The 66,012-nt window shown below is 51.0% G+C and overlaps 8 protein-coding genes and 2 non-coding genes across 20 annotated transcripts; 5 read left to right on the plus strand and 5 right to left on the minus strand.

The window, feature by feature from the left end:
- Positions 1 to 9,901: 9,901 nt before the first annotated feature.
- On the plus strand, positions 9,902 to 11,096 carry MCCD1 (mitochondrial coiled-coil domain 1). Its single transcript, XM_004467887.3, has 2 exons — positions 9,902 to 10,165; positions 10,609 to 11,096. Exons 1-2 carry the CDS (start codon positions 9,995 to 9,997, stop codon positions 10,792 to 10,794), a joined length of 357 nt encoding a protein of 118 aa, XP_004467944.1. The 5' UTR covers positions 9,902 to 9,994; the 3' UTR covers positions 10,795 to 11,096.
- Positions 11,097 to 11,109: 13 nt separating this feature from the next.
- Positions 11,110 to 24,522, minus strand: DDX39B (DExD-box helicase 39B). Of its 2 annotated transcripts, none has more exons than XM_012528763.4 (11): positions 24,030 to 24,522; positions 22,442 to 22,739; positions 21,549 to 21,676; positions 21,146 to 21,238; positions 17,695 to 17,878; positions 16,532 to 16,650; positions 14,481 to 14,612; positions 12,177 to 12,286; positions 11,936 to 12,080; positions 11,652 to 11,799; positions 11,110 to 11,347 (listed from the first exon to the last, which is right to left on the minus strand). In XM_012528763.4, exons 2-11 carry the CDS (start codon positions 22,650 to 22,652, stop codon positions 11,331 to 11,333), a joined length of 1,287 nt encoding a protein of 428 aa, XP_012384217.1. In that variant the 5' UTR covers positions 22,653 to 22,739; positions 24,030 to 24,522; the 3' UTR covers positions 11,110 to 11,330. The 2 variants fall into 2 exon arrangements, with proteins under 2 accessions (XP_012384217.1, XP_004467949.2); XM_004467892.5 differs by having other exon boundaries at positions 22,442 to 22,775; positions 24,030 to 24,486.
- On the minus strand, positions 17,567 to 17,643 carry LOC111766397 (small nucleolar RNA SNORD83). The gene has a single exon (XR_002798459.1). It is a non-coding gene; the product is annotated as a small nucleolar RNA SNORD83 (small nucleolar RNA).
- On the minus strand, positions 23,215 to 23,292 carry LOC111766396 (small nucleolar RNA SNORD83). The gene has a single exon (XR_002798458.1). It is a non-coding gene; the product is annotated as a small nucleolar RNA SNORD83 (small nucleolar RNA).
- Positions 24,523 to 25,899: 1,377 nt separating the features above from the next.
- ATP6V1G2 (ATPase H+ transporting V1 subunit G2) lies at positions 25,900 to 29,467 on the minus strand. Of its 4 annotated transcripts, none has more exons than XM_004467879.5 (4): positions 29,312 to 29,467; positions 27,649 to 27,731; positions 27,431 to 27,531; positions 25,900 to 26,966 (listed from the first exon to the last, which is right to left on the minus strand). In XM_004467879.5, the coding sequence occupies exons 2-4, from the start codon at positions 27,659 to 27,661 to the stop codon at positions 26,793 to 26,795; spliced, it is 288 nt and encodes a 95-aa protein (XP_004467936.1). In that variant the 5' UTR covers positions 27,662 to 27,731; positions 29,312 to 29,467; the 3' UTR covers positions 25,900 to 26,792. The 4 variants fall into 4 exon arrangements, with proteins under 4 accessions (XP_004467936.1, XP_058162451.1, XP_004467934.1 ...); XM_058306468.1 differs by lacking the exon at positions 29,312 to 29,467 and adding an exon at positions 29,221 to 29,238; XM_004467877.5 differs by lacking the exons at positions 27,649 to 27,731; positions 29,312 to 29,467 and adding an exon at positions 27,757 to 27,865.
- On the plus strand, positions 26,811 to 42,771 carry NFKBIL1 (NFKB inhibitor like 1). Of its 3 annotated transcripts, none has more exons than XM_058306466.2 (4): positions 26,811 to 28,143; positions 29,463 to 29,739; positions 37,853 to 38,074; positions 38,247 to 42,771. In XM_058306466.2, exons 1-4 carry the CDS (start codon positions 27,856 to 27,858, stop codon positions 38,816 to 38,818), a joined length of 1,359 nt encoding a protein of 452 aa, XP_058162449.1. In that variant the 5' UTR covers positions 26,811 to 27,855; the 3' UTR covers positions 38,819 to 42,771. The 3 variants fall into 3 exon arrangements, with proteins under 3 accessions (XP_058162449.1, XP_012384214.3, XP_004467942.2); XM_012528760.3 differs by having other exon boundaries at positions 27,870 to 28,229; XM_004467885.5 differs by lacking the exon at positions 26,811 to 28,143 and adding an exon at positions 28,880 to 29,082.
- A 6,906-nt stretch (positions 42,772 to 49,677) lies between these two features.
- LTA (lymphotoxin alpha) lies at positions 49,678 to 51,194 on the plus strand. Its single transcript, XM_004467891.4, has 3 exons — positions 49,678 to 49,790; positions 49,860 to 49,968; positions 50,145 to 51,194. Exons 1-3 carry the CDS (start codon positions 49,695 to 49,697, stop codon positions 50,555 to 50,557), a joined length of 618 nt encoding a protein of 205 aa, XP_004467948.2. The 5' UTR covers positions 49,678 to 49,694; the 3' UTR covers positions 50,558 to 51,194.
- A 1,422-nt stretch (positions 51,195 to 52,616) lies between these two features.
- Positions 52,617 to 55,213, plus strand: TNF (tumor necrosis factor). 4 transcript variants are annotated; one of them, XM_058306445.2, is made up of 4 exons: positions 52,617 to 52,971; positions 53,486 to 53,531; positions 53,695 to 53,742; positions 53,997 to 54,517. In XM_058306445.2, exons 1-4 carry the CDS (start codon positions 52,789 to 52,791, stop codon positions 54,416 to 54,418), a joined length of 699 nt encoding a protein of 232 aa, XP_058162428.1. In that variant the 5' UTR covers positions 52,617 to 52,788; the 3' UTR covers positions 54,419 to 54,517.
- A 1,998-nt stretch (positions 55,214 to 57,211) lies between these two features.
- On the minus strand, positions 57,212 to 59,180 carry LTB (lymphotoxin beta). The gene is made up of 4 exons (XM_004467876.5): positions 58,871 to 59,180; positions 58,442 to 58,487; positions 58,197 to 58,271; positions 57,212 to 57,793 (listed from the first exon to the last, which is right to left on the minus strand). The coding sequence occupies exons 1-4, from the start codon at positions 59,069 to 59,071 to the stop codon at positions 57,345 to 57,347; spliced, it is 771 nt and encodes a 256-aa protein (XP_004467933.1). The 5' UTR covers positions 59,072 to 59,180; the 3' UTR covers positions 57,212 to 57,344.
- Positions 59,181 to 61,566: 2,386 nt separating this feature from the next.
- Positions 61,567 to 64,174, plus strand: LST1 (leukocyte specific transcript 1). 2 transcript variants are annotated; one of them, XM_012528772.4, is made up of 6 exons: positions 61,567 to 61,692; positions 62,058 to 62,316; positions 62,551 to 62,673; positions 63,033 to 63,131; positions 63,390 to 63,412; positions 63,931 to 64,174. In XM_012528772.4, exons 3-6 carry the CDS (start codon positions 62,652 to 62,654, stop codon positions 64,078 to 64,080), a joined length of 294 nt encoding a protein of 97 aa, XP_012384226.1. In that variant the 5' UTR covers positions 61,567 to 61,692; positions 62,058 to 62,316; positions 62,551 to 62,651; the 3' UTR covers positions 64,081 to 64,174. The 2 variants fall into 2 exon arrangements, with proteins under 2 accessions (XP_012384226.1, XP_004467931.2); XM_004467874.5 differs by lacking the exon at positions 62,058 to 62,316 and having other exon boundaries at positions 61,586 to 61,692.
- Positions 64,175 to 66,012: the final 1,838 nt, after the last annotated feature.

Genomic DNA, 66,012 nt, shown 5'->3' on the forward strand with positions numbered 1-66,012 from the left:
GCTTCACATGTACAACGTCCTGGTTCACTCTCCAGTACCTCCTGAGAAAAGGACACTAGAGGCATATAACAACTGACTGGAAGTGATGGAGGACAGGGCTAGTGAACTGGAGGAAAGGGCATCTGAACTTGAAAAGACAGGAGAACAGAAAGAGAAAATAATGGGAAAAAAGAAACAAAGTCTCAGGGAATTGGACGACAACGTGAAACACATAAATATATGCGTTACTGGTGTTCCAGAAAGAGAACAGAAAAGGGGCATAAAGCATATTTGAGGAAATAATGATCAAAACCTCCCAAACCTTATGAAAGATACTATCATCAACATTCGATAAGGATAACACACCCCAAACAAAAAATAATCAAATAGCCCTACTCCAAGACACTACTATTCAGAATGACAAACACCAGAGATAAAGAGAGGATCCTGAAAACAGTAAGAGAAAAGCAATGCATCACATATAAGGAAAACTCAATAAGATCAAGTGCCAACCTCTCATCTGAAATCATGGGGGCAAGAAGAAAGTGGTATAATGTATTTAAGGCACTGAAAGAGAAAATTTGCCACCCAAGAATTATTTATCCAGCAAAACCATCCTTCAAAACTGAGGGTGAGGGGAGTAGGGGTAGCTCCGTGGTTGAGCACTTCACACGTACGAGATCCCCGGGTTCGATCCCCAGTACCTCCTAAAAAATAATCAGAGGGGATTTAGAGGAAGAGGGCCAGCGAGAAAGACACGGGACTCTCCCCGCTTCCAGAAAAATAGCTAGAGGAGAGGCAGAAATGGCATGGGGAAAAATGGTCTAGGGTTTAGGACACCGGGGGAAGACTGGACAACGCCCAGAAGAGACAGGCACAAAGGAGAAGAATTTCAATGGCAAAACCCCGAGCTAAAGCGGCAGCCGCCGGCACCCTCCCTCGCCCTACACGACTCTGAATTCTCAGGCCTCGGGCTGGTGGCCCGGCAGAGGCGGCCGCAGGGATCACCGCCCAGGAAACGAGAGGGAAGCGGCTAAGCCCACTCACCTCTCGACCACGAACGTGGTCTGCTGGGCCCTGTCCCACCCTTCCAGGCCGGGGGCCCGCACAGGACTGGAGAGCTCCGACCCCCTGGATCACCCTCCTCCTGAGCAGGACTGGTGGCTGAGGATGGAGAGGGGAGTGGGCTTAGGTCCCACCTGGGAAGAGGCAGGCGGCTGCCGGCGAAGGTTGAAGAGCCATCTCTGAGGAAGCTGGAATGGTGCGCTTCTTAGCCTCCAGGCAGGCACACTGATCCCGGCCACGATGCAGCAAACCTACTCCATCCAGGCTCTGAACTGAGAGGGCTGCCAAGGAGCGCCATGCGCTGGCAGACCAAGGAGGCGCATGTGAGGAAACGAAAGTAAACCCGAGAGGCTTTTCCCAGCCTTTCCAGCTTCCTTCCCCAAGGCCCTTGGAAGCAGGACTGCAACCCCTTACTGGGTCCAGGGCCCAGATTTGAGCACCTAACAGGGACAATCCTAAAGACCCAGAACAGGTTGAACCAAGGATCAAAGAACAGCAGGAACACACAGCCTCCCACCACTAAATCCCTACGAAAGGGAGAGAAATTGAGCATCTGTGTAAACCCACTATCCCAATCAGATGGCTAGACATCAAAAAATTACAAGCCACACTAAGAAAATGGAAGAAATGGCCCAAGGAAATGAAGATATCAAAGCCCCAAAATTTGAGACAACTAATCAACAAGATTCTTATGAATTTCCAAATCCAATTAATGAGTTGAAAGACAATATGGCTAAAGAGATAAAGGACATCAAGAAGACACAGAGTGAGTGATGAAATTGTTCTAAAATCTTTTGTGGTGAGGAATGCACAACATTGTGATTATACTGAAAGCCACTGATTCTATGCTTTGGATAAATTTATGGTATATAAATATATCTATATAAAACTCTTAATAAATAAACAAATAATTGCACAATAGCCAGAAATAGCAACTATGCACAACACAGGAAGCATAGAGAGATCAAGGGGTGAGGAATTCTCTGGTTAGTTTGTTCTTTGGTTATTAATATTATTGTTATTGGAATAATGAAAATGTTCTAATGACGACTGAGGTGAGGAATGCACACCTATGTGATTATACCAAATACCACTGATTGTACACCTTGAATGAATTCTATGCTTTATTAACATGTATCAATAAAATTGATTTGTTAAAAAGAAAGAAAGAGAGAGATAGCGAGCACAAAGAAGAATTTGAAAACCTAATTAGAAAAGTAACAGAGTTCATGGAAATGAAAGACATGATAGGTGTATTAGTCAGCTAAAGGGGGCAAAATACCAGGAATCAGTTGGTTTTTATAAAGGGTATTTATTTGGGGTAGGAGCTTACAGGTACCAGGCCATAAAGCATCAGTTACTTCCCTCACCAAAGTCTATGTCCACGTGTTGGAGCAAGATGGCTGCCGACATCTGTGAGGGTTCAGGCTTCCTGGGTTCCTCTCTTCCCAGGGCTTGCTTCTTTCTGGACTCAGCGTTCCTCTCTTCCCAGGATTTGCTTCTTCTGGGCTCAGAGTTCCTCTCTTCCTGGGGCTGGCTTCTTTTTCCTCTGTGTGCTTACTTCCTGGGGCTCCAGCTTAAGAATTCAGCATCAAACTCCAACATGAAAACTTGAACATCAGGGAAGCAGATGTGACTCAACAGATAGAGCATCCACCTACCATAGAGGAGGCCCAAGGGTTTGATACCCAGGGCCTCCTGGTTCATGTGGTGAGCTGGCCCACACGCAGTGCTGCTGCACATAAGGAGTGTTGGCCCATGCAGGGATGCCCCCGTGTAAGGGTGCCCTTTGTGCAAGGAGTGGCCCCTGTGCAAGGAGAGCTGCCCCGTGCAAAACTGCAGCCCACCCAGGAGTGGTGCCACACACATGGAGAGTGGACACAGATCCCCAGTGCTGCCTGATGGTCACAGAAGAACACACAGCAAATAGACACAGAGAGCAGGGGTGGGGGTGGAAATAAATAAATAAATCTTTAAAAAAAAAAACAACTCCAACATCAAAAACCCTCAGCTCTGTCCTTTGCCATGCCTTTTATCTGTGAGTTCCCACCCACTAAGAGGTGGGGACTCAACACCCTAATGACATGGCCCAATCAAAGTCCTAATCATAACATAATCATGCCCAGGTACAGACCAGATTACAAACATAATCCAATATCTATTTTTGGAATTCATAACCATATCAAACTGCTATAACAACCAAGGGGGATTTATTCCTGGTATGCAAGGCTGGTTCAACATAAGAAAATCAATTGTAATACACCACATTAACAAATTGAAGGGAAAAAAACACATGATCATCTCAATCAGTGCAGAAAAGGCACTTGACAAAATCTGGCATCCTTTTTTGATAAAAGCCCTTCAAAAGATAGGAATAGAAGGAAAATTCCTCAATCTGATAAAAGGCATATATGAAAAACCCACAGCCAACATTGTACTCAGTGGTTGAAAACTTTACCTGTAAGATCAGGAACAAGACAAGGATGCCCACTGTCACCACTGTTATTCAATTTTGTACTAGAAGTTCTAGCTAGGGTAATTAGACAAAAAGAAAAAATTGAAGGCATCCAAATAGTAAAGAAGAAGTAAGACTCTCACTGGTTCCAATGACATGATCCTATATTTAGAAAATTCTGAAGTATCCATGCAAAGCTACTTCAGCTAATAAATGAGTTCAGCAAATTGGCAGCATACAAGATCAACACACAAAAATCAGTAATGTTTTTATACCTTAGTACTGAACAATTAGGAGGAAATCAGGGGGGAAATTCCATTTACAATAGCAACAAAAAGACACAAATATCTAGGAATCAATTTAACCAAAGAAGTATAGGACAAATATGCAGAAAACAACAAAACAGTGCTAAAGGAAATTTTTTTAAAATAAAAAAATGAAAAGACCTAAACTAATGGAAATACATTCTGTGTTCATGGATTGGAAGAATAAATATTGTGAAGATGTCAATCTTACCCAAAATGATTTATTGATTCAATGCAATATCAATCAAAATTCCAGGAGCTTACTTTACAGAATTAGAAAAGGCAATTACCAAATTCATTTGGAAGAGAAAGTGCACTCAAATAGCCAAAAGCATTCTAAAGAAGAAGAGTGATGTGGAAGGAATATCACTGCCTGACCTTGAAACATATTACAAAGCTACAGTGGTCAAAACAGCATGGTACTTGTATAAAGATAGACACACTGATCAGTGGAATAGGTTTGAGAATCCAGAAATAAACCCTCACCTATACAGGCACCTGGTTTTTTACAAACCTACCAAGTTAATATTAACAGGACAGAACAGTCTCTTCAACAAATGGAGTTGGGAGAACTGGATATCTATAAGCAAAAGAATGAAAGAGGACCCTTATCTCAATCCCTATACAAGAATCAACTCAAGGGAAGTGGATGTGGCTCAACCAACGGGGCTCCCGTCGACCATATAGGAGGTCCAGGGTTTGACCCCCAGGGCCTCCTGGTGAGGGCAGGCTGGCCCACGTGGAGTGCTGGCCCACTCAGGAATGCGGCCCTGCACAGGAGTGCCACCCTGTGTGGGACTCTTGCCCCACAGGAGAAAGCCGCCAAGTGCAGGAGTACTGATGCAGCAAGATGATGCAACAAGAGACACAGAGGAGAGGAAATAAAAGGCGTAGCAGAACAGGGGGGCTGAGGTGGCACAAGATAGTAATCACCTCTCTCCCACTCCGGAAATTCCCAGGATCGGTTTCCAGAGGCGCCTAACGAGAATACAAGGAGACATAGAAGAACACACAGCAAATGGACACAGAGAACAGACAATGGGGGGAGCAGGGTAGGGGAGAAATAAAAAATAAATCCTTAAAAAAAAAAAGTCAACTCAAAATGGATCAAAGACCTAAATATAAAAGCCAGGACCATAAAAACTACTAGAAGAAAATGTAGGGAAACATCTTCAAGACCTTATAATAGATGGTGTTTTCTTGGACCTTATACCCAAGCACATGCAACAAAAGAAAAAATAGATAAATGGGACCTCCTCAAAATTAAACACTTTTGAACCTCACAGGACTTTGTCAAAAGGGTGAAAAGGCAGCCAACTCAATGGAAGAAAATATTTGGAAATCACATATTCGATAAGGATTTCTATCCAGGATATATAAAGAGATGTTACCACTCAACAATAAAAAGACAAATGACCCAATTTTTAAAAATGGGCAAGACTTGAATAGACATTTGTCCAAAGAAATACAAATGGCAAAAAAAAAAATGAAGAAATGCTCAACATCACTAATGATCAGGGAAATGCAAATCAAAACTACAAAGAGATACCATTTCACTCCTATCAGAATGGCCACTATTAAAAAGACAAAGGACTCTAAGTGTTGGAGAGGATGTGGGGAGACAGGGGCACTTATTCACGGTTGGTGGGAATGTAGAATGGTACAGCCACTGTGGAGGACTGCTGGACGGTTCCTAAAGAAATGGAATATAGACTTGCCACGTGACCCTGCAATACCGCTACTGAGTATAGACCCAGAAGAACTGAGAGCAGTGACACAGACAGACATCTGCACAACCATGTTCACAGGGCATTATTCACAATTGCCAAAGTTGGAAACAACCCAGCTGTCCATCAATGGATGAATGGAAAAACAAGCTGTGGTGTATTCACACGATGTAATATTGTGCCACTCGAAGAAGAAATGAAGGCATAAAACACACAACATGGATGAGCCTGGCCGACATTACGTTTAGCAAAGCAAGCCAGACACAAAAGGACAAACACTGTGTGAGTGCAGTACTATGAACCAAATATATTGTGTAGCATGTATGATTCTAAAAAGAATTTATATGTATACAATACATTTAATTGAAAAATGGATGTTTTTATTCAATTGTGTTTTCTTTTTAGTTTTTAATTGCTTGTATTTTCAATTATTAAATGTACAAAATAATGTTAAAATGTTAAAAAAAGAAATGAAGTCGGAAAGCATAAGACAACATGGATGAACCTGGAGAACATTATCTTGGGTGAAGCAAGCCAGACACAAAAGGACAAATAATATGTGATTGTGCTACTATGAACTAAATATATTGTATAATCTCATGGAGTTAGGGAAACGGACTTTGGCCCAGTGGTTAGGGCGTCCGTCTACCATATGGGAGGTCCGCGGTTCAAACCCCGGGCCTCCTTGACCCGTGTGGAGCTGGCCATGCGCAGTGCTGATGCGCGCAAGGAGTGCCGTGCCACGCAAGGGTGTCCCCCGCGTGGGGCAAGGAGTGCGCCCGTGAGGAAAAGCCGCCCAGCGTGAAAAGAAAGTGCAGCCTGCCCAGGAATGGCACCACACACACTTCCCGTGCCGCTGACGACAACAGAAGCGGACAAAGAAACAAGACGCAGCAAATAGACACCAAGAACAGACAACCAAGGGAGGGGGGGAAATTAAATAAATAAATAAATCTTAAAAAAAAAAAAATAAATAAATAAATAAATCTTTAAAAAAAAAAAAAGTAGCACTGCTGATTTATCAATGTGGTGGCTGAAAGGGTTAATCTGTAGGCATAAATGTCAATTTTGGAAAGGTAGAGAATAATCTACAGACTGTTTTACATAGTGATTTCAGCAGTGGATGAAGATTGTGATTAATAGTATAAGTACAAGAATGTTCTTTTACAAGGTGTTAAGAATATGGTGATACACAGGAAAAGTACAACTAATGTAACTTGTGGATGATAGTTAACAGTAAGATTGTAATATTTTTGCAGCAATGGCAAAGAATATGTGTCAATTCTAAGGGACAAAAAGAGGGGCGTAATAAGGAGGTAGGGGATCTCTCCTTCTGGAGTAATGAAAATGTTCTAAACTTGACTGAGGTAATAACAGCACAACTTGGATGAAAATGAGAGCCACTGAGTGCACACTTTGGATAGATTGCACAAAGCATGCATGTGGCTGTACATAGTGAGTGCTGCAGTAGGTGGACTGTGGATTAACAGAACAAATATGAGAACATTCTCTCATAAGCTATAAGAAATATATAATACTAATTCAGGGATTTAATAATCGGGTGGGTTTGGGGGTAAAATATACCAACTGTGAGATATTGGCTATAGTTTGTAGTAATATTTTTTGACAATACTTTTTCATAGTTTGTAACAAATATATCACAACAATGCAAGGTGGTGGTGGTGGGATGACGTATGGGAACCCTGAATATGCATGTTTGCTTTGTAAGTTCACAACTTGTACTATACACTTATTGTTTAAGTATGTCCAGTATGAATGATACACTTCAATACATTTTTGAAGTGCCCAGCAGGGTCTCTGACACTTAGCTCTGTAATGGGTGGATGTCGGTCCTAAGCCCCCACCTCCCGTGGAGCTCCACATGAAGGTACCATGGTCCACGTCAGCTGCCCGGCCCTACCAGTCCTCTCTGGGACGCAGTACTGAAGGTGTCATCAGCACACTGGCCTCAGGGGTTCTGCAACCCCTAAAACTCTGAGGATGAGGCTCCCTGTAATTCCCTGGTTGTCCCTGGCTGAAGACAGGTTTCTCCTGCAGAGACCAGGCCAGAACTCTCATTTAATGAAGACTCTATTAGAGACCCAGGAATAACAAGCAAATAAATGTGCATAAGCAATAACGTAAAACTAGGTAACCTGGCTTATGTGTATTTATCTTCATTCCCTCGTAAACTTGACTATGAGATCCACAGGTCATCCAACAGAGCTTGAACAGACCAAAAGCCCAGCCCTTTCTTCAGTTCTCACAGATGAGCAAAGCCAAAATCCACAGACTCTATTTAAAATTCATGATTTAGGACCACCTTCTCTAAATCGCTGGGGGTTACTAGAATACATTTGGGAATTCGTAATCAAATTGACTAACTCAGATAGGTGGAATTTTCTGTTTTCAGGAAGATTACTTTGTTATTAGTGAGGATTATTTTGCAGAAGCCCCATGTTTGTTTTTTCTTCTATAGCTACTAGTCTTGCTTTAAATTTACAAATGTAGTTAGTTTCACTTCTATGTTATTTGGTTGTGGGTTGTTTAACCATATACTGGGTAGTTTCACATATCTGTAACAATAGTAATTTGAACCTCTAACGTTCAAATAATTATTTTTTTTGAGATAATGGGCCAGGGAGTAAATCCAGGACCTTGTATGTGGGAAGCTCGCACTCAACCACTGAGCTACATCAGCTCCCATGATTTGTTTTTTTCATTTGTTTGTTGTTGTTGTTGTTGTTTTAGGAGGTACCAGGGATCAAACCTGGGACCTCGTATGTGGGAAGCAGGCGTTCAACCACTTGCGCTAAATCTGCTTCCAAATAATTCTATTTTTAAGATATGTATCTTGGAAGTGGACTTGGCTCAACAGATAGAGCGTCTGCCTACCACATGGGAGGTCCAAGGTTCAAACCCTCCTGACCCGTGTGGAGCTGTCCCACGTGCAGGGCTGATGCACGCAAGGAGTGCTGTGCCATGCACCAGTGTCCCCTGCGTAGGGGAGCCTCATGCACAAGGAGTGCACCCTGTAAGGAGAGACACCCAGTGCAAAAGAAAGTGCAGCCTGCCCGGGAATGGTGCCGCCCACACGGAGAGCTGACACAGCAAGATGACGCAACAAAAAGAGACACAGATTTCTGGTGCCGCTGACAAGAACAGAAACGGACACAGAAGAACACACAGCAAATGGACACAGAGACCAGACAACTGGGGCGGGGGTGGGGGGAAGAAGAGAGAAATAAATTTTAAAAATAATAATAAAATAAAAAATATTTTTTAAAAAAAGATGTGTTTCTCATAACCCTATCACTAAGAGAAATGAACAAACATTCCTCTCCCCCAAAACTTCTACAGGGGCACCTGGTTCCTTTTCCACTGAGAAGTGGGACCGAGTCAGATAATGGAAAACGTGAGGTCTCTGGCCTCATCTAAAGGTACTCCGGCCCCCCAAGTTTGAAAACCAGTGACCTCCAGGCCCCTCTGGGAAGGCCTCCCTGCCTGGGTCCTGAGCCCTGTGCTACCGCAGAGGCAGCGTCCTTGTGAATGCAGAGTGAGTGTCCCGAAGACAGCAAGCTGCTCCACAGCTGTCCACACTCCAGGAAACCGGGCCTTCGGAGGCGCCTTTTTCCCATCTGAGAAGGACCTGTGCCCACAGGTGTCTGAGCCACCTCCAGCCACTGGGGTGTGGCTAAGCTCTCCAGCTACAGCAGGCCCCGTTTCAGAGCACACGCAGCAAGACCAGCACTTACACACGAGATTCACACACGCACGGTGTGTGCAGAGGTCTCTGCACCTAGTACAGATGGAAGGGAGGAGCTCAGTAGCTCGACAGAGCTTGACGCCAAGAGCCAAGCTTACAAGTGCTGCAGAGATGCCCACATTAATACCAGACGAGGCGAACTCCTAGGACATGCAATATGAAACAGGGACAAGAAGGGCAAATCTTGGGCCAGCGAGAGGAAAGGGAAATAAAGGGGAAATCAAAACTGAGATCTGATCAGCTTTCAAGTCAGGTGGGCCTGGACTTGAATCCTCTTCCTGAAAACGGCAGTGGGGCTTTGAGCAGAGCTGGCCGAGAGCTGGCCTCAACAGACACTTGCTGAGGACGTGGTGCATGAAACCACCGGAGGCAGTTTCCTCCTCTGAAACCAGTGATAGAATTCCTACCTTGTGGAGTTGAGCAGTAAGAAAAGTCATAATGCTAAGAAAAACAGACTCGAGGTGTGGGAGGCTGGGCACCTGCATTCTTAAAGCCAGTCCTGCCTGAGCTGGCGGGAGGCCCTTCCCTCAGCAACAGGAGCTCCTGGACTCTGGGCAGGCTGGGGGGAGGTGGGGGCAGGGCGGGCAGGGGCGGGGGCCGGGCAGGGCTGGGCACTGGAGCCTGCAGCGAGCCCGAGCCCGGAGAGAGCCAGTCCCCGGTGGCCGCTGGGTGCTCGGCGGCTCCCGGCCGCAGCGCCATGGCCCCTCCTCTGCCCTGGCTCTCTCGCTGCTGCTGCCGCGGCCTCCTGCCTTCCTGGCCTCTGGCCCCCCAAGCCTCCAGGGGCTGCTGCTCCCAGGGCACCACTGCGAGCACACGCACAGCCGGGACCACCTCCACAGCCAGTGGGAACATGAAGTCGGCCCCCAGGGTAAGTGGGGCCAATGAGGGGGCGAGGGGGAGGGAAGGAGCCTCACGCATCCTGCAGCACCAGCCGGTGACCCTGATGGCCCTGCTTGTTCCAGTGCTCAGCTCGGCCCTTCCCAGCCCACCACTCAGCCCTGGGGACTCAGCCCCCTTCCCCCTCAGCAGCTCGGTCCACAAGTCCTTGAACAGGAATTTCCCTCATTGAACAGTTAATTATTCATTAGAGGGGAGGGAGAGCCAGTCTCCTTTCCTTCCCATGGCTTGTGAGGTCATGAAGGCCCTCCGGACCTGGCTTTGGCCTCTGCACCGCCAGTGATCCCTAACTGCCCCACAGGCCTCAGCCGGTGACAACAGGAAGCCTCCTTGACTTCAAGGTGGAAAGAAAGGGGAAGGTGGGGTCTAGGGCCCGTCCCAGGCTGATGCTGTCTCCCCAACTCCCCTCCCCAGGGTTCAGGGCCCGGCCGCACGGCTGAGCTGGCCCAAGCTGAGGAGCTGCTGGAGGAGCAGCTAGAGCTCTACCAGGCCCTGCTGGAAGGGCAAGAAGGGGCCTGGGAGGCCCAGGCCCTGGTGCTCAAGATCCAGAAGCTGAAGGAACAGATGAGGAGACACCGAGAGAGCCTTGGAGAGGCCTAAGCGGTCCACAGGTTGCCGATTCACTCTCCCACACTGGAAACACTGTGGACCACCCCACCACCCCTTCACCCAAAACATCCCAGTCTCTCCTAGACCAGAGAAAACGGAAGTGAGCCCTCTGCCAAGGGCCAGCAACTGAAGTTACTGGGGAAGCCGTTCATCGGCTGTCCTAGTCACACCCCCCACTCCACCCTTCCTCTCACCTTGCCCACACCACAGCAGGACAGACAAAATTCACTTTGGATCATGCCCTAAAATAATTTCACCCCAAATCCAATAAAATGACAGAGTGCTTAAAGATACCACAGACGCACATGGGTTTCATTTTTAGTTTTGTTAAAAAAAATTCTGACAAATCAGGGATGGGGGGTCGGTTTAGGGTTGGTGGTGATGCAAAAGAGGGAAGCCATGGCTGGGGTGGGCAGGGGTGGGGCGAGGGTAAGTGGCAGTAGTGTCTCTTCATCCCCATGCCTTGTATCGCCTCCTGAAGACGGACAGACTGTCACATTCCAGAATGGGTGAGTCCTCTGAGTCCTCTACCGTGTCTGTTCAACTGAGAAGAGAATGTGACAGAATAAGGCATGGAAAGCAAAAAGCAAGGTTAGTACAAACACACAAGCCTAGGAGCACGTGATCACCTGGTGTGCCTCGTGTGTGGGTGCAGGACAGACTTGGGAAGGGGAAAGACATTATCTGAGAGAAGAGACTCCACCGAGGTCGGCAAAGCATTCTAAGGTGGCCTGAGACCAGGGGAGCATTAACTTTGTTACTTGTCAAATGTCCATCACAAGCCTTCCAAACGTGGACCGAGGAGACTCTCAAGAGGTGGGGGCGTCCGTTCCCAAGACCATACTCACTGTAGGAGGAGATGTCGATCTCATCGGGCAGCTCGCTGATATTGACCTCGAAGCGGTCCTGAACATCGTTGAGGATCTTGGCATCATTCTCATCTGACACAAACGTGATGGCCAAGCCCTTGGTGCCAAACCGGCCTGCTCTGGCCACCTGGAAGGAAAGAGAGGTTAGGACCAAAAGACTGAGGAGGGAAGATGCCCACCAGGAGATGAAGATGAAAAGAACAAGTACAGAACACGCGGGTATGGGAGAGGAACATGAGGGCCATCCTGGGTGGGGGGCTCACCCGATGCAAGTATGTGTCAGAATCCTCAGGCATGTCGTAGTTAAAGGCGATGTTCACCCGCTCGATGTCCATGCCTCGACCAAACAGGTTGGTAGCCACAAGAATTCTTCGTTGAAAATCTTTAAATTGCTGATATCGAGAAAGCCTTTGTGAGAGGAAATTAGAAAAATATTGAGATTCCTCTCTAAAGATGCTCTTTCTCCTCCCAAGACATAGAACTTCCTCCCTATCACCAACTCACCGTTCCTCCTGGGGCATCCCCCGGTGGATGGCGATGGCTGGGAAGTTCTGCTCCACCAGGAGCTGGGCCAGGGCAATGCAGCGCTGCACAGACTTCACAAAGATCACCACCTGTGTGCGCGAGTGGCCCGTGACGGTGCGGGAGAGAACACGCACAAGAGGGAGTTTTCAGTAACCTCACTCTCAGTCCTTCCAGGCTCTCTTACTCCCCACCAAGTACTTCCTCTTCTGCTCTAAATATAAGTTAGCCTTTCTTTTTCTCTTTTGAGCCTGATTTTTCTAGAGCAGACTGGCCTCAAAAAAGGTTTGGGGAAGTGGATTTGGCTCAAGCAACTGAGCTCCCTGGTTCAGTTCCCAGGGCCTCCTAAAGAAGACAGCGAGCTGGCAGAACAAGATGATGCAACAAGGCACAAAAGTGGAAAAGCAAGAGAGACACAACAAAGCAGAGAATGGAGGTGGCTCAAGCCATTAGGTGCCTCCCGCCCACATCAGAGATCCCAGGCTCAGTTCCTGCTGCCCCCTAAAGAAGCAAGGAAGACAAACAGACACAGTGAATGCAAACAAGAGGGGAAGAAGTATAATCAGAAATATTGAGAGACAAGACTACCTCTGGAAATGGCTAAAAATTAGAATGCAGGTCTGGAGAGACCATGTCTAGATAGTCCTGCTTACTGGGATTTAAACCTAAGGGATTACCTTATTCAGGAAAGCAGTTTTTAGTGCAAATAAACCAGGTAAACTGATGGAATGTTTCTCCTCAGTAAGGAGTACAAAAAGATATAAATAGATTTAAGAATCCTAATAGGCCCAAAATAGTTGCAGATTTTTACCAATTTAAAACCCTTTGAGGGAAGTGAACTTGGCCCAGTGGATAGGGCGTCTGCCTACCACATGGGAGGTCCACAGTTCAAACCCAGGACGTCCTTGACCTGTGTGGAGCTGGCCCATGCGCAGTGCTGATGCACGCAAGGAGTGCCGTGCCACGCAGGGGTGTCCCCCATGTAGGGGAGCCCCATGCGCAAGGAGAGCACCCCATAAGGAGAGCAGGCCAGTGCGAAAGAAAGTCGAGCCTGCCCAGGTGTGGTGCCGCACACACGGAGAGCTGACGCAGCAAGATGATGCAACAAAAAGAAACACAGATTCCCATGCCGCTGACAAGAATAGAGGCAGACGTGAACATACAGCAAATGGACACAGAGAGCAGACAACTGGGGGGAGGGGGAGAGAAATAAATACAATATAAATACATCTTTTAAAAAATAAACCCTTTGAGATGATACTAAAAACCACTGATTATACACTTTGGATAGATGATATATGTGAATATATCTCAATAAAATGGCTTTAAAAAAAAAGAAAAGAAAAGAAAAAACCTTGGAAAATATATACTAACCTCTTAAGAAAAGGGAAGTGGATTTGGCCCAATGGATAAGGCGCCGCCTACCACATGGGCGGTCCAAGGTTCAAACCCAGGGCCTCCTGACCCATGTGGTGAGCTGGCCCATGTGCAGTGCTGATGCACGCAAGGAGTGCTGTGCCACACAGGGGTGTCCCTCACGTAGGGGAGCCCCACACGCAAGGAGTGTGCCCCATAAGGAGAGCCGCCCAGCGCGAAAAAAGTGCAGCCTGCCCAGGAATGGTGCCGCACACATGGAGACCAGACGCAGCAAGATGATGCAACAGAGAGACACAGATTCCAGGTGCAACTGACAAGAATACAAGTGGACACAGAAGAACATATAGCAAATGCACACAGAGAGCAGACAACTTGGGGGGAGGCAGGGAAGGGGAGAGAAATAAATTAATAAATCTTTAAAAATAAAACTTAAGAACAGGGTTGTGTAACAGAAAACTTCTATTCTTCTTACTGTTTACTTATTGAAATTACTTAAATGAGCATATTTCATGTTTAAAATGTATGCCTAATGTAATTTAATAAGGCTCTCTAGTTTTACAACATATATACTAAGGCTATTCATACAGGTGACACAATTCAAAACATTTAAAATGTATTTGAAATACTAAAAAATAAAACTTTTCAGAATTTTATTTTTTAAGGTTTATCTTACTAAGTGAGGTTTTTATTTGAGTACCTGTCCTTGCCAGCCATGGAACAGAAAAGCAGCTCTTACCTTGCTCAGGTTCAGCCCCTTGATGCCCTCAGAAATCCAATTAGATCAAAAGCAGATATTTATCTTTCCACTTAAGAGAAGTTCCCATTTTCTCCCACGTCGCCTTTCCTCAATCGAAAGGTAGTTAATACAGATTTCCACTAGGTGGTCCTTCTACCAGACCTCTAACTGACCTGGTTGAACTCAAGGACATCCAGAAGGTCAAAGAGCTTCCGGTTCTTCTCGTTGTCCTTCAGTTTCACGTAGTACTGCTGCAACCCATGCAGCGTCAGCTTCGTCTCATCATCCACGAAGATCTCCATTGGCTGGGGGGGAGGAAGGGGGTGGGGAACGGGAGGAGGGCAGAGTGGGGGGGTTAAACCTGGGGGGGGTGGAGGAAGTTGATCTCCAATACACCCCATGGGGGGATGGGAAGAGAGAAGATTGAAAACCCCTCCCCCAAAAAAAACACCCATTTTAATGTGGTCTCTTCCACATTAGACCCAATCTCCTTCCTATCAATGGGGTTTTAAGATTGCCCAACTGAAAACTGCCACGGGAAAGGGACTGCAAGGTAAGGAAAGGAGTAAAACTGCCAATGGCAAGGTGCCATTACCTCAGATGGAGGTGAGGGAGAAAAAAAATCAAAACAATGGGAAATGATTCTCAAAGGAAGACCACGATCTCAACACCTGGGAAATGATGGGAAAAGGTGACTCGAGGTCAGACTAACCCATCAAAGCTGTTCATAATATTATGGGGTAGGGGACAAGGATTGCTCCCTTTGAGTGTCTACTAGGAAAATCACACATTAAGAGTGTGGATGTCTTTGAGATCAGAATACTGCAGTGGACATGGCTAGAATCCCATGAAAGGAGAAACAAAAATTGCTCAAGATGAGTTAACAACTTGCCCTCAGACCGCAAGGGAATAGTTTATAGGCTATGTGTAAGGTATCAATATGTGGTTACTGAAAAATAAATTCAGAGCTTTACTAAGGAGGGGAACACCCTTGAAGGGAGGTAGCATAACGACAGAAATTGAAAGAAGACCCAACAACCCCAAGGCTCAACTTTTCTAACATCCTAACTTGGGGGTCACAGTTAACACGGAGACCCAAGAAGCAAGAGGGGAAAGGATGCGTCATGGGGAAAAAAATGTAGGCTTAATTGCAGAAGGCAGGCTTTCCAGGTAAGTCCCATGGCCTCCTTCAAATATAATACAAGCCCCCCCATATATGTAAAGATAAAGGCTATTGGTCCCATGAAAAGGAGCAGTGCAGGGGAGGGAGCACAATGCACTGCTTACAGGATGTGAGTGGCCTAGGCCCAAACCCTAACATCCTCTGGTTTCATCCAAGTGGAGCTCCTTGCTTTACCCTTCCCATACCCCTCTCCTGAATATTAAAAAAAAATAAAGAAAAAAAGCTATCACCCCATTCAGGACACCCCTCCCCCCAACACACATTGGGGGAAAAGAGGGCACGGCACGCATTGTGTTCAGGAAAAAAACCGGGAACGGAAAAAAGAGGCTGGTTTGGTCCTCAGCTTCCTGGTCAGGATTCCCCGCGGCCTCCGCTGCCGCCATCCACCGCTGGGTGCCGTCCGCATTCCCCCGCCGCGCCACGATGCGTCTCTGCTGCCGTCTCACATCAACCGAGGTTCCGGATGGGTGCGAGGAGGTAAGGGCAGGAAGGAGCAGGGGATCGGGGACTGAGGTGCCAAAGGCCCCCACCCCTGGAGGTGGGGAGAAGGTGGTTCCATTTGTGCTGCTTGCTCTTCTTTTGAACATGCCCTGCCATCTTTCTGTCCCTCTCTTGCTCTCCTGTCACCGGGAGGTATGAGTTTGAGGGAGCAAAAGGCTCCAGCTGTATGCTCGATGCCATCTTGAGCATGCATGGTTGTAGGGGGATGTAGGAGACAATGGGTGGTAGGGCAGAAAACTCTGCCCTTCCCCCAAAAGGGGAAGAGGTTCAAAGCATTTTGTGATTGAAAAAAAAAAAGTCGAACACTACCCGCTCTCACGTTAACCCGACCAAGTCTTCCGGAGTTTCCCTGGCGCCCGCGCAGGCCCTAACACTAGCTGTCTCTGCCTCTGTTTGTCTCTTCAAGGAGTCATCACTCCCACGTGGGCATGTGCCCCCTTCTTGGCGCTTGAAGAGTAAGGGAGTCTGGAGGAAGAGGGCGAGGAAGGGGAGGAGGCGGTGGGCGGGGAGTGGAGGGAGAGAAGGTAGAAGGGTATTTACGTCTTGCATGAACTTGCGGCAGACAGGACGGATCTCTTTGCTCAAGGTAGCACTGAACATCATGACCTGCTTCTCATGGGGGGTCATGCGAAAAATTTCCTGGACATCCCGACGCATGTCTACAAGAAAACAGGAAAACAGTTACAAGCGACAAAAAGTATATGATAAACAGAGATCAGAGGTAGGTTTCCCAATGAGGCAAAGACTGTTAGAAATGGGTAAGCAAGAGAGTCATTTTAAGGAAAGATTTGTGTCTACTTTATTTTCTCCAACCACTATACACTCACACCCATAGTAATAACACAATAGAAAGAGCATATATTTGGAATAAAGACTGGAGTCAAGTTCCAGCTGGGTATTTTAACTGAGCAAAGAAAGGATTATGGTTATGTCCATGACTATAAAATAGGGATAAAGGCCACTTCAGACTCACTAGGTTAAGGCATTTAAAAAATGCTTTATAAGGCCCTTCTCCCAACTCATCCCTCCCCAAACCCCAACCTCTAACAGTTAACATCTGCTGAGCACCTATTATGTTCTAGATAACAAGAGTCCATTCCATGCCGCCTCAGGATCCCAGCCTCCTATCTAGTCTGACAAATATGACATCACTACCTTGAGTCCACTTTTTAGTTTATATGTCTTGAATAGCTAAAGATCATTTGGGATGACTTTTCCTCAGGGCTACCTCCACCCCCACTCTCCCATTCTCCATAATTCAGTTTTTACAGATTTTCCATATTCCAGAATACCACTTTCCACATTAATTCTAGACCTAGAGATCTATTTGGCTATCAATATTTAATAACAAAAAAAAAATTGTAATGCTGCTCAGCTATCAGTTTTGACCATATATGCTATGTTGTGCCTACCAAACAAGTAAACGCTCTCCTTTGTTTACTTTTCCAACTTTATTTTCAGTTTACTCTTAAACGTAAACATCTGTCACAGAAAGGAAGTACAAGACTCCCTGCTGATCACCAAGGCTGCTTAAAAGCAAACCTATTCACTTCTGCCAGTGACCAGGGAACCCAGAGCCATCAGTCATGGGTGATAGATTAAGAGTCGTCCCTGCACCGAAGTGCTCCCATATTAAACAAACATCATTTGGCTCCAAAGTAAACTCTCCAAATTACTATCCCAGTCCCAGCACTACCACTCACCGAGCTGTTCAAGCATCTTATCACACTCATCCAAGATAAAGTGTTTAATGTGTTTAAGATTGAGGCTCTTATTTCTAGCAAGGGCTAGGATGCGACCAGGGGTCCCCACGACGATATGCGGGCAGTTCTTCTTTAGCACCTCTTCATCCTTCTTGATAGACAGACCACCAAAAAACACAGCAACCTGCCAACCCAGGAAGAAAAGAAAGTGAATTGCACAAGGAAGGAAACATTCCAATCTTCCATAGTTCCCATTCTTTGTTTGATCTAAACCAATTCTTAAAACACTACAGAGCTAAATGAAACCTTAAATGTCACCTAGTCCAGTATTATTACGCCCCTGAAAGACTGAGACTCAGAAACCAAAGTTACTTGCCCAAAGCTATATGGCTAAGGGGAGGCAGTCAGGGATGGCAGCCAGTTCTTCTGGCTTCATCTAAGATCTCCCTTCACATGACTCTAAGATCAGGCTTCACTTTAAGAATGATGACAGCAAATCGCCCAGAGCGTCAAGTACTACAAAAAGCATATGGAACATCAAGCCTTCCTAACTGAACCCCAATTTTTTTTAAAGTACTGGGGCTGGGGATTAAACCAGGGACCTCTATATGGGAAGCTGGCGCTCAACCACCAAGCCACATCAGCTCCCAAGTTTGTTTTTTTTTTAACAGTTTGTTTGCTTGCTTGTTTTTAGGAGGTACCGGGAACTGAACCTGGGACCTCCCAAGGGAGAAACAGGAGTTCAACCGCTTGAGCCTTGTCCGCTCCTGAGCCCAAATTTTTTTTAAACTCCTTCACACAAACCCTATGAAACTACTAATTCAGGCCAAACATATCAGTGTTAAAAACATTAAGTGGGAAAAAAAAGGTGTTCGAGTGAAAATCAGGACTTTCAAAGAGGAAAAGAGCGATGAAGGGATCATACTGTCATGACCCTAATTTTACATTAAATCTTTTTAAGGAGGTACTGGGGATTGAACCCAGGACCTCTCACATGGGAAACAGGCACTCAACCACTTGAGCTACATCCACTCCCACACTAAATCTTAAAATCACTAATGGTGGGCCAACTAGGAGATATATAATAAAACAAAGTACAAAATATCATCTATAAATACTTGCCAAAGATGTTAAAATTCAATCAGTTAAGCTTTCAGATATAAATTTGTTTACAGAAACTACTGGGAGGAAAGAACAAGCTAAATAACCCCTTAGGGAAGTAACCAGACAAATCCAGAGACATTCTGTAGAACCCACCCAGACACTTTAATAAGCCATTACAGCATAATTTCAGGCAAAGGTAAGAAAAAACGTAATCATATTTGATCTTGACACCAAGAACAAGAGTAATGAACTGGGCCACTGAGGAAGGATAATCCTAGCTTACTATAGGGCTCAACAATGCTTGTTTCCATATTCATAGCAACATCTGTTACCTGTTTTCAACATTTAGACTTAAGTTACACATAAGACTACTTTGTGAAAGGACAGAAACATGTTATTAACTAACAATGTAAAAATAGAGATATACATAATAACACATACATACAGCTGGCATGCAGCTCGGAATAGTGTAAATAAAGAATTTGTCATGAAGGAAAATTAAATAGGTCAATAAGTTGATAAACCAAGAAAATAGTGCCTTATTCAGGCATAAAAAGAAATGAAGTTCTGATACATGCTCGACATGAACTATGAAGACCTCACACTGAATGAGCCAAGCACAAAAGGACCTCTATATTGTGTAATTACATTCATATGAAATATTTAGAAGATGCAAATTTCTAGTCGGAAATTATCAGGGTCAAGAGATGGTGGTGGGGAATGAGACATCAATGTATAATTGGTACAGAGTTTGTTTGCAGTGACAGTAATGGATATAATGGATAAGGGATGATGTTAACAGTTGCACAACATTGTGAATATAATTAACAACACTGAACTGTATCCTTAAAAGTGGTTAAAATGGAAATTTTTATTTTATGTTACCACAAAATTTTTTTTAAACCACAGAACTGTATAATACCCTAACATAAACTATGGACAACAATTAATAAAATTACAGCATTGGTTCATCAATTGTAACAGGTGTACCACACTAACGCAAAATGTTCATAGGGAAAACTGTGTGTGATGGGGGAAAGTATGGGAACCCCACACTTTCTGCATTTTCTTAAATCAACATCAAAACTCCCGAATAAATTTTAAAAACATAAAAAAAAGAAAACAGCACCTATTACTTGGTTACACAGAACCAGCAGAACTGGGGAAAAAGGGCCAGCAAATGTCTATGAAGTAGGACTAGAAATGAGAGAATCTAACTTTTCATTATAAAACCTTTCTGGATTACCACACACATATACTACTACTACAACTTTGACTTTTTAAATGCTATTTTTTATTAAGGATTATGACTCAATTTCATTAAAATACAGTTTATATTTTATATAAATATTTCATTATATTTATACAGTAAAATACAAAATTTTACTAAAATATGAAAAGAAAAATCGTAAGAATCCTTCATCTCATCCTAAAATTGTTTACATTATACATCTCAAACTTCTATCACCTGGAGCTCTCATTTGAAGCTTAATCATACACAGCAGGTCTGGGGTGGGTCGTATTCCAACGACCCCATATGATGCTGTGCTGAAGCTAACATTCTGGGAACCACACTGAGTATCAAGGTTATAAAACTGGAAAACACTCAAGTTAACGCTGTTGTTGCCCCGATATCAATCTTCTGCCATTTTAAACAATCCTGAAAATTCACACACCACAATGGAGCTATTTTAGAGCTCCCATGCCCTTCCTTACCATAAAGCCCAAAAATTTCAAAATGTCCACCAGACAACTTAAAGTCTGTACAAAGAAATAGTAAGAAAAGGGTGGTCCTGTGGCAAGCATTATCCATACCCCAACTATGATGAACTCTCTTGCTACACAAACATATATTTATATTATGTGTTAAAATCAAGGCAAACTGGGAGCGGATGTGGCTAAAGCGGTTGAGTGCCTGCATCCTACTTGGCAGGTCCCGGGCTCGGTTCCCAGTGCCTCCTAAAAACAAACGAACAAACAAGCAACAAGCAAACAAACGAAAAAAACCAACTCAGGGGAGCCGATGTGGTTCAGTGGTTGAGTGCTGGCTTCCCAGATACAAGGTCCTAGGTTCAATCCCCGGCCCTGATACCTTAAAAAAATAAATAAATAAATTCAAGGCAAACTAACACTTCCCCAAAATTAAGATGTAGCAAGCATCTCTAAAATTGTAACACATATCCAAAAGAGCCTTAGATTTCAGTTTGTAGCAACTTACTGTTACATGTACACTTAAGCTCACTTAGTGGAGATACTTAAAACACCTATGGAACAAAAACTGCAGATCTACAAGTCTCTGGTGTCTCCAACTCCCCAATCCTCACTAGGCGTCTTCTCCCTGGCTTACCTTGACATTGGGCATGTATTTAGAGAAGCGCTCATACTCCTTACTGATCTGAAAAGCCAGCTCCCGAGTGTGACACATCACCAGCACAGACACCTGGGGTGGGAAAGGGAGAAGGCACAGACACGCATTATATCCCTTCACTATTGTGATCACCTCTCTGGGGAAATGACTCACAAAAGCACACCTGGTAGATCATAAATGATTTCAATTCTGAGACCTAAATCATTAACCCTGCTCCTCCACCTAAATGTGGCTTACTATGAAATACTTCCCACCGCCATCAAATCAGTCAAGGGTGATAAAGATAACAGAGCTCTTGGAGCTGAAAGCATCACATCCTGAGAACAACAACACCCTCCCCAAACACTAACAAAAATGCCCCCAGTACTCTCCCCAAGTGTACCTGCCCGGTGACTGGCTCCAGCTGTTGCAGTGTGGCCAGCACAAACACTGCTGTCTTGCCCATGCCTGACTTGGCTTGACACAGGACATCCATACCCAGAATGGCCTGAGGGATGCACTCATGCTGGACTGGGGAAAAAAATAAATTGGACGTCAGTCTCCAGATAATTCCACCACCTTTTTAACCACACAAAACCAGTTTTCCACCCTTCAATTCCCAAAGAATTTTCTTTGTTCTTGTCAACTCCAGCTATCATTTATCCCAAAATCACCCTCCTAGTTCTAACTCTAGTGTCCTCTAGCTCCAAAATTACCCAGTTCCACAAACAATCCTCTTGTACCTACAAATAGCTCACCTTTTGTGCTACTGGCTCTCTCATTTCCTCTAAGCTGTAACAATCCAGGACATTTGAGGCCCACCACAGGCCATTTCACCACTTAGGTTGCCAGGCTTTGAGTCACATGACCTTGCAACCTTGGACAAAATTAATGGACTTCGTACCTAACCCAGAAGCTAGCCATCTTTATACCAGCCATGAAGTTTTCCAGAGATTTGTGTTGGCCTGGTCCAAAAGAGGGGGAGTAAAGGTCCAACCAACCCCTCTCTAGAAATTTACAATTAGGAGTCAGAGTGACAAAATTTAAAAAAAGCAGAAAAGCCAGTCACAAGAACAAACAGCAGGTCTCTAAGCTGCTTTTGGGTCACTAACAGTTTTGTGATACCAAGAATGATACACCAGCCTATGTAAATCTCCTCCATTGCTAAAAATCATTTTTACTTACTTCTTTACTTTTTGGTCTGTCCCAAATATAAATCTTATCACCTGAGGAACCGTGACCCACATCTGTTTCTTATAGCTCTAAAGAGTATTCTATGCCCACGGGAAAAATTACCTTCTGATGGATGCTCAAAGCCACAGTCAACAATGGCCCGGAGCAACTCTGGCTTGAGCAAGAAGTCACGAAAGCCAGAGCTGTGGATGGAGACATAGGAGCCCTTGACATCCTTCTTGGCAGGGGCCTCAGCCCCATCTCCCCCAGCTGCTGTCTCCACCTCATCATCTTCATAGTCCAACAGCTCATTGTCCACATCGTTTTCTGCCATAACTGGGCCGGCAGTAGGGGAAAGGGAGGGGGTCTCTAGATGGGTTCAGGCAGAATAGCTGAAATCAAGGAAGAAAGGGTAGGGGGTCTGGGGAAAAGGAGAGGAAAAGAAAGATACTAGTTTCTGAAAGAAGAGGTAGGGGGAAAAAAGACGGAAAGCTTATCAGACATGAGCAGAGACTTCACCACTTTAAGCCTCCATTCCCACTCTTCTCTCTCCTAAACTATGACACCTTTTCGTGGAAAAAAAAGGCAACACATACAAAATATAAAAGTGAAAAGCAATAGAGAAAATGTAAGTAACCGCCCCAGGCACAGGTTCCCAACAAGACTAGGATGGGAATTGAGGAAACCAGGAAGTTGGAAGAGGAAGACCAGTTATAAATTCTAGATACGTTAAGTAACAAGAGTGAGGAAAATCGGATAATGGAAAACAATGTTAACTAATGGGAGAAGGGGGGGTGGAGTGTGGAAAACAGAGATGAAAAATAATTTCTAAAAAGTCTTCAAGGAAAGACCTTGTGCTATCCTTATAATCTCAAGGTGTCAACCTCCACCACAGCAGCCATCAGTCAAGGGTGATAGATTAAGGTCATCAGCGCGCAAAGCGCTCACTTTTCAAAACGAAAACATCACGTGGCTGCCATCCACCTCCCACAGCTCCACAGCCCCTCACTCAACACCCTTTCGCTACTTAAAAAAAAAACAAAAAAAAACGTGAAACTAACGCCGGGAGAATCATCTCTCCATCACACGTTGAGAGAGAAGTTAATACCTATGTAACTAAGGAGGAAGTACCTTCGCTCCGACTTTAAAAGAACCTTTACCAAACGGTCTCGCATCACCGTTTCTATCACTCCGCAAAGGAGACTCCTTCCGGAAAACCACTTACACAATGAAACCACTCGCGAACGTTCGGAAAACCCTCCAAGAACTGCCAAAGTCGAGAGGAGGAGAGTCCACCTGGGTCCGGAAGCTGGCTCCTCCCCGTTCCCGCCGCGGGCCGAGAGAGGCCCCGAGGCGACGGGGAAATTGAGAAGGCCCCGCCCTCTGCAAACGCTCGGAACCAGGGGAGGCCTAGCGCCTCCTCTCTGGTCGCCGGGGCCTCGGGTAAGCGAGACCCACGGAGGAGCCAAAGATAAAAGGAACACAAAAGCACCGGGGCCACCATCTTGGATTGCACCCCCGCCCCCGGTTTCTGCTGCCTCCTCCCGGAGAGATCTTTGCTCTCGAAAGGGATGGAGAAAAGGAAATAACGACCCAATTAGGTCCCAGCGACAACATTGTCGCCTCTGGGGCGGATATCGGAGACCCATGCGACCGGATGGCCACGGAGAAGTAAGGATGGAAGCGGATGGTACCGAAGGCCGAAGCTTACCTGAGCAGGGCGGGCGCGTATGGCGGCAGCAACAGCGACGAAGTAGGGACTCTGCCTTCACTTCCGGTCTCCGCTTCCCTCTAGCCGTCCTCCCGCCTTCTTGGCTGTCAGCGCGCAGGCGCACGGCGCCGGAAAACGGGCCTTCCGCGGTTCTATAGTGCCGCGCGCTCGGAGGCTGCCCTTGGAAAATGCCTGTCTAAAATTTTTTTTTTTTTTTTTTCCAGAAACCTCTTCTAATTCCTCCGTGACTACCAGTGAAAAAAAGACCATGAAGGGAGCTAGCATCCCCTCCCACTATTAACTTTTCTCTCTTGCCCTACTCTTCTCCACGCCCCCGCCACACGTTAGCCTCTTCTCACGCAGGTCCTCTCTCTGGACACCCCTCCGCGGGCGCCTGCGGAGCGAGAGTGGAGGGCACTGTGAGTTCCCACGGGGTCCTCGGCCCGGTCGTCAAGGTGACCTGGTGGTGGCTGGGTCGCGCTGGGAGCGTCAGGCCCCTGCTGGGAGCGGGGGAGGCGGTCTCGGGGAACTGGAGCGAAACCTGATCTGGAATCCTGGCCCTGGTGGAGTTGGGGCACTTGCCCGTCCGCTGTCGCTCATGCCCCAAGGACCCTGAGGCTGGTGCAGCGGCTGCAGGGCAGGGGATGTCCTGAATTACCTGAGTGGGAGGTGGAGTCCGATTCTGCCTCACGTATTAAAGATAAATGGTAGGGTTTGAGGGATATAAAACATCCCGTAATTAACTCAGTCAGAGTGGTCTTAGTCGCCACCCTGCACACACACACACCAGCCCCTTAGTTCACCCGGCTTTTTTTGGGAAACATTTGATAGCCCCTCTGAGATTCTACAGAAGTCATGCGTGATGTCTTACTGCTTAACAAAAATAACAGTCATTTGGCCAGGCCCTGAACTAAAGACGCTCTTGACCTCTTAACACATTATACCCTTTAACACTATGGAGTTGATACATTATTCCCATTTTATAGACAAGCAAACAGGCTTATGAAGTAAAGCAACATGTCCAAAGTAACAGCTAGTAATGTGGACCAGCCAGGACGTGAACACTTTCAAAACCGGATCACTTCATCTCTATTGTACCTTGCCTCCCTACTTAAAGATGGAGAGTTGGGTTAATACCCCATGGGTTACCTCACTGGTGTGAATGAGGTGGTGAAACAGACCTGTCTTCTGTGGCCAAGAAAAATAACAATGACCAATGGTGTCATAGAAGTGCATCCCAACCTTTATTCAACAGTATTTACCCACTGCCCACCCTGTAATGAGTATTGTCCTAGGATCTAGGGACACAGCAATAAACAGTCCTATCCTCTGAGAGCTTACATAAGAGGGACAACAACAGATAAACACATAAATATACTGTCAAGTAGTGATGAGTGTTAAGAAGAACACTAGTCAAGGTAGGGGGGCAAAGAGTGCTTGTTCTTACACCCCAGCTTTTCTCAATAGGTGCCATCTATGGTCCTCAGGTTTTCAAATGAGGGAGCACTTATGCTTCTCACCTTAGAGCAGGAGTTCTTAACCTTTTTTGTTCCACAGACCCCTTTGTCAGTCAGATGAAAATCACAGAACCCTTAGTCCACACTATACTGTGTATTATTTAATAAATATATCACACCCACACCAACATGTTCCCACAAGAATGGGTTTTTTTATTTCAATTCAAACTCACTGACCCCTTGTTAAGAACTCTTGCTTTAGAGAAATTATAAAGTAATATTTACCTTTGTTTCCACATCAAGTTTCAAAGGATGTCCGTTTGGGGTGTTTGGGGAATATGTAAACAAGTAAGGAAGAGAATGACTACAAATGAGAAATGATGAGGCAAAAGAAGGCAGCTTCCACTCACCAATTGGTTTGCCCATAAGTTATTTTATTGACACTTTTTATTGTCACAAATACTGGAATCCAAAAGGAAAATAAGGTGTCAAGGATGTAGACAGGAAGGCCATACATATGAGGGGACAGAGCATCACCTTAGATATCAGGAAGTAGTGAGCATCGATGGGGTTTTTGGGGAAATAGGAAAAATGGGAAATCTAATAAAGAGACAAGTTTAAGAGAGACAAAAAGAGGCCACAAGATGCAGTATCTTCCTGGAACTGTAGTAGAGGGGTATCCTTTACAGGATCATTACATCTCTGGGAAAAGAGAGGCAGAAAGAACCAATTCTCCAGAGAATTACGAGGGCCACAGAATGAATTAATGCAATTAGAGAGCCATCCATCGGCAAGTGAAGAATAAGAGCTATATTTAGGTTTTGGCAGTTGGACAGGGGTTGCCATTTATCAAATCACAGCTACTACATGCCAGGAATCATCCTAGGCTCTTTATAGAATGATACTTAATCACTACAGCAACCCCAGGTTCACACGGGGACACTGAGGCTAGGAGGTTAAGGATCTTATCCCAGGTTATGTAGCCACAGAGTGGCAGGGTTGGAGAGGAACACAAGCCTGCCAAATCTGAGTGTTTCCCCTATCTGTCCTTCTCCATGCTACAAATGTCACGTTGGGATTGGGTAAGGGTGACTTGGGAGTTTGCAAGGATCCATTGGGGGTTAAAGAATAACAGGGAAATTCAGGTCTGAGCAGGGTATTTAAAAGTTTTATAGGAGAATTATTGTATCCTGCCTCCTAATATTTCCAGGGAATGGAAAGGAGGAGACTATGGGGGTGGGGGGGGCGTTGGGGAATATTTTGGATGAAGAAAACTGGGGCAGGAAGTCAGGCCCAGGGGTGGGGCCTAGGCAATGACCCGGTAGTTGGGGTGGACCTGGGGTCTGACGTCACAGACCATGCCAAGAAGCTGGGCCAGGACACGCTCGCGGTTTCTCTGCTGGGAGCTCTGCATGCCCTGCACCTGGCGCCTTGTTGCCTGCTCCACCTCCGCAGACAGGTTCCCCTGGGAGCCCATGGCCTGGGGAGTGGGAGAGGGTGGAAGAGAGAAAAGAAAAAGCAGAAACAGAGAAAGAAGGATCCAGGTGCGTGGAGGAAAAGATCCTGGAGCATGGTCAGGAAGAAAGACGATTCCCTCCAAAACCACCCCCATCCCATGGAAATGTCCAGATCCCAAAAAAATCAACACAATCCCTTTCCTCTAAGACCTGCCATTAACCTACCTCCTAAAACAGATTATAAAATCCCTACCACCTCACACCCACAACCATAACACTCTGCCCCAATCCCAAATACCATACCTCCAACAAGCCATTGGTATCATTTTTTAAAATCCCAGAATTACAGATCACAAAGCTAGACATCTCTGGTCCCTGCCAGAGTCCCCTTCAGCCCTCAACTGCCTTATTTTCTTGTTGAAACACCCCATACACACTTTACCAGATGCACCCCTGGCCTCCCAACCCCAATTCCTCTTCAACTCACCGCCTGCTGCTTGCTCTGGAATTCCTGCTCTCGCTCCCTGCGGTACTGCTCCACCTCCATCTGGGCTTCCTCCTTTGCCTGCTTCAGTCGCCGGGCCTTCCCTGGAAGCAGAAGGAAGGACAGGAGGCAGCAGTGGTGCCCCTCCCAAAAAGGTGATAATAGGGTATCAGTTCCTTCCAGAAAGTTCTGCCTACCAGGGGTTGGATTCTAACACCCACCTTCTCCCCTCATTACCAGGGGCCTTGGGTTTTCCTAAGAACTCATGTCTGCTGCCACCTCACTCCATCTTCTTTCCAGACCCCTAAGGGAGAGAAGAAAAGACTCACTCTTTCGGGCATCTGCCACCTTCTCAGCCGCCCGCTTCTCGGCTTGCAGGAGCTGCTGGATGCCTTGGGACTGACTGGCCATTTCTGCTGTTGTGGCCAATGTTGTTGCAGTTATGGATGCTCCCAAAGTGCCAGATGGCTCCCACCCTCAGTGCCTGCTTCTCCACCTCCTGCTCAATACTGCAGTCCTCCACTACCCCCTGGGTCTTAATGCTCCCCTCTCCAACCAGCTCCTGCACCAAGCGGCTCTCCTGTCTGATCCTCCCTTTGACGACTGGTCCTCCTGGCCCGCCTCTTACCCAGGCAGTACCCAGAAAGACCGCCTGGGAGCAGCAGAGACCAGGCCAATGCTGCCGGCTAACGCGCCCGGGCGCCTCAACCAGTCCAGTAAGGAAGGTCTGGGGATGGCGACAGGGGTGGCGAGGGGAGGAGAGTACGTGTGGGAGGAAGAGAATGTGGTTGGTGGTCTCAAGGTAGGAGGCGCAGAAGGGTTGAGAATGGGATGAGGTGGTAAGAACGTCGCCATTCGCCCTGTACTGGTGAAAGGGTGTGCTGGGCTTCTTAATTCTCCCATTTATCTCCCCGCTCCTTTTCTCTCCCCCGTTCCCATCTCCATCTTTTTCTATGCCTTTCCCAGGTCTAAATACGTCTTTCCCAAGTCCTGACTTGTGCATCCACCTCATTAGGTTGTCTCCTATGGCTCTTCTTGTGCTTTTCTCTTTCTTGATTTGTCCCTGCTCTTGGCCTCTCTGTGTTTTTTATTTTGTTTGTGTTTTTTGTTGGTTTGTGTTGGTTGTTTTGTTTCTTCTTTTCTTCCATTTTTCCTGTGGTTTGTAAACTTTCTCTCTCTCCTGTTTTCCCGCTTTCTCCGCTCATCTTTCCATCCCTCACTGAGCTATCTGCTACCTTCTCCCGGCCGACAGAGGCGGAGATAAACCTTCACACCGCCCTCCCTTCTCTCCCTTCCCCCACTCCTTGCTGCTCCCATTTTTCCTGGCCCTTCGCCCCGTCTTCCGGTTTAGGGCGGACCCTTTACTTTAGGTTCCGTAGTTTCCCCCCGGGAGGCCTGACCGAGTGACACCTTTCGGTGGGGAACGGCATCCGGTAGCACGCCTCCCAGTGCATTTCCGCCCTTCCCCGCGTCTTGGCGTGCGCCGCTTCCGCCCGCCCGCAGTGTTTCCGCCTTCCCGCCTCCCTTCCTCCGCGTCTCTAGCACGGGCCTCGGGCCTGCGGCTCCGGGGGTATTTGGGGGGGCGGGGGACAGGTCTGATGAGTAACCCCTCCCCCCGGGTCCCCGAGGGAGAAGCCTCTACCTCTGTCTGCCGGGTACATTCTATTCAATTTCTAAATCATTACTTGAAATTACCTATGACTTTTTAAAATTCAAAATTTCTGCTGACAAAAATTTCCCTCCTGTCTCTAGTCGTCCTTTTCAAAGTCCTTAGTTGAAAATTGAAAGTTTACCTGGGCACATGAGCCATTATCCTTTCCTCAGCTTTTCCACTAAAAAATTAAATCTGTGTGACCCCAGTCTCCTCATAAAATGTTTTCAAACCTGTCATCTAGTAAGACGGTGTGAGGATTAGCGTAGTCCCACCTCCGCCTGACGATGCGGGAAGAAGCGCGGGGCGCGGGGGGAGAGGCGCTCGAGCTGCCGGGAGGGGCCCGCCAGGGTGGGGGCCTGACCGCGGCCTTTCCCTCCGCAGCTCGGGAGTCCCATGGCCTCCGCGGCCCGCCGCCAGCGCCGAGAGCGCCGCTTCCGCCGGTACCTGTCCGCGGGCCGGCTGGTCCGCGCCCAGGCCCTGCTCCAGCGACACCCGGGCCTCGACGTGGACGCCGGGCAGCCCCCGCCGCTGCACCGGGCGTGTGCCCGCCACGATGCCCCGGCCCTGTGCCTGCTGCTGCGGCTCGGGGCGGACCCTGCCCGCCAGGACCGGCACGGGGACACGGCGCTGCACGCCGCCGCCCGCCAGGGCCCTGACGGTGAGTCTGCCCGGCGACTGCCTGGATCCGAAACGCAGGCAGCAGTGGAGCAATACGCTAGCTGGATGGGTCGTCGGGACCTGGGGAGGTAGCTGACCCAGTTGGTGTGCGCTCTCATTTATGCCTTCACCGTACTGAGCTCCCGTGGTCCGAATAGCTCAACCTTTCCAAAACAGCAACTGGTCTTCAAACTGCACGGTGTTTCCAGATTAGTGGCTGCTGCTTGACAGGTTGTTTGCTTGTGGGGTTTCGAGGTGCAAAAACAAGCGTAATGGACCAACTCTGCCTTTAGATTGCCTGGGTTCAAATCCCAGCTTCAAACTTAATAGTTTTTTTGTTTGTTTTTGTTTTTTTTTAAGGAAATACTGGGGAGTGAACCCAGGGCCTCCTATATAGGAATGAGAGTTGATTTTATCATGTTTGTTTTAGGAGATACTGGGGATCGAACCCAGGACCTTGTATGTGGGAAGCAGGTGCTCAACCACTTGAGCTACATCCACTCCCCAATAGCTCTTGGACAAGTTGCCAAACTTCTCTGACCTTGGTTTGCCCTGTACAAAATTTAAATAACAACTCTTCCTCTGTGTGAGACACTTTTCACAAAGTAATTTTTTAATCTTCATAAAAACCCTATGAGGTAAATACTGATATTATCCTCCATTTCCCAGGCAAGGAAACTGGGCACAGAGAAGTTAATTTGTGAAGGTCACATAGGGTGGGTTACTGAAATTCAGGCAGCCTGGCTAGACTATCCATGCTCTTAACAACGATGTTATCCTGTGTTATACATTATAGAATTGTACAATGATAATGCCCAAGTTCCAAACACCTAGGATAGACGATGAGAATCAACTGGCATAGTACATATTAAGAGCACTTGGTACACAGTAAGCACTTAGAAGATGCTGGTGATTGTTGTTCCAGTTGTGATCAACAACATCCACTCATAGCCACAATTCTGAAACTCAAAAAGATCGATGTTTATCTGAGGGGAAAAAAAAAACCATTTTTACATCAATCTATTATCAAAGTTCATTTGGTGGCAAAACCTACTCTGAACTAAAGCGAGGCTATCTATGATTTGTTTATCCTACATGATGTCACACATGAATGCAGAAATATCCATGTGTTTGTTTTTTGGAGGTACCCTGGTCATTCCTGTGTGAACTTTTTTAGCTCAACTTTATCAAATCCCAATAACAACTTGAGTTCTGAAAAACCTTTGACACTAAGGATTTTAGATGAGGGCCTGTCAATATTTTAGTGGCAGTGGAAGCAGCTCTATGGAGCTACTGCCTTCCTCACTAAAATAAAAGGTGAAACTATCTTTCCCCATCTAGAGATTTTCCTTCTAAGGTAAAAAAAACAACAAAAAAAAAAAACATCAGGGAAAAACCTCTAGGTGGAGATAAGCAGCCCTAACTCAATTTGGTTGGCTGCTATTATCATCCACCAGCTCCCCAAGTATATACAGTATCACCCCCAGTCACACGCAAGAAAACTCCCTCATGTAGTCAAATCCCTTGTTTCTTTAATTCCCTCTAACATAAGTGAGATAGGCTGGCATGCTTTTTTGTTTTTTTTTAACTTAAAAAAGAGGAGGCTTACAAAAGGCAAGCATTTAACTTGACAGCTTATGTTTTTTTTTGTTTGGTGTTTTTAAACGATTTATTTTTATTTATTTCTCTCCCCTCAGCCCCCCCCCCCAGTTGTCTGCTCTCTGTTCCATTCACTGTACGTTCTTCTGTGACCACTTCTATCCTTATCAGTGGCACTGGGAATCTGTTTCTCTTTGTTGCATCATCTTGTTGTGTCAACTTTTTGTATGTACGGTGCCATTCCTGGGCGGCTCTCCTTACGGGGAGCGCTCCTTGCACATGGGGCTTCCCTATGCGGGGGACACCCCTGCGTGGCAGGGCACTCCTTGCACGCATCAGCACTGCACATGGGCCAGCTCCACACGGGTCAAGGAGGCCCAGGGTTTGAACCGCACACCTCCCATATGGTAGGCCCTATCCATTGGGCCAAGTCCACTTCCCTGACAGCTTGTGTTTTAAGAGGCTGGACAGCTGGAAAACGGCAGACCAGAGTGTCACCAGGGGGCAGACATGCATCCAGATCCCAACTCTTCCACTTACAGGCCGTTTGACAGGGACAAGCAACATAACCTTTTTAACCTCATTTGCCTCTCTGAAACGGGGATTGTGGCAAGTAACTGAGCTATTTGGTATAGTTTGGCACTCACTAAATGGTAGGCATTGTTACTTTCATATTTAATAAAGGTTTTTTGAGGAATAAAAATGTTCCTGACAGTGTGGTAGGTACATCTTCATTGTATTAAATTCTAAGAAGCATATTACTCTTCCCTTTACAGATGAAGATATAGGGCCCAGAAGGTTCAGGAACTTGTCTGAACTCGGTTGATGGGCCAATTTAATGGGAAATCTTCCACTGCACTCAGTGATTTCACTCCTAAAATGTTGTCCTCTCAGGCCTGATTTCTTCCTGTTTCCCAGCAACCTTGCCACTAGGTGGCCTTCTGACTCCTTGGTCAGAAGGCCTATGTCCTTCAGCTTCCAGCTGCTTTAGAGATCACCCTGCCTTAATGAAATGCAAATGTTTTCTTTGAACAGATAATATTTTAAATGATCCAGAATCCTATGCCAGGACTTTTTCCCCTCAGTTCCCATGTTAGGTCCAAGGGATTGTCTGGCTTGGCTGGACTGGGTAGTCGCCCTCAGTAAGACTCCAGGGCTGTCCCTACCTTCGGGTCTTTGGGTGGTTCTCACTGGGACCCATCACCAACAGGCAAGTGGCTTCAGCTGCCAGAGACACCTTGTGAACACTCCTTAGCTAGACAGTAACCACTCTACACAGATGAGCAAAGATTAGTTAAGAAGCAGGAAGGTAATCTTCTCAGTCTTTGGAAAAGGAATAAAGTCCAAAGCCAGCCTGATATGTAACATTTACTGCATTTCTGTGTGCCAGCCCAGTACCAGACATTTAACAGCCATTACCCACTGGAACCTGCCCAGCGGAAGTAGGCTGTCGCCCCATTTTACAGATGACTGAGCCATCCGGTGTATGTTCCACTTGCTTTTCCAATCTAACCTCCCACTGCACACCCACAAACCCACAGTTCTAGCTGCGTAGATCAACCTTCAGTGACCCTAATAGGCCTCTCACAAGCCTGCCTCTCTCTTGCCTTCCCTTCCACCTGATTTCCACTTTTAGCCTCACTTCCCGGCCCAATACAAGTCCCACTTCCTCCCGAAAGCCCTCACTCATCACCCTGCCCACTCTTATCTTCTTCTGAGCCTCAATCAGTTTCACTCAGTATAAGCTTCTGATAGTGGCATTTTTTAAAAATATTTTTCTTTTGTACCCATTAGTATGTACATCCCCTTAGTGTAGAAATCATATCATATGGGCAGAGGAATAGTGATGCTTCCCTTGCTAAAACAAAGTTAATTTATCCCACAAAACTTTTCAAAGAACATCAGGAAAAGTTGTTCTGTACTGCACAGTTGATGATAGAGGGGGTGTTTCACAACACTCACATGTGGTTCATCTGGGGAAGAAAGAGAAGTCTACCTTATACCTTTCTCAAAAATAAATTGCAAGCAGAGCAGGGGTAGCTCAGTGGTCAGTGGTTGAGCGCCTGCTTCATGTGTAGGACATCCCAGTACCTCCAAATAAATAAATAAATAGCAGCCAGATTAAACACCTAAATGTGACAAGGATATACACCAAATTCATGGGAGGGGATGTCCCTGGGAAGAGGAGGAGGAATAAAACTTGGAAGGGGGTGTCAAAGAAAACTTTAGTTTTATCTATGATGATTCATTTCTTTAAAATGAAATGATGCTCCAAAAGTGACAATATATGAACACACCCTGTGATAGGAATAGAGTTATTTATTGTATTGTACTTTGTATGGGGAATTTTTGAAATTTCTAAATAGGTATTAGACACATAAAAATAGCAGAAAATATTAGGAAATATTTTTATAATCGTAGAGTCGGGAAAGCCTTCCTAAGAATGAAACAAAATCAAAAGCTAAAAAACAAAAGATTGATACAGATTTAACTACATTTGAAAAGTTTTTTAAGACAGAAAAGGGGGAGGGAGCAGTTGAGCACCTGCTTCCTATGTATGAGATCCCAGGTTCAATCCAGTACCTCCTAAACTAAAATATATATATTTATGTGTGTGTGTGTATCAGACACAAAGGGTTGATGTCTATACACAAAAAGACCCCTCACATCTATGTATATAATTTTTTGTGGAAAAGTAGGCCAAGAATATGAATAAGTCATTCACAAAAGAAAAACAAATAGCCAAAAAAGTATTTAAAAAAAAAGAGGAAAACATCATTAATGAAAATCATTTTTTCAGTCTGTCATTTGGTGTAAAATTAAAAGAATTGATATCCAGGTTTGGTAAGGGAAGACACAGGCAATCATTCACTCATATATTCTTAACCACCCCCCAATGTCTCCCTCACTTCTTTGTTTTTGCTCATTGTTTATGCTCATTGTCTGATGGTTATATTTGCTTGTTGCCTGCATGTTATTTTTCACTCACTGTCTGTTTTTTCTTTAGGAGGCACCGGGAACCGAACCCGGGACCTCCCCTGTGGGAGGCAGGCACTCAACTGCTTGAGCCATATCCATATCCCTGCTCATTTTGTTTTTGCTCATCATCTGCTCATTGTTTTTACTTGATGTCTGCCTGTTTTTTGTCTTCAGGAGGCACCGGAAACCAAACCCGGAACCTTCTGTGTGGGAGGCAGGCACTCAATTGCTTGAGCCACATCCTCTCTGCTCCCATATTTTCTTTCTTTTTTTAAATATTTATTTTTTATTTATTTCTCTCTCCTTCCCTGCCCCCTCCCCCAGTTATCTGCTCTCTGTCCATTCACTCTGTGTTCTTCTGTGTCCGCTTTTGTCAGCGGCACCCAGAATCTTTGTTTAGTTTTATTGCGTCATCTTGCTATGTCAGCTCTCCATGTGTGTGGTGCCATTCCTGGTCAGGCTGCACTTTTTTTGTGCTGGGCGGCTCTCCTGACGGGGCACACTCCTTGCACGTGGGACTCCCCTACACAGGGGACACCCCTGTGTAGCACAGCACTCCTTGCGCGTGCCAGCTTATCACATGGGTCAGGGGGCCCTAGGTTTTTTTTTTTTAATCTGAATCATAGGTTATTCTTTTTTTTTTTTTTTAAGATTTATTTATTTTATTTATTTCTCTCCCCTTCCCCCCCCCCAGTTGTCTGTTCTCTGTGTCCATTTGCTGTGTGTTTTTCTTTGTCCGCTTCTGTTGTTGTCAGCATCACGGGAATCTGTGTTTCTTTTTGTTGTGTCATCTTGTTGTGTCAGCTCTCCATGTGTGCGGCGCCATTCCTGGGCAGGCTGCACTTTCACGCTGGGCGGCTCTCCTTACAGGGTGCACTCCTTGCGCATGGGGCTCCCCTATGCGGGGAACACCCCTGCGTGGCACGGCTCTCCTTGCGCACATCAGCACTGTGCATGGGCCAGCTCCACACGGGTCAAGGAGGCCCGGGGTTTGAACCGCGGACCTCCCATGTGGTAGACGGACGCCCTATCCACTGGGCCAAGGCCGCTTCCCTGGCCCTAGGTTTTTGAACCTTGGACGTCCCTTGTGGTTGGCAGACACCCTTTCCATTGGACCAAATCCACTTCCCCCATATAGTCTTTTTTTTTTCCTCTCCCCCCCCCACCCAGTTGTCTGCTCTTTATCCATTTGTTGTGTATTCTTCTGTGACCACTTCTGTCCTTATCAGCAGCACGGGAATCTGTGTCTCTTTTTGTTGCGTCATCTTGCGTCAGCTCTCCATGTGTGCAGTGCTGTTCCTGGGCAGGCTGCACTTTCTTTCGCGTGGGCGGCTCTCCTTACGGGGCGCACTCCTTGCGTGTGTGGCTCCCCTACATGGGGGACACCCCTGCGTGGCAGGGCACTCCTTGTGCGCATCAGCACTGCGCATGGGCCAGCTCCACACGGGTCAAGGAGGCCCGGGGTTTGAACCGCGGACCTCCCATGTGGTAGGCGGATGCCCCATCCATTTGGCCAAGTCCGCTTCCCCATATATTCTTGATGGGAGTGTACATTGGCTCAAACTCTCTTGAGAGCAGTTTGACAAAAGTGCACATGATCGTTGACACAGAAACTCTTGAGAATTCACCCCCACAGAAACACTGTAATGAGCCCCCCAAAATATGAGGCTAGACGTTTTCAGAAACAATCAAGGCTGGTTGTGGGGATTTATTTGTATCATACATATAATGGAATGCTACACAGTCATTAAAAAGAATGAAATTAGACTGTATGTACTCCTGTGGGAAAGCTATTTATCCAGTGTTAAGTGAAAATGGCACATTGCCCAGCAGTTCACATGGCAGGGTCATGTATCTTTGAACAAAATTGTTATAGATATATGTTCATATACATAAAAGACAGGATTGGAAGGCCGAAAGCAAACTACTAACAGACATTGAATTTATTCTTCCTTCTTTAAAAAGGAACATTTCAAATTAATTATATCCTTTTCATATGAAAATATTAATTAAATAATCCTGGGGGGTGAATATCACCTATAGTCCTGCCACCCAAAGACTATAGCTTTTACATATTTACTTCTAGTCTTTTTTTTTTTTTTTCAACCATAGGATTTGGTCTCTTTCTCTTTTTTTACATAGCTGTGATCAGATCCTGTAAACAGTATGTGTTGTTTTTTTTCTTAGAGGCCTTAGTCCTTAAAACCTATGAATTAAAAAACCTCCCATGCAAGCCTGAGCTCCCACCGTCCCACCTGCGTGGACCCTGGTGGAGAATACATTTGAAAGACGTGGCCAGGTGCTTGCTGGAAGGACAAACCAGGAGGGCTTGTGGCAGGTCACATCAGTACTAAAGAGAAATGCCCCCTCCCCTCACCCTGGTGTGGTTTGAATTGGTTGCCACTCAAGTGTGCCAGGGGATGGGTAAGGGGTGGTGGTCCTTGGCCAGACAAACCTGGGCCCATTATGTTTTCCCGCCTTCTTGGCAGTGGCAGGACAGCCCTTTCCCCTGTTTCATCCTTTTGCCAAGTAACCAGTAATTTCTACTACCACAGAATGAAGATTTAAGGACTGTGGGCCATTTCCTCCTGCCCTCGGGGGTAAAAGTAGGTCCACAGGAAGGGAGGGTACCTCACTCGCCTTCCGCTGTCCTCACAGTGAAAAGGGTGATTGGTGGCCATGGCCGGGGATCGGGGAGCTGGGCTGGCAGTGAAACGAGCAGCATGGCCCCTGGCTACCACTGGAGGGTGTACAGGAGGGCAGGGCTCAGGAAGAGCGCAGTAGCTCAGGACTACCCATCCCTCCACTGTTTTCCCCAGCCTCCTGTCAGCCGGCCCCTGGGTGAGCCCCTCGCTCCCTTTCCCCTGCCCTAGGTCAGCAGTCATTTGGACAGACCTTGCTCTGCTGCTAGGAATATTTCTCTGGCTCGAATTCACTGCTAGTCTGAACTCCCTACCTCTCCATGTCTCTCCCATCATCCCCTGGGTGAGGCTGGCTGAGAGACCTTTCCCTGAAAATATTTACTATGTAATAAGCTGGGTAGTTCATTGAAAAAAAAATTATATAAATGGGTAAATATTCTATTTTTGTAATTATATGTTATACAGATTCCGAGTATTTATATTTTACCAGTCTGAAATATAGTTTTGAGTAAAACACTCGAAGAGGTATATAGTGAAAATGTTTTCAAGCAAAAAAAAAAAGAATACTTTGCCAAAAGATTTGGACATTGCCCTAAGCTGGAAGCGGGCTTAAAAATGTCATTGGACATGGCAGAACTCCTGGGACAGTAAAATATGTGGGGACATAGACCAAAATATTTTAAACGACTACCCTTATCGTGCATGTAGGAAACTTACCAGTAAATATTTGTGAGCAGTGATTTCCTAATACCCAGGAGTCATCTCTGTGGGCCACCCTTTCCATTACTGTAAGACCAAGGGAGTGACCAGAGAACTCCTTGGAATTCAAGATGGTGGCCCTGCCAAGGAATGAGAATCCAAGCTAACTTCTGCTCACTACTCTTCCATCAACAGCCTACACGGACTTTTTCCTGCCACTGCTGAGTCGCTGTCCCTCTGCCATGGGAATCAAGAATAAAGATGGGGAGACCCCTGGGCAGATTCTAGGCTGGGGACCCCCCTGGGATTCTGCGGAAGAGGACGACGACGACGAGGCTTCCCGGGAGCAGGAATGGAGGCGGAAGCTTCAGGGAGAGCTGGAGGACGAGTGGCAGGAGGTCATTGGGCGGTTTGAAGGTGAGGGATCCATTCCCATCTACAGCTGTCCTTCCTCGCTGGCCACTTTTCCTGTGCCCACTGCGTGAATGTTGACCACTGGGCTCCTCTACCCCCTTCCTCTGTACTTCCCTACCTCCCTTGCCCCTTTCTCACAGCCTCTCCCCCAACAATCCCCATCTCTCCCAAACAGATGACGCTTCCCATGAGACCCAGGAACCCGAATCCTTCTCAGCCTGGTCAGACCGCCTGGCCCGGGAACATGCCCAGAAGCGCCAGCGACAGCAGCGGGAGGCACAGGGAACCTGCCGACCCCAAAGGGCCGAGGGCTCCAGCTCCAGCTGGCGACAGCAGGAGGAGGAGCAGCGGCTCTTCCGAGAGCGAGCCCGGGTCAAGGAGGAAGAACTGCGTGCGAGCCGAGCCAGCAGGGACCCCGGGCCGGAGACAGCCAGGGCCAGGCCCAGGGCAGAGCACACCAGAGGGGTGGGCAGGGGCAGCCTCTGGCGCTTTGGTGATGTGCCCTGGCCCTGCCCTGGCGGAGGGGACCCAGAGGCCATGGCTGCAGCCCTGGTGGCCAGGGGGCCCCCCTTGGAGGAGCAGGGGGCTCTGAGGAGGTACTTGAGGGTCCAGCAGGTCCGCTGGCACCCTGACCGCTTCCTGCAGAGATTCCGGAACCAAATTGAGACCTGGGAACTGGGCCGCGTGATGGGAGCTGTGACAGCCCTTTCCCAGGCCCTGAATCGCCACGCAGAGGCCCTGAAGTGACCCAGGGAAAGAGCAAGAAACTGTGGGGGACGAAGCCCTAGGGGTGGGGCAGGAGGAAGTGTAAGGTCTAGGATGGGTGACAGGACAAGGCAGATGCTACACAACAGATTCGGGAGAGGGACACTTGTCCTGAGTGGGGTGGGGGGACGCGGGCCACCACCACTGCTCCTTGCCTGCCATTTCCTAATAAGACCTAGTTCCACATCCCACTCCCGGTGTCTCCTCTGCCTTTTTCCATTGCTGTGGTTTTCATCACCCATGACATCTCCTTTCCTGCCCTGCCTGCCGAAACCCACAGCTCCTACACACCTGCAGCACGCACACACTCGCTGACACAGGCCTCAGCTCCAGACAAGAAGCCCCTGCTTGCCCACCGTCCAGATCAGCCCACGAAGACCCAGGCGGCCTCCAGTCTCACTGCCACTCCTTATGCTGGGGTCCTCTCCACTCCAGTCTGCGGCTGGAGAAGGAGATGTGAACAAAGGCAAAAAAAGGGAACCAAGTTTCCCTCCCCTCCCCAGCTCCCCAACCAGAACCACATCCTCCTCCCCACTTAACAATTTAACACCCCCTTCCCCCAGCACAGGGCTTCCCCTTTGCTGAGTCACTGAATGAACCAATTTGGGGGGCAGCTGGGGCTAGGGGACTATGAGAAGGCTGTGGGAGGATGGGGGACAAACAGAATGGATGGAGGAAGAGTCCTGTGGGGGAGTGGAATTTCAGTTGCTAAAAATAGGAACAGGGGAAGGAGGAGGAAAGAGCCAGATTATGTAACCTGGGTTGTCTGTTCTTAGGCAACCAGAGATCCACACCCCGCAGCCTGGCTGCTGGGCTCCCTCTCTCGTTCCCTCCAGCTCAATCCTGTCTCCTCTAGCCCCTCGCCCGCTGGGCCCCCATTCCTGTCTCCCTCCATCTAGTTTCTGGCCCCTTCCCAAACCTGGACTTAATCTCTGGACAGCCCAGTCTTAGCCTTCAGGATAAACATTAAATTTTCCAAGAACCAGTGGTCAAGGTCCTGAGGGCTGGAGGAAGGGAATCTGGGATTCCTGCAAGGATGGAGGGCAGGAAGGGATCGGTCGCTCCAGCCCGCCCTCTTCCTACTCACTTCCCACTGCTGCTCCCTGGAAACTGATGGGAAGTTGTAGATAGTACCAAACCCTGCTGTCACCCCCCAGGACACAACTGGGAAGGACTGAGAGAAAAGAGTGCACGTGTGTGTTGCTGTGTGCACCAACTGCGTGTTGCTACATCTTAGATTTCAGACACTTATTTTTCAGGTTTTCAGCCCCATGTCCACACAGGAGAAGCCCAGAAGTGGAAGTGGAGGACAGTAGAGGACAGGGAGGGAAAGCCTCTCTCTCTCTCAACTTCACAGGAACATGGGTGGGCAGGAGAGCCTGCAGTTAGGAAGGGGCCACGGCCTCTGAGGGGACCAGGCAGATGTTCAGGGGTGGGAGGGGGAAGAGCTGGTGAGAAAGATCCTGTGAGAGGAAGCTGCTGTGATTCAGAGAAGAGACTTCGAGCTGCGCGCAACCCAGGCGTCCGGTTCCTCTTACAGGCCGGAGATCTCGGAAGTGGCATGCAAAGAGCCCAGGTTTGGAGTTGGGGGTGTTGGGGTTAGGATCCCTAAGCGGGGGGGTTGAGAGGTAAGTAGCAGAAAACTTTGGTGTCCAGCTTTACTCTATTCAAGATATTCTTCTCTGGTTTTTGAGCACATCATTTCCCCCTCTGCAGGAGTTACACAAAACCAAAGCACAGTGAGCCCTGATACCTGGGCCGCCAGACCGCCCTCTTTTCACCGTCCCTCCCTGGTGTCTGGCCCCCAGCCCTGGTGGGGGTTCCCCCGAGAGGAGGGCTGTTCACTTTCTCTGACCACACGGTTTCCGCTTCTGTCTCTTGTTTCCTAGGTTGATAAAAATACTGAGCCCTAGAGGCCTTTGGCTTCCTCTGACCCCCGAGGCCGGGCAGCAGGCATCCTGTCCACCACAGTGGGGGTGGGGAGGGAGCCCAGGGATCCCCAAGGGGTGACTCAGTGCCTCCCCCGAAACACAGGAGGTAGAAGTGTGCCTACCTGTGCTGCAGAGCTCGAACCAGGAGCTGTGTCTCGGTGGAGGATATATTGGGATTCAGTTAGAGAAACAGGGTTAGAAATGAAACTAGGGAGATTGGAAAGAGTCACTTTGGGGATTGGTGTTGGAGGGGTTTGGGTTAAGTTAGGAAAAGAACCTGGGAAGCACTGTATTCAGTTCAGCTGAACATCAAGCAGCCCAAAGGTAAATGTAAACCCCACTTCAAGTTTCCAACCCCAGAGGTGAGGCAAACCATACCTATCTAACTGATTAAAGCAAGGAGCAGTGGAGGCAGAAGAGGGGGAGCGACTTCCATCTGAAGGCACCCGGGAGGCCTCGAGGAGGAGAGATGGCGTTTGAGCTGGCTCTGATGAATGGGTAGGACATCAAAGCATGACAGTGGGTTGAAGGGCTCTTGACAGATGAGACAGCTTGAGCTGGGAAGTCAGGAAACGGTGTGTTCAGAAAAAGATGGCTATCCTGAGGTAGATGAAGCACAGATATAAGAGACAGGGTTCCAAGGTGTGGGACTTTCTCCTGTGGGCAGTGTCACTGGTGACATGTGAAGAGGGAGACTGGAGTTTGCAGCAGTACCGACAAGGAGTAAGGGAAAAATATAATTTTGTACAACTATCTGTTAACCATGTCAAGTGCTTTTCCTAACATCTGTAATCCTGTCAACTGTCCAAAAGGTAGGTAATGGCAACTTAGGATACAGATGAGGAAACAGGCTCATAACTGTACTGCAGGTTGCTAAGGCCACACAGCTAAAAAGTAATGGAATTAGCAATAAACATCTAATTCCAAAGCTCATGTACTTTCTACCTCAGTAACCCTGACTGACATTAGAGGAGAGAACCTTTTATAAGCTTTGAGGGGATGAACCATTAGGGCATGACATTTGAGTGGATGGCTCCAAGTTTTTGGACCTGGGGTATTGGAAAGATGGTGATGTCCTAAATAAAGGGGGGGATAAACGGATAGATGAGAAGTTCCATTTTAGACATTGAATCAAACTTTTGTTAAGTACCCCCCTTGGAGCAGGGCACTCTGCTAGGCAATAGGTTTAAATGAAATAGACACACCACTGCCCTCATAGAGCTTCCAGCCTAATGAAACACGGTACGAGTAGCAACACATAATACCTGGGGGTGCACCTGCTTAGAGTCCTAAGGTAAGGCATAAAGTAGTCAAAGAAGGACTGCTGATTTTGGGGTGCTATCTTAACACTCGGGCGGAGGTTCTAGCAAGGAGGTGTGAAGCTTAAGAAGTTCTGGGCTGGAGAGAGAGATTTGGGCATCATTCCCTTCACCGTGGAGGTTGAGCCTCTGAGTGGGCAGGAGCACCAAGAGAGGGTGGTGTGATCAGAGAACCCTGAGGGTGGTCAAAGGAAAAGGAGCCAGTGAAGGAGAGCAGTAGAGGGAGCAGTCAAAGAAGTAGGGTAAGGTAGGCATGTGCCAAGCAGGGGCTGGGCAGCCACGTCTAACTCCAGGAGGTCTAGTCAGAATTGAGAAGATCCTTTAGGTTCAGGAACTAGACAATTACACTTTTTGAGAAAACAGTTTCCATTTAAGAGAGGGACAGAATCACTTTACATAGGTTGAAGAGTGAGTGGGAGGTGAGGAAGGGGAGGTGGTGGGTACGAAGTCACAGAATGGCAAATACAGAAGATACCAAAGAATCATCTCTAGTTCAACCCACGAATTTTACAGATGACGAAAATTTTACCAGTTCCTGAAAAAGTGGCCAAGGGGGCTAGTCTCTTGAGATACCACACACACAAAAAAGGAAGGTGAGCGATGGAAGGGACACTCGAGGGAGAAATAGTGCCCAGGGAAGGATTTTTTCCCCTCTTGGTTTATTCTTAAGGAAATGTTTGCAAAATGAAGTAAAGAAGTAGGAAAAGATAAAGAGACTGAATATATAAGAAAGGGAGGGGAGAATATAGTAAAGACAAGTTGGAGAGAGTGCAGATAAAAGGATCAATCTTGGAAAGGAGAAAGTACTTAGCTGAGTCAAGAAGAAAGGAAAGCTGAGGACACACACATAGCTGGAAGTGCAAAGAAAAGAAGGGAGTAAGGAGATTCACCCTGGATGGACTTAAGCTCAATAAAACAGATTAAAGCATCACCAGTGATGGGCACTGAGGAGATAGGGTGAAGGGCGTAAGATGCTTGTAGATTTAGAACATCACCTCTGTGAGTATGAGAGGGAGTCAAAGTAATTGAAAGAGATAACACGGAAGACCGAGGTCTCTGAAGTTAAATGGCCAAAGTTAGTAGTAGGCCTGTTGTTGTAGACATGACTTCTGCAATGTTTGGCAGCTTAGGGAAAAAAAACACAAGAATAAGACTATTGAGACACAGAGAACAGACAACCGGGGCGGGAGGGGCGGGGGGGGGAGGGAATAACTAACTAAATAAATAAATCTTTAAAAAAAAAAAAAAGACTATTGAGTTTACCCATATCTGGAGTTTGTCAGGATCGTGATAGAATATCAGGTGAGTAAGACATTCTAAAGTGCTAGTGAAGGTGTAATTGGAATTGTCAACTATCGACTATGCAGTAAAAAAAACTAAATAGACAAGGAAAATGGAAAAGCTGGCATTCTTGGTGAGAGATTCAGTGGAAGGAAAGGAATGGGAGATGTGAAGATTGGGTGGTTGTGATCTGAGGGAAAATTCAGAGTTCAAGATCTTGAAGGTGTATCTTTCCAAGTGATGCAGAGATCGGAGGTACAACCTTGCTCCTGGATGGCTGAAGCAGAGCAGGGAAAGAAGCTGGAGGGCTGTTGGAGTTGAGAAAGTTGAAGTCAACTGAGAGGGCAGGTGTAAGATTCATCTGATCTGTGTAGTTTTCAGTCAAGACAGTGGCTCGGGATGAAGTATGGAGGAAAAGTGAGTTATATGTACGTGATGCTTGGAGGATGGTGGAGATACTGGTGGAGCACATTGTGCTGTGAAGATAGGAAAAGCATGGCAAATGCTAAAGACATCGAGAGAGGAGGAAGAGGTTATCACTGGTACAGGGTGATAAAGAGAAGTGACCCCTTCTCAGCCACTTTTCCCCAGTGATGGGGTTGAAGAAAGAGCAGCCCAACAAAGAGAAGACATTTTCAAGAATGATACAATGGATTCAAATATATGAGAAGTTCTATAGGATATTGTGAAATGGATTTGTAGAAGGGTCTTGGTAGGGTAGGGAATTAAATTGGGAAGTTAAATCTTATTGAGAGTTCAAGGTAAGACAAAGTCTGGAGGGTTTTGCTTCTAGAAGTGGGAGGTTGCTTTTTTTTAAATTTTAGAATAGAAGATGCATTGGATTAATTGGGGAAAAGATAAATACCTTCAAGGATCTTATGGGGATACACAAGATAAGGTATCTCTTCCAGTTCCATGACTATAAGTGCCACCTTCATGTTGACAACTCCAAATTTTGTCTCTCCAGCCCTGACCTTGCCTCTGAAAATCATATGTACAGTTGTCAAGTAACATTGCTAATAAATTTAGACTTGTTAGAACTAAAATAGAACTCTTGGTCTTCCCACACTATTAGAATCCTGCCTCTCTCCCAGTTTCCCACCTCTTGCTGCCCATGCAATCCATCAACTGATCCTATCAACTCTACCCCTAAAATACATCCCAAATTTGTCTACTACTTTCCATCTCTACAGTTGCCACTTTCTCCAGAATTATTGCCAATTGTCTCCTAACTGATGTCCCTGCTTTCACTCCTGTCTCCCACAATCTAGTCTAATAAATATAGGAGCCACAGTGATCTTTTAAAAACATAAATCAAATCCTCCCGCCCCCTCCCCACTGCACAAATGCATGTGCACGCGCACACACACCTGCTTACACCCACCAAAGGCTTTCTATGGTTTAATAAAATCCAGACCATTTACCCCTCCTTAGGTGGCCCTGCATGGTCTGGCCCCTGCCCTCCTGACCACACCCCCCACCCCTCTCCCATTCTAGCTGCTCCAGCCACACTGGCCTTTCTGTTTCTCAACACCCCCAGCTCATTTCCACCTCACAGCCTTTGACATAGCTCTTCCCTTTGCCTGGAATGCTTGTCCCCCAAAACTTCACGTCATTGCTTGTTCTTGGCCTTGGATCTCAGCTTAAATATCACCTGCTCAAAGAGGCCTTTCCTGACCATCATTATTATGCCACTGTTACCACCTCACCCTCTCATAGCCTCATAGCACTAGCCATCTACTTCTTCGTCAGCTTATTTTCTGCCTTGCCTCACAAGAATGTCAGCTCCATCAGTGCACGTGCCTTGTCTGACTTGTTTGGCACCATACCCTTCCCACCTAGAACAGGACTCAGTACCCCGAAGGTACTCAATAAATACTAATAGGTATTAAATGGAAGGATGATTGGATAATGGAGGTGGTTTAGACTGGAGTTACATTTAAAGTCAGATTTAGGGAAGCGAATTTGGCTCGATGGATAGAGCATCCACCTACCACATGGAAGGTTCAGGGTTCAAACCCAGGGCCTCCTGACCTGTGTGATGAGCTGGCCCATGCGCAGCACTGATGTGCGCAAGGAGTGCTGTGCCATACAGGGTGTCCCCCACATAGGGGAACCCCATGCACAAGGAGTGCGCCCATAAGGAAAGCCGCCCCACATGAAAAAAGTGCAGCCTTTCCAGGAGTGGCACCACACATGGAGAGCTGATGCAGCAAGATGACGCAACAAAAAGAGACACAGATTCCCGGTACCGCTGACAAGAATATAAGCGGACACAGAAGAACACTCAACAAATGGACACAGAGAGCAGACAAAAGGAGGGGGGGGGGAAGGGGAGAGAAATAAGTAAAAATAAATAAATCTTTAAAAATAAAGTCAGGTTTAAGTTTAGGCTTAGGAATGGGGATGAGTTGGTTTCAAGATTAGCCATAGAAACCAAGTTGGGTTGGTTTAGGGGATGTTTTATTTGGGGGTTTATTTATTGGGATGTGTGTAGATTTGAGGTTGGAGTTGAGTATGAGTTGTGATTTTGGTTAAGGTTAAATTCGGGTTGGGGTCAAAATTGGCATTAACTCCCAGTTTAGGTTTTGGGGCTGAGTTCTGGTTTGAGGCTAGCGTCATTTCAGCCTTGTCTGGAAGCCTCACAGATTTCACTGGATTCCCCACAGAGACCACTGCAGAGACTGTTGCCCTGAGTTAGGGGCACAAGACTCCAGTCATCATCCCTCCCGCCCAGGGAAAGCCCCAAACCAACTGCCAGTCTCCCCAAGAAAGAAACCGAATTTCACACAACCTCTGAAACTGAGATTGAAACCAAGATTGGCCCATTTCAAGGAGCGTCGCGAAGCACACCACAACACCCATGACATGGAGCTCTGGCCCAGTTCTTGCCCTTCCTTCCTCTCTGCCCCTCACGTCTCCCCATCACTCCTCACCTTCCTCTTTTGGCCCTCAATTCCTCAGTATTCCTTTATGACGTAAGTTTCTCCCTTTCTCTCTGTTTCTCACTGTTAAATACAACACCATTTTATATTTGAATATAGCTTAGCTGGGATTTTTCATGTCATTAGAGAGACAGAAAAAGGCAACAGGCACTCTCGCCTTGCTCTTTTGGCCAACGTACCTGTCCTGCCCTCTTTGTGTCATTTTCGCCATTTTTCCTCTGCCAGGTGGCCATGCAAGTAAACCTGGGGACTTAGAATCTATAATGGGGAATTGTAGCTTGTAAATCAGCCCTCTTCATCCCTTTTCATCCCTTTCTTCACTATCTGGGACCCCTGCTCTGTTATTTTCTCTCATTTCTCTTCCTTCCCTACCTGAATAAATTACTGGCCTAACTCAAAAAAAAAAAAAAAAGAAAGAAAGAAAGAAAGAAAAGAAAAGAAAAAGGCAACAGAAAGGAAAAGAACCTCCATAGGAAAAGGGACAGAGAAAAGGAAAGGAGCAGGTGCCAAGAGGGAATCTATCAGCAAGAAGGAGTGAGAGGAAGGCAAGATACACACCAGGAAATTTAAAAGAGGCATCCTTGACTTCTCTCTTCTTCCTCTATCACATCTGGTCAGCCAACAGGACCTGCAGATTTTTCCTAAAAACTCTCCTTTCCGTTCTGCCGCTGCCTGGATCTAAGTGCAGGCCTCTGCCATCTCCATCGTAGATTATCAGAGTCCTCCCAACTGCTCTCCATACTTCTGGCTTCCTCTGTAGTCCCCAAGTCCCCTACCCTCCTCCATTCTCTCTCTAGCTTCCAGGCTCATTTTTTTTAACATACCAATCTGAGTGGATCCCTCCCTTGCTTAAAATCTTTAGTGGCTTCCATCACATTTAGAATAAAATCTAAACGTCTTTGCTTGCTTTTAAACCTTTCAACATGTCTGTCAGCTTCCTCTCAAGACTCATCTCTGCTCCTTCCGCTTGCACCCACTTGCAGATCTCAGCACGCTTAGTGCTCTCCCACCTCCAGTCTTGGCACACACCGTTCCCTCCACCTGGGCGCTCCTCCCCTCCTCCGTTGCCTCAGTAGGTGATGCCTGAGCCACTGCCCACGCCGAGGTCCCATAAGCCCACTGCCGCAGGACTTGCCTCGCTGTACTGCAATTACCAGGCTCTTGCTGGTCTCCCACACTGGTCCTTGAGCTCCTGGAGGGCAGGGGACTGTCCCCCACATCTTCACCCTGAAAGCCTTGTATAAGGTGCTCAAAAACATGTGCGGAACTGAGAGAAAGCTAAAGAATGGAATGAGAAAGGAAAGAAACGATGGATAAGAGTAGGAAGGCACGAAGAGCAAAGCTGCAGGGCCCGAGGAGAGGGAGGAGAACAGAGCGGAAATCGCTCCTCTGTGTGTGCTACCCAGTGTGTTGCTTAAGAGCCGCAGGACGCCAAGACCCTCCGGGGCTCGGTGCCCAGTGCCCGAGGAGAGCAGCAGTGCGGAGCGCCCAGTGCAGCAGTGCGGGCTGCGGCCCCTGTCACCACCAGCACCTCCCAGACCACCCAAATGAAACCGCAGCAGCATCAATGATGTAGTAAGAGTATTTGAGGTGGACAATTGGCATTTTTCTCAACCTTAGAAAAGTAAATAAAATCATTTTTACAGATTTTTGCTTTTTTTTCTTAAACCTGTAATTTGCAAACTAAGTGAAAACTGGCTCATGTGGAAGAATGTTCATCTCAATGTCATTCATATTAGCCCAAAACTGGAAACAAAGCAATGCCCATCAACAGAAGAATGGATAAATACATTACAGTGTTATCACACAATAGACTATTGCACCACAACTTTAAAAACATGGCCATAGTATGGATGAGTCTCATAAACACGATGTTGAGTGAAATAAGCCCAAGACAAATGAGTATACTCTGTTTGATTTCACTCATATGAAGTTCAAAAGCAGGCAGAACTAATCTGTGGTGACAGAGGTCAGACAGTGGTTATTGTTAGAGGGCGTCAACTGGTAGGGGACCTCGGTGGTGGCCATGTGGCTACAAACATGAAAATTCATCAAGCTGTATGCGTAAGAGGTGTGTACTTCACTGTACCCAAGCTATACATGGACAACAAGGGGGGAAATCCTAGAGTAGCTTTGAAACAGTGCACGGGACCTGCAGGTGCAGCTTCCAGTCAAGCCCCCGGGCATCCCCCCCAGGCCACAGCCCTTCAGCCCCCACAGGAGGCATTCTGAAGCCTGCCCTGGTAGAGCACTCTGGAGGTCTGCAGCCGCATTCCTTGACGCCGTGCATTTGTTTGTTTGGGATTACATAAATCAGACCGTGGGGCCCCTGAGGTCGGGATGGGGCTGAGGGCATCTGCTGCGAGTGGGAAGAGGCCTCATCACACGCGAGCGTACGACATCATCTCTGCGTAGGGGACCGTGAGATTTACCTCCCAAACCAGACACTTGAGAGGGAGAGGAGGCTCCATTAACGACGGGCAGGAGCCAGATGTCCTGGGCAAGGAGTGCATAATGGAACTTCTCGATAGGAACCTGCTGAGGCCTTAGAAAACACCTACTGGGGTGAGTGTGGCTGGGGTCGTTTGGGACAAGAGAAGAAACGGGGTGCAGAGAGAGGCCTTTAATCTGCCAGGGGTGCAGAGGTGTTACCTATGATCACTCTTCAGGGAACTGGCCTCCAGCCCACAACCCCCCTGCTCCCCCCGCTCCTCCCTGAATTCACTGTCCCTTCTCTGGAACTCCTAAACCTGACCCTGCTCCCTGGCCCTCCCACCCACGGCTCGGTTCCCCTGACCCCACTCCCTTTCGCAGAACTCAGTCGCCCGAGCCCCCAGCCTGCGGTTCCCTCCTAGGCCTCAGCCTTTCCTGCCTTCGCCTGAAACGGCAGCATCTTCTAAGCCCTGGGGGCTTCCCCGGCCCCAGCCCGGCCTAGAGCCCGCCCGCCGCCTGCCACGCTGCCACTGCTGCTTCCTCTATAAAGGGAACCAGGCGTCCGGGCCCAGGGGCCCCGCTCGGCAGGTGAGACTCCCCGGCCCCTCTCCCCGGCTGCCCGGGCCGCAGCCCCCCCGCCCGCGCCGCCCCTCCCGGCCCTCCTGGCCCTCCCGTCACCCGGCCACCCGCGGCTTGGCCTGGGGGGGCTGGTTCTGGATGCCGCCCCCCCCCCCACGACTGACTCCTGTCTGTCGGCCTCTTTCTCTGGCTCTTTCAGCCGCGGTCCCTCCCGTTCCCCGCCGGAATCCGTTTCTCTTTCTGCACCCCGCTCACCTCGGGGTTCCTCTGACGGCACCTGTCCCCCCTGCCTGCGGCCCGGGCCCTGCGGGAGGGGGCCCGCCTTCCGCGGCGCCCCGCCCCGCTCACGGCCGGCTCCGCAGGCTCGCCCATGACCCGGCCTGGACGTCTCCGCCTCCTGCGGGCGCGCGGCCCCCTGCTGCTGCTGCTGCTGGGCATGCTGCTGGACCTGGCGCCCGGAGCCCAGGTGAGGCGCGGAGGCCGGGGCTGCCCGCCCGCGGCCCGCGCCCGCCCGGCTGACTCTGCTCTCTCCTAGGGGCTCGCTGGGGCCGGCCTCGCCCCCGCCTCCGCCTCTCGGGCTGCCCACCAGCACCCCCGGAAGCACTCCGCCCGAGGCGCCCTCAGGCCTGCTGCTCACCTCGTTGGTAATCACCCGTCTCCTCGCCCGCCCCCGCCCCCGGGAGCCGAGCATCCCCACCCCCCAGGGACAGGCCCACTTCTCCCCCAGCCTCCAGGATCTCAGCCCCCCAGCGCCTGCTTCCACGGGGACCGAGGCCTCGAGGCCCCAGACCCTCAACCTCCTTCCCACGGCTCTTCCCAGGAGATCCCGGCACCCAGAATTCGCTGCGCTGGAGAGCAAACACAGACCGCGCCTTCCTCCGCCACGGCTTCGCTCTGAGCAATAATTCCCTCCTGGTCCCTGCCAGCGGCCTCTACTTTGTCTACTCCCAGGTGGTCTTCTCTGGGGACGGCTGCCCCCCCAAGGCCACCGCTGTCCCTCCCTACCTGGCCCACGAGGTCCAGCTGCTCTCCCCCCAGTACCGCTCCCACGTGCCTCTCCTCAGTGCCCAGAAGACCGTGTGTCCAGGGCAGCAGGGGCCTTGGGAGCACTCGGTGTACCAGGGGGCCGTGTTCCTGCTCACCCGGGGAGACCAGCTGTCCACTCGCACAGACGGCATCTCCCACCTCCTCCTCAGACCTAGCAGCGTCTTCTTCGGAGCCTTCGCCCTGTAGCACCTGGGGGAAAAAAATCAGTTTCAAGACCTACTCCCTATTTTGCCTTCGTTCTGACAGTTTCAAGGGTCACTGCCACCTCTCCTTTAATCATTCCAGCAGTCTCAAGTCTTTCCTTACTCCCATCACCTGGAGCTTCCAAAGAATTTTAAGCACCGAAGGGGACCACACCTTCCTGAACCACCCCAGATGCTTGGCTGCGGGTTTCACACCTGCCTAGAAATTCCCAGCCCAGAGCTGTCTGTCTGTCCTGCCCTTCTAGGTGGGGCCTAGACCTGGACATGGAAGAGAAGCAGACAGACACATGGGGGAGCTGAGGCGGATGCCTGGAGGCAGGGGTGGGTGGGGGCATTATTTATGAAGGCAAAACAAATTAAATTATTTATTTATGAAGAATGGGGAGAGTGAAATAATAGACATCCGAAGAGAAAGAAAGAAACAGACCCAAGAGATGAGGAATGAGGGGGCGTCAGCACTAGAATGACCTGGAGAGAGAGGAAAGAAGCCAGTCTGAGGGACCAGAGGGCTCTAAAGGAAGGAGAAAAACTCTTAGGAGCCAGGGGCTGCGTGACTCAACACCCCCGGGGAGAGAGCTGCACCCTCGATGAAGCCCAATAAACTTTTTTTTTCTCTGAAAGACCGTCTGCCTGTGTCTCTTGTCTGGGAGGGGAGAACTTCCCACGTATCCATAGGAATGGGGGGAAGGACAGCAGGCTCCCAGGGGACCGGAGCTGTGGGCAGCACCAGGAGATAAAGGGCCCCGGGGGATGGGGCAGACTCAGGTGTTGGGGTGGGGGGGGGGTGCTTGGCAGCCAGCCTGCTGGAGCAAAGTCACAGGATAAGAAGACGGGAAAAACGGGGGTCCAGCGTCTGGAGGGTTGGGCTCAGGCCCTGGGAGATATGGCTGCGTGTAGGAGCTCTGCAGAATGGGGGGTACGGAAGGGGGGAGGGGTGACCACTCCTCTGTGGGTGGGGTAGGGGGGCCCACGGAAGACGTGGCTGTACACGGGTCCTGTGGGGGTGGGGAGCCTGCAGAATGGGGGGTACGGAAGGGGGGGAGGGGTGACCACCCCTCTGTGGGTGGGGTAGGGGGACCCACAGAAGACGTGGCTGTACACGGGTCCTGTGGGGGTGGGGAGCCTGCAGAATGGGGGGTATGGAAGGGGGGGAGGGGTGACCACCCCTATGTGGGTGGGGTAGGGGGACCCACGGAAGATGTGGCTGTACGCGGGTCCTGTGGGGGCGCAGAGCCTGTAGGACTATGAGGATGTGGAAGACGGGACATTTAAGAAACATACGGGGCTCTGAAAGGGGGGGCTTTACTCAAAAATCAGGGACCTCTTGGAAGCCGAGACTGAAACCAGCAGCGTGAGGAACAGGTCAGAGTGAAAGGAGAAGGCGGCCCTGCGGGGTCTGTGCATTCCCAGGGCTGATTTCACTCCCTCTGGGGCTGTCCCAGGCTTGTCCCTGCTCCCCTCCCGCAGTCCTTCCAGAGGCCCCTTCCACGCCTACAACCTCCAGCCATGTCTCATCCCCCAGCCCCTTCCCCCTGCCAGGGGCCCACAGCCCAGCCCCGGCCACAGGCCTTCGCCCCTTGGTGGGAAGGGGTCTTCCTTCCTCGTGGACCGGCTTTCCGAAGCCCCTCCTGGCCTGTCCTCTCTAGCTCTGTCCTCGTGTCTGTCTGGAGACCAGGAGGAACCGGGTATGGACCCGGTCTCCAAAAGAAACAGAGGCAATGGCACCTGGAGGGCGGGAGGGGCGGGGGCAGCCTCTGGGGTCCTGCACACATCAGGAAGCCCCCCTCAGAATCCCAGCGGGGAGGGCGCGAGTATCCTGGAAGCCTGGATGTCCCCAACTTTCCAAACCCCCACCCCCCGTGATGGAGAAGAAACCGAGACTGAAGGTGCAGGGCCCACTACCGCTTCCTCAAGATGAGCTCATGGGTTTCTCCACCAAGGAAGTTTTCCGCTGCTTGAATGCGAGCCTCTCCCCGCCCTCCTCTCGCCCCGTGGGTCTATAAAGGCGGCAGTGGCCCAGCCAGCCAGCAGAAGCTCCCTCCACAGGACACCCCGCACCAGCCAGGAGGGAGAGAAGCAGCCCCAGGCCCCCCGGGACAGCCCGCCGAGCCACGCCCTCAGACACACCGGGCAGGATCTTTCTCCCCTCTCACACGCACCGCCCCGGGGCTCCACCATCTCCCAGCTGGCCTTGAGCCCCTCTGCAAAGACACCATGAGCACAGAAAGCATGATCCGGGATGTGGAGCTGGCCGAGGAGGCGCTCCCCAAGAAAGCGGGGCCCCAGGGCTCCAGGCGGTGCTGGTGCCTCAGCCTCTTCTCCTTCCTGCTCGTCGCAGGGGCCACCGCGCTTTTCTGCCTGCTGCAGTTCGGGGTGATCGGCCCCCAGCGGGACGAGGTGAGTGCCTCGCCTTCTCCCACCCGGGAGGTGAGCGAAAAGAGGGGAGGAAGAGTGGCAGAATCCAGGAAGGCAGGAAAAGAAGGGGCGGGAGAGCCGTGGAGCCCTCGGGTGCCTGCCCATGGAAGGAGCTCACTAGAGAGGTGTCAAATGAATGGGGAGAAGAACAAACGAGCGGATACACATAAAGAGATGTGGAGAGCGATGTGGGATGTGGGTAGAGAGATGGGGAAGAAATAAGGTTACGAATAAAGATGTTGAGACAGAAAGGGATGTGGGAGATAAGACAGAGAGAGATAAAGGACCGAGGAGGGAAGGAGATAAGGAAAGAAGAAGATAGGGTGCTGGTACTGAAACAGCGTTGTCAAATGGATGGAAGAAGAAACAGATGAGTGAATGAACGACAAGGGAGAAGGCCGAGCGGCCCGGGCAGGAGGGCAGGTGGGATCAGGAGCCCAGCTCCTCCTCGCCGGTGAGGACCCTCCCGTTAAGCCCCCCTTTTTCTCTCCAGCAGCTCCCCAGTGGCTTCCACCTCAACAGCCCCCTGGCGCAGACCCTGAGTGAGTGTCCCCGCACTCCTGACTCTGGCTTCGGGCCGGGGCGGCGGCCAGTCCTGGGGCGGAGGCCGTGGGGGCCCATTCCAGCGGGGGCAGAGGAGGGGGTCGGTGTGGGGGCGTCTTCTGGGAGGTCTGAGGGTCTCACCCTCTTCTCCTCCCTCCTCAGGATCGTCCTCCCGGGCCCCGAGCGACAAGCCCGTCGCCCACGTCGTAGGTAAGAAGAAGTCGGGGGCCGCCTCGGGGCCACGGGGGGGGGCGCGGAGGGGCCGAGGCGCAGGACGCGCGCGGCGGGCTCGAGGGGAAGGCGCGGCGCCGCCCCGGCCCCCGCGGGCTCCTCAGAAGCGCGCGGGCAGATGGGATGTGGGGCGACGCCGGGACCGGAAGCGGAAGCGGGGGTGGCGGGCGTGCGGGCCAGGATGTGGCGCGTGGAGGCCGCGGGGGCGCGCTGACGCCCGCCTTCCCCCGCAGCGGACCCCGAGGCCGAGGGCCGGCTGCGGTGGCTGAGCCGGCGCGCCAACACGCTGCTGGCCAACGGCGCGGCGCTGACCGACAACCAGCTGGTGGTGCCGGCCGACGGGCTCTACCTCGTCTACTCGCAGCTGCTCTTCACCGGCCAGGGCTGCGCCCCCGCGCAGCCGCTGCTCACCCACACCGTCAGCCGCTTCGCCGCCTCCTACCAGACCAAGGTCAACCTGCTCTCGGCCATCAAGAGCCCCTGCCCGCGGGAGACCCCCGAGGGGGCGGAGGCCAAGCCCTGGTACGAGCCCATCTACCTGGGCGGGGTCTTCCAGCTGGACAAGGGCGACCGCCTCAGCGCCGAGACCAACCTGCCCGCCTACCTGGACTTCGCCGAGCCCGGGCAGGTCTACTTCGGCCTCATCGCCCTGTGAGGGGCTCCGACCCCCGTCCTGCTCGGCCCCTGTCCCCTCACCCGCCGCAGTCCCCGTGCTCTTCTTTCCTTCAGAGCCCCTCGTCCCCTTCTGGCCTAGAACGGGAAGGAGGGGCTCCAGGGCGGTGTCCCAAGCTTATAACTTTAAACGGCAACGACACACTTGGAAACGTACATGCCAGGGTGCGTGGCCACCACCTGGAATTCAGAATGGGGCGCCCAGAACGCACCAGGGCCTGGGGTTGGGATTCCCGAGTGGGAGCCCTTGGGGCGCTGGGAATGCGGAGGCCGGGGCTGCTTTGGCTCCTGTCAGAGCCCTTCGGCCATCCCTGACCTAGAACCTGACGTGAGTGGACCCCAGACCTCCCGCTCTCCAGGTGTTTCCAGACTGTTCCCTGAGAGCGGAGCCCAGCCCCTGCCCCTCCCCACAGGACGCACTCCCTATTTATGTTTGCACTAGAGGTTATTTATTATTTATTTATTATTTATTTATTGACCAATTAACTTATTTATTCGGGAGGTTGGGGTGTCCCAGGGGACCCAGCGTAGGGACAGCCTTGGCTCTGGCGTGTTTTCTGTGAAAACGGAGCCGAGCCGTGGGCTGCTCCCCCTTGGCCTCCTGGCCTCCGTGCCTCCCTTCGCTTATGTTTTGAAGAAATATTTATCTGATCAAGTTGTCTGAATAATGCTGATTTGGTGACAGGCTGTCGCTACATCGCTGAACCTCTGCTCCCCAGGGGAGTTTTGTCTGTAACCGCCCTACTGGTCAGTGGCGAGAAATAAAATGTGCTTAGAAAAGAAACGCGGTCTCTTTCTTGGAATTTATACTGCACCTGCCCCCCTCCCTCTTGGGGTGGGGAGACTGCCACCTGCAGCCCACTCCCCACAGGGCTCAAGCTCCCTGGGGCCCCTTCCCCCTTCTTTAGATTCTCAGGCCCCCTGGGGCCAGGAGATCCTACATAAACCAATGCCCCCCTCTCCCAGGAAACCCAGAGCCCAAAGATCTCTCCCTCCGGGCATGGGAATTTCCCACTCTGGGAATTCCAATTCCTCTCGGGAAAGTCCTGCTGCTCAGGTGAGATTTCCGGCTGTTGCGGTTTGTGAGAGCCTGGGAGGAGTCAAATTCTCCGGCACCTGATTCACAGCCTAAGAGCTTCCGGAGACTCAGGTGTCTGGGCTGCAGATCCCGGCCACCCAGCCCTGTCCTAACTTTGTAACCTGAACCAGTTGCAGGGCTGAGATGGGCATGTCCGCCGCCTGTGGGGTCACTGGAGGAAAGCTGTGAGCTCCATCACGGCCCCCAGCGAACCAGGGCTTTCTCCTTTCTCCAGCTCAAGGTAGCCTGCTCAAGGTAGCCAGCCCCAGCCGCGCTCTCCCTTCCATTCTCTCGGTGGCCAAGGTGGCAGCGATGGAAGATGAGAACACAAGCGGCGAGATGTGGGCGAAGGGCTCCCGTGCCCACTTGGGTCTCAGCAAGTTTGAGTGACTGTTAAGCAAAGGAGTGTGGAAAGAGAAAAGTCCCCCCACTCCCACCCTCAGGAGGGGCTCTTTTCGGGAGACAGGGCCCAAGATCAATCTGGAGCTGGAGCCCCAGGGGTTCAGAAGTCGGGCTGTCCTTCCAACTCGGGGATGCAGGCAGGGGACAACCACGTGGTGTGCCACAGGGTAGGGTGACTGCCGGGGTGACCTAGATAGGGCATTGACACCCTTCTGCCTCCCCCAGACCTGGCTGAAGGTCGGTCGTGGGGGGCGGTGGGTGGGTGCTGTTACTCACCCTGCCCTCCCCACACACACTTGCCGCTTCCGGGAACAAGACCTGAAGTGTGAATGAGGACCGAGGGCTCTCATCCACCCTGGACCAGAGCGTTTGCTCCTATCACAGCTCTGCCCCCTTCCCAGGGGCTCCCCCGGGATCCCCAGGCCCAGTGGGCCCTTCCCCACCCAACCCGTCTCGCTCGCCCCTTCTCAAATGCCCAACTCCCTCCTGCAGCCACTTCCCTTCAGACCTCGTGGGCTCCTTGGAAAAGAGGTGACGGCCGGGCAGTGGCTAAAGGGACCTCCAGCAGCCAACGCCAACGGGGACGTGCTGGGCCTGCCCGCGCTCCATTCCTCAGCCACGCTAGGCGTTCACTCTGCGGCTTGGGCCTTCAGAGGGCAGGGTCACTTTCCCTGCAACGACCTCTCCCCGTCGGGGAGCCTCATTAGACTTTTTAGAGCCTGTTATTATCAATCAAAACCCTGGTTTCTCATGTGAAAATGTAAAAAATTAGAAATGGCACTTTGCCTGTCCCTCAAATATCCTTTCTAACTTTTATAAATATTCTGAACTAATAATCTTTTTTTTTTTTCTTGATATATTGTTGCAAGCAAAACAGAAGCCCTTCTTGGATCGCAGGAGACACACACTTTTGGTGAGGTGGCACCATAGATATATCCCTTGCTAAAATGAGGCTGCCACTTCTTGGGTCAAAAAAAAAGAGAAGAGCGCAGGCTCCTCCCTTAGAGCGGCCTCTGGTGGGGACCCCGCGGCTCTGAACCTCGGGGCGCCCGGACGTGCTTCGGGCCTTGAGGAACTCCCCTTCCTTCTGCGCTCCAAGGGGGCTCACGCCAGGGTCCAGCCAGTCCCAGGCAGGGAGTGCGTGGGGCTGGCAGACCACCCAGCATCCTCGGGCGCGGGGGTCAGATGTTAGGAATTGTTGCCAGCAACCGGGAAAACACAGAGAGGCGCGGAACCGACCCTCGCGCACCGCCGCGACCCGAGACACGCCGGCACGTCAGCACCCACGCGGGCAGCACTGGGAGCTGACATCCTTTATTTCCATCCGTTTCCAAGGGGAAGCCCGCTGCACTTCTCCCGCTGCCCCGGGGTCCCCGGGGTCCGGGCGGACGCGCCCGCGCCGCCGGCTTCCCGAGGACGCGCGCGGCGCTCACCCCACCATGACCGCCCCGAAGAAGGTCTTGCCGCGCCTGTAGTCCACCAGGTCGGGGGTGCTGACGTTGACGAACACGCGCTCGCCGCCGCGGAGCTGCACCAGGCCGCCGAAGCCCACGCTCGTGTACCAGAGCGGCCCCGGCTCGTGCGCCCCGGGCCGGCCCGCCGCGGGGGCCACGGTCTCGGCGCCCTCCAGCAGCAGCTCGGGCGCGCCCGGGCCGTAGGCGCCCCCCGCGCGGTACAGCGCGCTGCGCAGGGTGAGCGCGGGGCGGCGCGCGCCCGCGGGGGCCGCCCGGCCGCGGTAGCCCACGTGGCAGTAGAGGTAGTAGAGCCCCGCGCGCGGCAGCGCCAGCCCCTCGGGGCCCGAGAACCGCGCGCCGCTCCGCAGAAAGGCCTCTTCGTTCCTCGCCTCCCAGCCCAGCCCCTGCCCCTTGGTCCAGGCACCTGCGGAGACAGCGGCGGCCGCGCGCGCGGGCCGAGCCTGAGGCGCCGTCCCCGCCCGGGGCTGCCGGGGGTGGGCGTGGGGGCGCCGGCGGGCCCCTGCGGGGACCGCGGGGGTGGGCGGCGGGGGGATGGCGCTTCCTCTGGCACGAGGAGGAGCTGGGGGCTGCCGGGACCCGGGTGTGGGGTGCGCAGCGCGGTGTGGCGGGGACCCGGGCGGGGTTTTGGCTGCCCCGGGAGGGAGGCCCGAAGCTGGAGTGGGGGGGGCGAGCGGCAGGTGGGCGCTTGAGGCGCCAGAGGCGGCGCGGCAGACCCCGAGCGCCGCACTAGCGAGGCGCCGGCGGACCCACCCCCAGGCGAGCCCCTCGGAGCCTTGCCGGGTTCTCTGGGGCTGCGGGATCCTTACCTATGAGGTGGGCAGCCGGGAGCCCGGGGCCGTCAGTTTCCACCTCCTCCTCCTCCTCCGGGGGCTCTTGGGACCCTGGAAGGGGCGAGGAGCCCAGGACTGGAGAGGGGGGCCACCGCGCACGGTTCCCAGAGGACACGGCGCCAGCGCCCGGGATGGGGAGCCTGGATTCCGGGAGGGCGAGGCTATCGGGGCGTGAGCGCGGGCGCTGCGAGTCCGCGAGCCAGGGGGAGGGCTGCTCTTACCCAGTCGAGGCTGGCTCTGTGCCCCCGGGTCAGCAGTCTCCGGGACCTGGGTGGGTGGGGTCACAGTGCCCAGCGTTGAGGTTCAGCTCATGCCAATCCCAACCCTCCCAGCGCGGACCGCAACTCCAGGCTGGGGTTCCTCCCACCAGCCCAACATCTCCCCAGGAAGAAGAGCAGGCAAGGCGGGGCGGCTGGGCTGAAGAAGAGGGGAGACAGGGGGGCAGCCGGGAGGGGGCTCGGGGACATCGGGGGCCCAACGGCCTACAGGAATGTGGCAAGAAAGCGGGTGAAAGGACAGAAGAGACCTCCCCACCGGGAGCAGAGGAGACGGAGGAAGAGGAAGAGGCTGGCGGGCAGCCCCAGGCCCCCAGGCCAGAGGTGAGCCGGCACCCTTGGGAGAAGCCTGGGCGGCCTGCCGCGGTCACTCACCTGTCCCCTCTGCTCCTGGGGCGCCAAGGCCAGCACGGCCAGGACCGTGGTGGGCACAGCGAGCACCAGGGTGCCCAGCGCGGTGGCCGCTGCTACGGCCAGCAGCAGGCAGCCCCGCCCCTGCGGCCTCCCACCCCGAGCCTCCAGCCCCAGCGCCCCCATGGAGACTCTGAGCTGGTGCCAGGGCAGGGGGGCTTTCATACTCCAGGGGTGGGGCCACCCCCCACCCAAGACCCACACACCTGGCCGGGACTTTCCGCCAAGCCCTGCACCCCTCACCCAGCTTCCTGTTTACCCAGAGCTAGGGCGGGGCAGCTGGATGCCTGGGTTCTCTGAACTGGGGACGGAGTTGGGGTGAAGAGGCAGGTTTTCAGGCTCGAGCCGGAGGAGGCTTTGGAGATCGTCTGGTGCAGCGGGGAGGGAAACTGAGGCCCAGGGAGGAAAGGTAGCTGACAGAAAGCAGGCGGCAAGGCTGCAGTGGGAACACAGGGCTCTGGCCACCAGGGCGGTCTGCGTTCTTCTATACCCCAGAGGGTGGGACAGGAAGACAGGGCCTGGGGTCTTGAGCGAGGGACGCCAGGGTCCCTGAGAAGAACACGTCTGCACGCTGAGCTGACCTCCCCCTTGCTCGCCCCAGATCCCTCCTGAAAGCAAAGTTCAGCCAGTCCACAGCCTTGGCAGGTGCAGGGGGCTCATCTGGGGAGAGACAGCGGTCAAGCATTGCCACTCTTCCCAGGCGGACAGACAGGAGAAGGCGGAGGCCTGTCCCACCCTCAGGTAGCTTCGCAGTCTAGGATGACCCCCATCCATCCGCAGGGGCTTACTAGATGTTGGTGAATAAATGAATGAAGGGATATGTGAATGAATGAATGAGCAAAACAAAGCCACAAAGACCAAATGGATGATACAGGTAAGCAATGCGGTAGGAGCTAAAAGGAGAGACCGGGTCCTTGGAAGCTGCAGGGAGGCCCAGATCATCTTCCCCTTCTTGAGGACATCGCTGTACGCTCAGGGTAATAATAATTACAGCTAATCGACAAAGGGCATCAGCATGTGCCTGCACTGATGCACACAGTTTACGTGTAATTACTCTTTTAATCTTTTTTTTCCTAAGATTTATTTTTATTTATTTCTCTCCCTTCTCCCCGCCCAGTTGTCTGTTCTCTGTGTCCATTTGCTGCGTGTTCTTTTTTGTCCACTTCTGTTGTTGTTAGCAGCATGGGAATCTGTCTCTGTTGTTGTCAGCAGCACGGAATCTGTCTCTTTTTTAGTTGAGTCATCTTGCTGCATCATTTCTCCGTGTGTGCGGCGCCGTTCCTGGGCAGGCTGCACTTTCTTTCGCACTGGGCGGCTCTCCTTACGGGGGACACTCCTTGCGCGTGGGGCTCCCCTACGCGGGGGGCACCCCTGCATGGCGCGGCACTCCTTGCGCGCATCAGCACTGTGCGTGGGCCAGCTCCACACGGGTCAAGGAGGCCCGGGGTTTGAACCACAGACCTCCCATGTGGTAGACGGATGCCCTAACCACTGGGCCAAGTACACCACCTCCTACTCTTCTAATCTTGAAGGGAGGAAAAAAACTCTAAGAGGAAACTAGGGCGTAGAGAAGTTAAGGAACTTTTGGAAGGTCACACAGCAAGTGGCAGAGCCAGGCTTTGAACCCAGGCAGTCAGGCTCCAGAATTTACAAGCAGTTTAAAAACTGAGTATTGACTTCAGATTTGTGCATTTTATTCTGTGCAAAGTTTACTGTCCTCAGATCCCTCAAAAAAGAAATGGGGAAACAAACGCTGAACTCAAGTTTAATAAACATGCTAAAGGGTTTAGAGGCGAAATGCATGGATGGTTGCAACTTTGAAAGGCATCAAAAAATAAGGTCGATTGATAGATAAATGTGTGCTAAAGCAAATAGAGCAAAACATCAACTGTAGAGTCTGAGTGGTAGGAATATGTTCACTGTGCAATTCTTCCCATTTTTCTCTCTTTGAAATTTTTAATATTAAAATGTTTAAAAGAACACACAATAAAATCGAGTGCCGTCCTACTGTCCTTCAGGAGCGTGCTAAGGGCCGGGGTGGGGACGTAGCAGAAACGTCCTGAATTTGGAAGAGGAAATGCAAATGCATGTGGCCCAGCCCCCTCTTAGCCCTCTCCCGCTCCAGGGCTCCCCGTCTTCACCCTCCTTGGGACTGGGCGTGCAGTCCGCCGGCACCTGTCTCCCTCCCTTGTGTGCACCAGGAGCCTTCACCCAGGGCTCTGTGCAGCGGCTTCCGATCCCTGCCCTTCCTTGGCTCTGAGCTCAGAAGCAGAATGCTGCCTTCGGCAGGAGGTCCCCCTGCACTGCCCTCACCTTGCCCGAGCAAGCTCTGTGTCCGGATCTCAGGTTGATCTAGTCTGGCTGCCCCTGACTCTCCTGTTTGTCAACCAGCCAGCCAAGAGCCCTCTTGCCTCAGAACATCAGGCAAGTCACCCCCCACCCCGGTCCGCCAGAGCTCCCACCCAGATGGAGAGTGATGAGCTCTCAGCAGGTGCCGCTAAGGGCCCACTGGGGAAAAGGTAATCAGGGAGGGCTGCTTGGAGGGGGTGAACACTCCCTGACTCCCAGGGTCAAGAGGATGGTTAGAGGTCCCAGGAGTCTGAAAGGAAAGCTATCACAATCCTAAGCCCAGAGCCTAACTTCCCCTCCCAGCGGTGCTGGGGAGGAGCCTAGGTTGGGGGAGAAGTTAGAGCGAGAGGAGGGACAGGAACGGGGCAACACTTCTCCCCACTCAGGAAGCTCTGGCCAGCCTGGAGACCGTCCACCCTGGGGGCAGTAGGAGCTGGGTAAGAGGGCAGCGGGCAGGGACGCAGAAGGGAAGAGTGGGTGGGGGAGGACCCGGCTCACCCCAGAGCGAGGTGCGGCTGAGATGGAGAGAGAGACCGAGCGTCGGTTTGGGGTTCCCGGGCCCTGAAGGGTCCTCTCAGTAGCCCCCGGGGCTCTACTCCCCAGAGAGAGTAAAAAGAAAGGCACGCCTGGCGCGCTGCCCCCTCGGGAGCGGCCCTGGCACAGCCCGGCGCCCGCTGCGCTCCTGCACGCACACGCCCACTCCGGCACCCTCTCGAGCCCTACAAGTTCTCTGTTTCCAGCCTCTGGTCAGTCCTGCAGGCTCTGGGCTGAGGTCAGCAGCCCCCTCTTTGCCTTCAAACAGGAACCAGTGGTTGGAGGGCAGGAAGTGCCTGAGAGGAAGTCAGGGGCCCGTCTTCCTCCCCACTCCAGCCCTGGCTGGCCTGCCCGTGGAGAGCGGCTCTCCACACCCGCCCAGCAGGGCCCGCGCTCTCCAGCTGCCCGGGGCTGGCCGCCCTCCCTGCTCTTGCTCCGTCCCCCCAGGCCCCAGCGCCGCCTTCTCTACCAGCTCCCTCCGCAGAGCCTGGAACCGCCCGGCGCCGAGGAGACCCCTGCGCATCCTGGTCAGCCCCGGGCAGTGGAGAGAGGGCGGGCCCCGGAGCGGGACAGAGCCGGTGAACCCCAGCCCTGCTCCCCCACCTTCTGAGCTGGGTGTCCTGGTAGCGGTCAGTGGCTCAAGCCTCGGGGGCCACCACCGCCCGGCCTGGCTGTGAAGGCCAGCGTGGCCAGTGGAAAGCGCCCAGTTCGGGGCTGGCCCCTCGCCGGGCGACGGTTGTAACAGCGCCTTCGTCTCGCAGTTGAGGAACTGGGGCATGTGACTCGCCCAAGGCCACTTGGCCTGACCGGCAGGGGCTGGGTTTGCTGACGCCAGGGCCCGAGCTCAGTGTGCCAACCCAGGATGGACTGTAAAGGCCTCTTTGGTAAGGAGCCTTCCCTTCTGGGCAGGGCGGTCTGTGGGTGCACGGGGCGCAGCGGGCGGAATGAGGTGAGCCGAGGGCCGGGGCCCCTCGGGACGGCAGGTGCAGGCCGGGGCAGCGGGCACGGCGCGGGGACGCTGCGGGCGGAGGCATGGGCAGGCTCCGGCATGAGGCGAGAGAGCCGATGCGGGGTGGCGCTGCCGGGCGGTGGAGGGATGCGGCCCGGGGGGCGGCAGCTCTTAGGGTATGCTTTTCCGCCTCTAAATGTGTTGCGGAGGAGAGCAGGGATATCATGACCCGCCTGGACATGGGGGGGCCAGAGGAGAGAACGGGGCCCTCTCCCACCCGCTTTTTCCCTACAGGAAAGTGCCCTGTCCTTTACGGGGCGCTGGGGCTGGGCGGGCTGCTGCTGCTGCTCGCGGTCCTTCTGTCTGCCTGCCTGTGTCGGCTCCACCGCAGAGGTGAGTGGGCCCTGGGCGCCCGCTCGCCCCCAGCACCACGCTGCCCGCTGTAGCCCGCCTGCTGCTTTCCTGGGAGTGCCCGTCCACCCCGACAAGCTCGGGGCAGGGGGGGTTCAGGTGGGAGGGCCGAGGCACCCAGAAGACAGCAAACGCGGAAACACCCACCACCCCGCGGCCAGGCGGGGGGCTCGGCTCTGGGGGGCGTCCTGGGGAGAGGCACAGCGAGATGGCCATGCTGAGCCGCTCTTTTCCTTCCAGTGAAGAGGCTGGAGAGGAGCTGGGTGAGTCTTGGGGCTGGGAAAGGAGGGCGGCGAGAGAGGGACCGAGTGAGCGATAGGGAAACGAGAGGGTGCGTGGGTGGAGATGAGAGGTGGGGGCCAAGAAAAATAGGGAGGAAGTAGGAATTGAGAGCGTCAGAGAGATGAGAAAATGTGAGAGAGGCAGAGAGGAAAGAAATAGCATAGAGATAGGAAGAGAAGACAGAGGAGAACGTGAAAGGCAAAGAAACAAAAAATGAGAGCGAAGCAAAGAAAAAGGGCAATAAGAACTTAAAACAGCAGAAAGGGGCTTTTTTCTTTTTTTAGGAGGTACCGGGGATTGAACCCGGCACCTCGTACTTGTGAAGCAGGCGCTCAACCACTGAGCTACACCTGCTCCCCGAGAGGAGCTTTTGAGAGACCAGGAAGAGGGGACACTGAGAGGAAGGCAAGGAGGTAAGAAGGGTGGGAGGTGGGAGCAGGACCTCGTGGGGAGGGCGGGCCCCCCAAGCCTGCGCTCAGCACCTCTGTGCCCGCCCCAGGCCTTGGGGGGGGAGCAGGAGCTCCACTATGCATCGCTGCAGAAGCTGCCGGCCGGTGGGGGGCCTGACGCTGGCGAGGGAGAAGAGGAGGAGGCCCAGAAGGACCCCAGCACAGATTACGCCTGCATCGCCAAGAACAAGCCCACCTGAGCACCCCCGGGGGGCCCCTCGCGGCGGGCGCGCGGGCAGGGCCGGCCGGGGGTCCCCCCATTAAAGACTGGGGTCTCCCCGCCTCTGCTTCTCAGCCTTCTCAAGCCCCCGTTTCAAAACCACCCGTCACACCTTGAGCGCCTTACCCCTCGCCCACCCCCGCGGGGGTCAAGGGGTGATTTATCGGGTCAAGAAGGACCTTTGGGGACCCAAGCTACCCGGAGGCCAGAGAGGAGTATTTTTTGCAGGGCTGCCCACGGGTAGGAACGGTGGGATCTGATGACCCCCACTTCTCAGGAGGCCCTGCCTCCGCTCCGGGGGGGCCTGGAGAGCTCCGGGGTGGTGGTGGGAGGGGGCTCGAGGCCGATGGCTGGGAGCAGCCTCCTGGGGCCTGCGGGCTGGACTTGGTGACAGTCTGGGACGTCTGGAGAATGGAGTGAAAACCGCACAAGACCCACGAGGAGGGGCTCGTGGTGGGGCGGAGGGGGGCTTCCTGGGGGCCCCTGAGGAGGGCCGGGGGTCCCTGGGGGCGGAACAGCTCCCCGGAGGCCAAAGCACGGTGGGCCAGCAGCCCGGTGGGAGAGCGGGGGAGCGGCTCAGACTGCCTCCGCTGGGTGTGCCGCCTGCCCACCCCTCTGGTCCCCGCCTGCGCCGGCCCCTCCACCGATGCCTGTCGCCCGCACGCGCGTTTGCCCCGGTGATAGATGACCCCGCCCGGGGCTTGTGAAGGGTGCCCTGGGGAAGAAGTGGGCACAGGCTCGGGGAGGGACGGGGCCAGGGGCCTCCAGCTTCCAGGGACACTGTTGAGCGGGGGCCTCTGGCTGAGGAGGCAGGAGGTGGTGGCCCCGTCCTGGATGGGGGTCTCAGGGGCTGAGGACACCCGGGAAGCCCAGGATCCTGGGAGCAGAGAAGACCCAGGCACTCCAAAAAGAAAAGGCAGGAGAGCTTGGGCCGAAGAGCCCAGCCGTCCCAGCGGGAGCCACAGGGGCTAGCACCCTGCGTCATCAACCTGCCTCACCCAACCCTCTCCTCTTTACCAATCCAATTTCCTAACGATTTCTTAAATAGTGTCTCAAGTCATTTCCCATCCTATGTCTCACCTTCCTGCAGCTATAGTCACTAGTAACTTGTCTTACTGAACTTTGACCTGGCTTAGGGAAACTGAACCTCATTCACCAACGTGACTGTCTCGTTACCTAATATCATCCCTTACACGACTCCGGTATTATTTTAGTCCTAAGGACACGCTATAATAAACCATTCTCGCTACTTTGTTCTTTCTTAAAGAGCATTAACTAATTAAATCTCCCAAGTGAAGGCACGGCTGTAATTGGTTGAGGTCCCTATCTAATTCGTAAAAATTGATGAATTAAGCCAATTATTAAAATCGCAGGTTAAATTTCCTAGCTAGTGAAGTTTACCAGGCATTTTTCTATTTCAGGGGTTTTCAAACTTGAGTGTGTATCAGAATCACCTGGAGGGTTCGTTCAACGCAATTCCTGAGTCCCTCTCCAGAGCTCTGGATTCAGTTGGTCTGGAGCAGGGCCTGAGAATTTGCATTTCTAACAGGTTTCCAGGTGATACTGAAGTTGTTGGCCTGGAGTCCACATTTGGAGGACTGCATCTATTATGTTACTAGGTAATGAATATGTCTGATTCTTAAGGTCTCTCAGTTAATTAAAATCAGTGTCATTAAGAAATTTATCTTAGATCTAATTAGGTCTTTCAAGCTCCCAATTGTATACTCGACCCTAGAGCAGGGGATCTTGCAAGACATCCATGAGCTTGAACTGAAACACAAAAAGGACATTATTCTTGTGGGGAGGTGTTGGTGCAGGTGTGGTGTATTTATTAACTAATACACAGGATAGTGTGGGCATAGTGTGGGGTCCATGGTTTTCACCTGACTGGTAAAGGGGTCCCTGGAACAAA

Source organism: Dasypus novemcinctus, chromosome 11 (assembly GCF_030445035.2).
Source record: "Dasypus novemcinctus isolate mDasNov1 chromosome 11, mDasNov1.1.hap2, whole genome shotgun sequence".
Lineage (NCBI taxonomy): Eukaryota > Metazoa > Chordata > Mammalia > Cingulata > Dasypodidae > Dasypus > Dasypus novemcinctus.

Bases quoted from the DNA above. Each gene is read 5' to 3' on its own strand.
- MCCD1 (XM_004467887.3), top strand. From the start codon at position 9,995: ATGGCCCCTCCTCTGCCCTGGCTCTCTCGCTGCTGCTGCCGCGGCCTC. The intron at 10,166-10,608 runs GTAAGTGGGGCC...TCCCCTCCCCAG, and splicing joins ACATGAAGTCGGCCCCCAGG to GGTTCAGGGCCCGGCCGCAC.
- DDX39B (XM_012528763.4), bottom strand. From the start codon at position 22,652: ATGGCAGAAAACGATGTGGACAATGAGCTGTTGGACTATGAAGATGAT. The intron at 21,239-21,548 runs GTACACTTGGGG...TTCCCACCCCAG, and splicing joins TGGAGCCAGTCACCGGGCAG to GTGTCTGTGCTGGTGATGTG. The intron at 17,879-21,145 runs GTAAGCCAGGGA...CTGGGTTGGCAG, and splicing joins AATACATGCCCAATGTCAAG to GTTGCTGTGTTTTTTGGTGG.
- ATP6V1G2 (XM_004467877.5), bottom strand. From the start codon at position 27,838: ATGGCCAGTCAGTCCCAAGGCATCCAGCAGCTCCTGCAAGCCGAGAAG. The intron at 27,532-27,756 runs GTGAGTCTTTTC...TTCTGCTTCCAG, and splicing joins GGTGGCAGATGCCCGAAAGA to GGAAGGCCCGGCGACTGAAG. The intron at 26,967-27,430 runs GTGAGTTGAAGA...CCCACTCCCCAG, and splicing joins TCCAGAGCAAGCAGCAGGCG to GCCATGGGCTCCCAGGGGAA.
- NFKBIL1 (XM_012528760.3), top strand. From the start codon at position 27,870: ATGGATGCTCCCAAAGTGCCAGATGGCTCCCACCCTCAGTGCCTGCTT. The intron at 28,230-29,462 runs GTAGGAGGCGCA...TTCCCTCCGCAG, and splicing joins ATGTGGTTGGTGGTCTCAAG to CTCGGGAGTCCCATGGCCTC. The intron at 29,740-37,852 runs GTGAGTCTGCCC...TTCCATCAACAG, and splicing joins CGCCCGCCAGGGCCCTGACG to CCTACACGGACTTTTTCCTG.
- LTA (XM_004467891.4), top strand. From the start codon at position 49,695: ATGACCCGGCCTGGACGTCTCCGCCTCCTGCGGGCGCGCGGCCCCCTG. The intron at 49,791-49,859 runs GTGAGGCGCGGA...GCTCTCTCCTAG, and splicing joins ACCTGGCGCCCGGAGCCCAG to GGGCTCGCTGGGGCCGGCCT. The intron at 49,969-50,144 runs GTAATCACCCGT...GGCTCTTCCCAG, and splicing joins GCCTGCTGCTCACCTCGTTG to GAGATCCCGGCACCCAGAAT.
- TNF (XM_058306443.2), top strand. From the start codon at position 52,789: ATGAGCACAGAAAGCATGATCCGGGATGTGGAGCTGGCCGAGGAGGCG. The intron at 52,972-53,482 runs GTGAGTGCCTCG...TTTTCTCTCCAG, and splicing joins TCGGCCCCCAGCGGGACGAG to CAGCTCCCCAGTGGCTTCCA. The intron at 53,743-53,996 runs GTAAGAAGAAGT...CTTCCCCCGCAG, and splicing joins GCCCGTCGCCCACGTCGTAG to CGGACCCCGAGGCCGAGGGC.
- LTB (XM_004467876.5), bottom strand. From the start codon at position 59,071: ATGAAAGCCCCCCTGCCCTGGCACCAGCTCAGAGTCTCCATGGGGGCG. The intron at 58,488-58,870 runs GTGAGTGACCGC...CCACCCACCCAG, and splicing joins CCCAGGAGCAGAGGGGACAG to GTCCCGGAGACTGCTGACCC. The intron at 57,794-58,196 runs GTAAGGATCCCG...CTGTCTCCGCAG, and splicing joins CCCGGCTGCCCACCTCATAG to GTGCCTGGACCAAGGGGCAG.
- LST1 (XM_012528772.4), top strand. From the start codon at position 62,652: ATGGACTGTAAAGGCCTCTTTG. The intron at 63,132-63,389 runs GTGAGTGGGCCC...TTTTCCTTCCAG, and splicing joins GTGTCGGCTCCACCGCAGAG to TGAAGAGGCTGGAGAGGAGC. The intron at 63,413-63,930 runs GTGAGTCTTGGG...TGCCCGCCCCAG, and splicing joins AGAGGCTGGAGAGGAGCTGG to GCCTTGGGGGGGGAGCAGGA.